The sequence below is a fragment of the Pseudorasbora parva genome, chromosome 17 (genome assembly GCF_024679245.1).
Source record: "Pseudorasbora parva isolate DD20220531a chromosome 17, ASM2467924v1, whole genome shotgun sequence".
NCBI classification, from domain to species: Eukaryota; Metazoa; Chordata; class Actinopteri; order Cypriniformes; family Gobionidae; genus Pseudorasbora; species Pseudorasbora parva.
This window is the reverse complement of record NC_090188.1, coordinates 33,419,124-33,477,408: the sequence shown is the minus strand read 5'-3', so window position 1 is coordinate 33,477,408 and position 58,285 is coordinate 33,419,124. Positions and strand designations below refer to the sequence as shown.

At 40.1% G+C, this 58,285-nt stretch overlaps 3 protein-coding genes and 1 long non-coding RNA gene across 4 annotated transcripts in view; 2 read left to right on the top strand and 2 right to left on the bottom strand.

Moving 5' to 3' along the window:
- Nucleotides 1-1,263, bottom strand: part of LOC137045480 (uncharacterized) — a 4,597-nt gene extending 3,334 nt beyond the window's left edge. Inside the window, exons 1-2 of the long non-coding RNA XR_010898780.1 lie at nucleotides 1,145-1,263; nucleotides 56-212 (exon numbers count right to left, since the gene is read on the bottom strand). This is a non-coding gene — a long non-coding RNA (uncharacterized lncRNA). The remainder of the gene's footprint in view (nucleotides 1-55; nucleotides 213-1,144) is intronic.
- Nucleotides 1,264-4,922: 3,659 nt separating this feature from the next.
- dhx57 (DEAH (Asp-Glu-Ala-Asp/His) box polypeptide 57) lies at nucleotides 4,923-33,989 on the top strand. The gene is made up of 22 exons (XM_067420922.1): nucleotides 4,923-5,253; nucleotides 5,948-6,157; nucleotides 7,813-8,696; nucleotides 8,793-8,986; nucleotides 11,272-11,393; nucleotides 11,493-11,691; nucleotides 13,066-13,190; nucleotides 13,264-13,397; nucleotides 13,766-13,820; nucleotides 13,938-14,152; nucleotides 20,791-20,907; nucleotides 21,021-21,117; nucleotides 22,493-22,666; nucleotides 22,802-23,002; nucleotides 25,218-25,494; nucleotides 25,587-25,682; nucleotides 28,007-28,090; nucleotides 28,179-28,316; nucleotides 32,610-32,684; nucleotides 32,761-32,895; nucleotides 33,094-33,294; nucleotides 33,376-33,989. Exons 1-22 carry the CDS (start codon nucleotides 5,162-5,164, stop codon nucleotides 33,517-33,519), a joined length of 3,969 nt encoding a protein of 1,322 aa, XP_067277023.1. The 5' UTR covers nucleotides 4,923-5,161; the 3' UTR covers nucleotides 33,520-33,989.
- A 6,347-nt stretch (nucleotides 33,990-40,336) lies between these two features.
- LOC137044753 (regulator of microtubule dynamics protein 2) overlaps nucleotides 40,337-58,285 on the top strand; it is a 170,938-nt gene continuing 152,989 nt past the window's right edge. Inside the window, exon 1 of the mRNA XM_067421016.1 lies at nucleotides 40,337-40,440. Coding sequence (XP_067277117.1) covers nucleotides 40,364-40,440 — 77 coding nt within the window. The 5' untranslated portion in view covers nucleotides 40,337-40,363. The remainder of the gene's footprint in view (nucleotides 40,441-58,285) is intronic.
- The window catches only part of cdc42ep3 (CDC42 effector protein (Rho GTPase binding) 3), an 11,818-nt gene continuing 11,184 nt past the window's right edge, over nucleotides 57,652-58,285 (bottom strand). The window contains exon 2 of the mRNA XM_067421059.1: nucleotides 57,652-58,285. This exon is cut by the window's right edge and continues 1,421 nt beyond it. The gene's annotated coding sequence lies outside the window, so the exon portion shown is untranslated.

The following is a 58,285-nucleotide window of genomic DNA, read 5'->3' as shown; positions in this document are numbered from 1 at the left end:
ACAGACGGACAATCTCCCCTCTCTGTTACCCTTTGTCTCTTTGCCTCCCACTCACCACCCCCTCTTCCTCACACCATCCTTCGTCATATTCAGCAGAAAGTTCTGGACCCTCTTAAGTTCACTCCTTCCATTGATTCCTCCAGCATGTCTGCAGATAGCCTACCACCACATCCTCCATGATGCCTTGATTTACAAGCACCCCATTCCTTTCACTACACACAAACAGACAGAAATTATGTTTAGTATGAAGGAAATGGAAGAAGAAGAAAAAAATCACTGAAGGCCTTTGGACATCCCACACACTTTTCTGTAACTTTTCTGACGTACACAAAATCAGCCAAGACTTCCGTTCCAGAATCAGCACTTCCGCAATCTGTACTTTTGACCTTGTCTCTCGACCCAAACTCATCGTCTCTGCTATCCTCACTGTTGAGTGGTCATCATCATTTACAACACATTCCTGCACAATCCTGACACAAGCTGGCCATCTATTTATTCCTAATCTTGTTTGTGACATACTCTTGTGAAAAAGGAGTACAATTTAGCATAGTTTTAAAAAGAGTACTTATTGTGGAGATAATACTTTGAAAGAATAACTCTTAACTAATGTTTCCAGACAGTTAATTGCAATTAAATGAATAGATTATAATTAAAATCATATTAAATGTAGTTCAGTGTGCTTTTTGACGCACATTAATAAGACCACGCGCGCACGCACGCGCACGCACACACACTGTTATTGTACATATATGTAATAATGAAGTTGTAAACTTTAAATATCAAAATACACACTATCCTGTACAAACAAGTATACATTTGTTTTACTGTATTAGTCACCATCAAAATATGTGTATTTAAAGCATGACAAAATATTATAAAAATAAAATATTAAAGTAATTACAACATTTTTAAAAGTGTTAAGAAATATTATTTACAGTAAGTGTACTTATGGTAAGCACTAAGTTTGACTTTTGTTTGATTAATAGCTATTTTTTTGCAAGCACATGCTATCTAGGGAACCTTTCTGATTGGTGTATCTCACCAGGTCCTAGCAATTTTTCCTAGCTTGTGCTTTCTGTTATTTTTCTTTTCTTTTTTCTTTCATTTGCACTATGAGGAATAGCATTTTAAGTAGCCTAATTACCCTGATGTCAGAGAGTGGTTATGGTGTGGGCATCCATCAGCTGAAACATAGGTACATAAGACCCCGTCAAGAAAATCCTTCAAATAAAAAAGAAAGGGGAAAGAATCCTGCTTGTGTCCTGTCCATCACCATTTTAAATCTTTCGTAAGGCCATACTCAGGCCGCTACACTCAGCCTTCTCTGGTCCACTTGCTCCCCCATCTGTCCACATGAAAGCTTAGCACATCTTGTTTAGAGCCAGAATTGTTCCCATTCTTCCCCCTCAGCAGAGAAATGTTCTACCAAATCATTATACAATATTATCATTAGTACGCTCAGAATTAACATTAATCTATCCACGTGCCACCTCCTCAGGACACTGATCATGTATTAAAAAATACCCAGTATTCGTGCACTGTATTTAATTAGTATTTTTTTTTTTTTTTTTTTTTTTTTTAAAGAAATATCTCAATCTTAAAACTGAGTAAAATATCATATCTGTATACAAAACAGGCCTTGTGACAGAATTTGGCATGTTAGAAAGCTGGTGACACTCTAAAAGTTAGACCTGTAACCGTGATGTCAGCAAATGATGATATTCAGACATGCTCCCCTTTGTAACTGTTAGAATTGTTTCATTATGTATTTTGTACCACTGAGCTGTTAGAGCTTTTACTTGCTGCCTCTGTTTAAATACGCATTCTTTGTTTCTTCTTTTGGTGTATTGCTAGGCTAATTAAAGAAAAGAAAAACATCTAGAAAAAAGAGAAACTTTAATAAGTCTGCTTAAATACTGCTTAGTTATTTTTGAGGGTCAAGTCAATTAACTATAAATGGCTACAGACCGAGTTCACTGAACAAAACACCCAGAATACCATGAAATGCTAAATTACTTACAAACGTTTCGAGCTTGGTATGAAAAGACGCAGCGCAGTCAACGCATTTGCCTTTACAAATTGCCTATGTTGGGACACTGAAAACTAGCATTTAGGCCTAAGCAAGACACAGTTCACATTTTTAATACTGTACAATTATTTTTTATAGACCACTGAACCTATTAATTGACTATGATGATGTCCTTCTTTAATGATCAGAAATACACATCATGCAACAGCTTAAAGATGTTTTCAGTATGGCTAAAGGAAAACCTAGTTTGAATAAAAATACTAATACTACTATTAATACTACTAACAATAAACAAAAAAAATAAAACTTAAATGTCATCCGTAGCTAGGCCTATAAGTAATGTATTTTAAGGCACGTTTATAAAAGCTTCTTAAATATCCTAATTGAACAAAGGCCTAAATCTGTCTTCATCTAAACCCTGACTGTGAAACCTGGCTATAATATAAAATAAAATAAAAACTCTTTCGCCAAAGAGCTTTCATTTTGCGACAAACCAGACTTTTATTTTGAAAAATGCAGCATGTTTCCTGTTAAGCTTTCTGGTTTGCTGCAGGTTTCAATCTGGATTCCCAGATTGATACAAAAGTATCTATAACTATACAACCAACGATCCGCGAAACTTCATATTGATGATCGGAATGATTTGTGAGTTGGTCTTCGTCGTCAAATAACTTTTTTTAACTGACTGTACTCACAACATGTAGTAGGCTAACTGTTAGCCATCTAATCTAGTTCTCTAGTTGTAACGTCCTAATTTATGTCTGACTAATGTGTTTCCACACTTAAACGGTTGATTCATGCTTGTTAGGCCATCCTTAAAAATATTTTGGTTTGCAGTAACAGTAATTTTTTTAAAAAAAAGGGTCGGTAGGTAGGTCTATATTTTTTTTTTTCAAATTTTAATACAAAAAAAAAAAGTAAATTTTTGGTGATGGTGATTAAGTAGGTATGAATTTAAACAAATTGGCATATCGTGACATCACTGACTGGGTCTTCAAGCCGTGCCTTTGGTCGCATAGGCTAATTGCAGGCTATATAGACCACAAACAAATTGAAATATTTGTCAAAAACATGTTTATTGCATAAATTTCAGGTGCATTCTTTAAGAAAAGTGTCCAACCACCAGCTAGCTGTCATTGACTCAAAGCTGTCAACCCTCCCTTTTTTTCCGGGTTTCTCACGTATTTTAGCTCTTTTCCCGCTGTCTTCCCGTTTTAGTATTTTCCCGTGATGTGTTTCTTATTTTTACGCTCGATTGTGTTAACTCAGAACACGCAACTATCTGTGTCTCTGAAGTGGCTTGCACTTCTTGCCAGACCAACGCATCTGGTGATATAGACTAGTGCATTTGAATATTAAAAAGCAAAAAGTTGTTTTTATGAATTCAATTAATTAAGTAGCTATAACCAGCTATTCAATCAAGAGCAGTGAGTGAGTCCTTATCTTTTGTTTGACAGACAGCAGTAAAGGCTACTGCCCCTTTAAGACCTAATACAGAGATATGCATCGTCTTTCTCAACTGTATAAAGTTCTCTTAAGGGATATAGACTGTCTGATGGATACTCATCAAGATCGACATGTTGGCATACTTTTTGTGTGAGTTTATCCGTTCAAACGCAAGACTTGAAAGAACTCAATATTTGTGCGCGGTGAGACGTGCGCGCGCTGCGCACAGAGACAGATCTTCTCACTGCAGAGGGTTCTCATTCGCGTCTTCTGGCGAATATACTGAGTGATGTTGGCGAAAATGACTGGTCATACGGCAGCACTCGCATGCCTTGAACACAGTTTACAAAGATAGACCGTTTTGCCCACGTTTTATTTTATTATCGCTGTTGTAGTGCACGTGTATCCATCGACAGAACCATACATAAAGCATTATTTTTCAAGTTACAACCAGTGCCGCAGCTCCCACCACGCGCTGGGGTCGAGCAGAACACACGCTACCCATAGCAACGCGTTATGACAACGACATTTCAGACTGACAGAGACAAGATAAACGGCTTTTCCGCCATTTGTTACTGTTTTGTACACGTTGTTATATTAATTATAATTCAAATTCTGTTTTATTCGCCACAATATAGTAATGATAAATGTTGAGAGGGGCACTTTTGATTCATTTTCAAAAAGGGCAGGGGCTCAAACTAAGCCCTCCCCTCTGCAGTGCACTTGCCTGGTGTGTGTAACGTGTCCATGGTCCTGACTCCTGTCACACAATGCGGCGAAATCTCCGACAGGGCTTTAACAGTCTAACGTTACAGTGAATGAGAGTATGAGCCGAGCCGAAACGAACGCACGTGCAGGCCATAGTGTGACATCCGTTAACCATAGTGTAAACATAGATGACGTCACGGGTTTTTCTATAAACGAAAGAACGTAGCCTTCGTTTGTATGGCCCAGGCAATTTATACATTTATAATACTTACTAAAATATAATTCATATTATTTTATTACTGTTGTATTAGTTGTTTGAAAAGTAAAAAAAGAAATTGGTCGGTCTTAAAGCCAATTTACAACCGGCAAGTCGGTCGGACTAAAAGGGAAAAAAAATAAAAAATTGAGTCGGCCCTAAATTGACAGGGTCGGTCGGGTTACGGCAAACAAGAATATTTTTAAGGATGGCCTTATTTTTGACAAATACAATGCCAACGGGTAAATGTAAATAAGCACATATGTGATATGATGTTAGCTTGTTTGCTGATGCAATTTATGTTTTTCAGGATACGTTTAATGACACATGTATGATTCAGTTGAAAGGAAATACAACAGGGAGCAGAACTAATGAGTGGAAGGAGGAGTAAACCCAACCGGGGTGGAGGACGGTTCAATAAACCCAGAGGAGGTGGAAGAGGAAGAGGAGGTGGAAGAGGAGGAGGAGGAGGAGGTGGTGGTGGTGGAGGAGGTGGAAGCAGGAAAGCTGCCTGTGGAGGCTGGGATGATGGAGATGATTTCAGCCTTGATTTTGGTCCCAGACAGTCATTCAAGCCTCCCTCATCTAGAGGTTCAAGAGGTGGAGGTGTCCGCGGGGCTCGTGGAGGAACTAGCAGAGGGAGATCTCAGGGACTGCCCAGAAAAAATGATGATGATGAGGAGAAGAGATTTAGATTTAGACCTGAGCAAGTGCAACTACCCATGCAGAAGATACACATGACATCGGAGAACAAACTACAGGTCAAAGAGCTGCTGCGGGAACTTCAGAACCAGGACTATCACACATCAAACAGGTTAACTTGTGTTTGTTTCTATAGAGGCAACAGTGGCCATCCATTTTTTTCAGAGTCCTTGGTTTTATAAGTAGTACCAAGTAAGTCTAGTTTTAAGACACAAATCTAACCAATCCAACTAACCCCAAGACAAATCACATCATTATACACTTTGATTTTTAATAATAGCAGTAGGTCTACTGTATGTAACATATCATATTCTGTTATGAGGGAAGGAACCACTAATCCCATGAAGCATTGCGAGGGATTTACTTAAATTTAAAACAATGGTTTGATATAAAGTTATTGAGAAGTCTCTGTCATCTTTTATACTGTCAAATTATACACACATTTTGGAAACCTTTTTGCTGTAAAAATGAAAACAAAAAAGAACATTGAAATCATCTGTTATTGTGAGTATTTTGGAAACCTCTGAATAACAAACTCCAAGACTTCTCATTTTTGAAGGGCTTTCTTTAACAAACTTGCTCTTTTATGGAAATCACTTAAGGCTTTTTGTGTGCTATGTATAGCAAATATATTTTTGATTAAGAAATTATTGACTTTATCAAAGCAAATCAAAGGTCTTGGGGAAAAAATCATTGGGAAAGTGAATGGGAGTTTTACTTTTAACCCCCCCTTTTGAAACGGAATAGTAGTTTATATTGTTTTACATTGGATGTTCAATATTGAAAAATCTATTCTTGTCATATAGCGGCTCTGATTATGAAGGTGGTGAGGAGGAAGAGGACAATGAGGAAGAATATGACGAGTTGGACTATCGGGAGGATGGTCAGTTCTGGGTAACCCATGATGATGGAGTTGAATATGCAGAGAAGGAGGACTGGATGGAGGATTTGGTCGAGGAAAAGCATGCAAAGCCAGAGCCGGTGATCTCCCTGTTTGCTCTGGGCACTCTTTGCAGGTACAAACTGGCATAACTACTAATATTTCAAGGTTATTGTAGTAATGGTACACTGTAAAAAAAAAAAAAAAATCCTGTTAAATACATAAAAAAACAACAGCTACTCTGGTTGTCAGAAATTCAATGGAAAAAATACAGTGGTAATGTTTGAGGTATTACGAGATCATGGGTTTGGCATATTGGTGCCTGCATATTATACAACTTATAACTGGATTTCATTATTTGATATAGTCATTTTTTTATTTCATTTATATAGTGCTTTTTAAAATGCAGATAGCTTCACAGTGTTAAACATGACAATATAATATATGATATAATGTTAATAGATCAAACAACCCAACCACTTAAATCTGATTTTACTTGAAATGTACTGATAACCACCATGAATACAGGTGGTACAATTGAAGGCCACATTGTAAGTGGTCTCTCATAGTTGTCAACAGAACTAAACTTTCACGCACGCTGGAAGAAGTAGAAGAAGAAAAAGAGTGTAAACCAATGATCTATATAGAGATTGGTGGTGTTGGTGTAAATTATCTATGACAGTGTTGTAAACAAAAATTAAGGAGACACGGAGTACTTGCCAACATGATTATTATGTTTGACAATTTGATTGGTTTCTTCCTGAACTTCCCGACCTCAAATGCTGTGGTCATGGCTAAATTCGTCTGGCATCCAGACTAACACTGAATGCCATAATTCACAGTACTGACAGTAAAAATGAGAATAAACAAAATTATTTATATAAAATGTAATCAATGTGATGTCATATGGGGACATCTGTCTTTCTTTTGTTTTTTAACATGCATTATATGGCAATTCTTAGTTTAATTGCAATATAACCATAAATTGCATAGTATTTCACAGTTAAATCAAGTATAATGCAACATTAAAGGGATAGTTCACTTTGAAATTAAATTTTGATATGTTTTAGCTTACCTCATGGGCATCCAAGATGTAGGAGTATTTGTTTCCCCAGTAGTTTCAATTTTGATCATTTTAGGTCAAACCGTTCTTGTCTGTGCATCACATAATGCAGGTCTATGGTCACCACCTCAAAGAGCATACACAGAGAAGTCCAAATTAAACAATTCCCCATCGTAAGTACACACTGAAGGCCTAAGACACAAAACGAGCGTTTTTTACCTCTTGTACACCACAGGAAACACGCACACGCGCCCTCGGATCTGTCAGACGTAGTGGTGTACAAGAGGTAAAAACATTATAAATACTGTTTGTTTTCTCACACAAACCGCTCGTTTCGTGTCTTAGGCCTTCAGTGTGTACTTACGATGGGGGATTGTTTAATTTGGACTTCTCTGTGTATGCTCTTTGAGGTGGTGACCATAGACCTGCATTATGTGAGGCACAGACAAGATCGGTTTGTCCTAAAATGATCAAAATTGAAACTACTGGGGAAACAAATACTCCTACATCTCGGATGCCCATGAGGTACGCTAAAACATATCAAAATTTAATTTCAAAGTGAACTATCCCTTTAAACCAGTTAACAGTTTTTCACCGTCTATAGTAAGGTAAGGTAACGTTAAAAATGTCCTGGATGTTAGTGTAGTTTTTTACAGCTTACTTTGATAAAGTACTAAACCTGTTTGTTCACTCAATATATTGGTAAATCAGGATTTCCCATGTTTCAGGTATGGGTTTGACCGTGAGCGCAGTAGACAAGCTTTGCAGGCTGGAGAAGCAAATGGACGTGGTGAGGTTGGAGCGACATTAGAGCACCTTCTATCCCAGATGTTTACTGAGCGTTTTGGCTCTAGCGCCCTCAGCCCCCAGACGTCCGACCTACCTTCACAGGAGGAATGTGTAGCTTTGCGACAGGAAGAGGCCCTTGCTTTGACCGCAATCTACGGAGAGCGGTTCTGTGAGCGCATCAGCGGCCGTGTTTGGACTATTCAGCTTGATTTGCTGTGGTTGGATGTAAGCCGGATGAAAATGTCAGACTCTGCGAATTGTAAAAAGGAGTCGGGGTTCAATCAGATTTGCAAGTTTTACCTAAAGGGAGCAGGTTGTAAGTTTGGCAACCGCTGCAAGTTCAAGCACCAAACTCATGAACCGAGCTCTTCCAGAGAGTTTTGTATAGCTAGTCAACCAGGGTTTAGCAGCACAGAAGCTCCCGTTTACCAGCTGGAGATTCGTTTCCAACCAGGTAGCTTTTATCCTTTTCAACCTCCACTTGTGGCCTTCAGTAGCACTGATGAATCGCTTTCAGGACCGGGCCGCCTCAATGTAACCGAGTACCTGTTCGGTCAGTCACTCAGTGCTGCGCAGGAAGGAGAGCCAGTGGTCTACACCCTCATTTCCTGTCTTGAGGAGGACGGACCTGTCAAAGAACTGCTGTCGGCTGCTCATCACAAGTACAGTGCTCCGCCCCCAGTGTTGGCTCCACCCACTGTCACTCCAGCAAGGAATCAGAGCAGTAGGAACGCCGTAGGCAGCATTACGAATGGGACAGCAACTAGAGATCGATCAACCAGGACCACCGAGACCATAAACCACAGACTGAGTCAAAAGGAAGGTGAGGGATTCGATGTCTGAGCTTGTCTTTATTAAAACCATGCTTCACCCAAAAATGAAAATCGTATTATAATTTACTCGCTGTGTGTTCAATTAGATGTTTCATTCCGAAGAGAGGACATTGATGAAGAACAAGACGAGGATGATTACGAGGATGAAGAAGAATGTATCCCAGTGGTAAACGAAAGCTATGTTAACTTGAGGAAGAGGATGGTGAAAAAGGCCGAGGTCAAAACTGAGCAAATACAGCAAGAGAACAAGAAGCTCTGCAAAGAGTTCAAGAAGAAACAGGTAACATCTTACAAATGTGCAAAACCTACCCAGGCATCATTGGCTTGGATGAGTCTGAATGTTTTTGGTGTAGTAAATTATGAATATTTGCAATCACAGCATCATATGTTTTAAACCTGTATAGAGTGCTGCAGGGATGACACATTTTTGCAGGCCAGGTCCGAAGTTAACATCGCCCTGGTTTCCTCGACAAAAAAGCCAACAAGATTTTCCCATTGAATTTTAGATCTTTGCAGAAAATAAGCTCTGTGACCAACAAAAGTGTAATATTTGTATCTTCACAAATTAATACAAATATGGAGCCTAAAAACATTTGACAAAAGCAAAAATAAGGCTGTAAACAAACTTCAGTACAGACGCATGACTTCATCTTCACCACCACTAAGCTTCAGATTACTAGGTTAGCTTGCTGGTGTATTTTATGTAGTAGAATTAAACGTTCAAATATTTGAGTTTGTGTGTTAACCACAGACTAAAATCCCACTGACTTCAGGACAAGGGCACAGGAAGTTTCTGGGTTTCGGAATCATTCTTGTAGCACTTTACAAATTTCTTCCATGGTTTTTGAAGATTACTAAAAAATAATCTGAAATTATATGATAGCTTTACGTATCATACATATCAGACTGAAATGTACATTTTATTCACTGAATAGCTCCACTCTAGGCCTGCGTCCCAATTAGCCTACTTATACCAGGGTTCCTCAAACTCGGTCCTGGAGGGCCATTGTCCTGCAGAGTTTAGCTCCAACCCTGATTAAAAACACCTGAGCAAGCTAATCAAGGTATGTAGGATCATTAGAAAATCACAGGAAGTTGTGTTTGATAAGGGTTGGAGCTAAACTCTGCAGGACAGTGGCCCTCCAGGACTGAGTTTGAGGAACCCTGACTTATACTATGCTGTAAAATGCATATACTATGCTGTCAATGAACCTTTGAATATTCCAATCAAATATGATTTCTGACCTGTAAGGTTGCCAGAATAATAATCATACACTGTTTGTTAATAGGCCAGAGGAGAACTGGCACCCTGACTGAGTCTGGTTTCTCCCAAGGTTTATTTTTCTCCATCATGCCCTGATGGAGTTTTGGTTCCTTGCCACTGTCGCCTTTGGCTTGGCTTGCTCAGTTGGGGACACTAAAATGTCGAAGTTATTCAACTAAATATCCAAATAAAATTAATTTATTAGGTAATTAATTAATTGTACAAACTATAATACTGATCTGCCAACATTGTCGCTATATGACAAATGAATAGAGCTGAAGAACCTCCAGAACGACTGTACAGCCGAACACTGTGGTGTTTAACACTGTGAAGCTGCTTTAAAACAATCGCTATTGTAAAAGCGCTCTATAAATAAAGTTCACTTGACTGTAAAAGTACTGTTTTGTGAAAGAAAAATACATGATTTTGAGTGTGTATCAGAAGAGTAGGCAAGCGTCATAATGGCGTCTTTATTGGACAGCTCTGTCTCTGTGTGCATCCTGTCACCATTTACACTGCCTTGTCACTCATATTGTCAATGTTAAAATCCTCCACATTCAATTTAATTTAATTTTCTTACCGCTTCGGAGAGAAATGTAGTAGCATGTGGATCATGTTTGCTATTTGCATAATGATGCATTTAAAAGTTAGTGACCAAACTTATATTCACAAAGTTCACAATGCTGTTGCAGATGAAATATAATGTGGATAACACTGAATAAATATATTTTTGTTAGATTAGATATTGATAATGATAATCTAATCTTTATCTAAACCTCTACTCTCCAGCATATTTGCCAAATTTGTAGTGTTTTAAACACTTTTTATTAGTGTTTGTAGTTCTAATCAAATCCTTGTTCAACACACAATGGGTTGCAGGCAATATTAGCTGTTAGAGTGTGCATGGATCTGCACTTCAGATTCTAACCGGGTTATAGACCATCCAGGTATCTTTGGACTACTCATTTCAACATTGTGCATTCCAAATCGTGCGTCGAATACTACTTAGGGCGCATGGTATGCCAATTGGGACTTTAAATCAAATATGTTAACTTTAACACTTCAGGAATTATGTCAAACTTCATTGGTTCTTCAATGTCTGGTCTAATTATACTTTTGGAGTGATTTCTTTATCATTTTAGAGCTTGACAACACTATTTCCCAATTCATTTTGATATATATGGAAGAGAACCGCCAGGATATTGTTAACATTTTCTGTGTTACACAGAAGAACTTGATTGAAATGGATTTTCCAGCATTATCATATGGGTGCAATGATCCTTGTGTTCTCTCTCTGTCAGTCTTCAAGGCGGTATACATCGATGCAGGAGCAGAGGCAGAAGCTACCTGCATGGCAGAAGAAAGACGTCATACTGGAATGTTTGGATAAGAACCAGGTTCTCGTCATCAGTGGGATGACTGGGTAGGACTGTGATCTTCAGCATTTGTATTATGTTAATCAATTTTGATTTTGATTTGATGTTTTTGACATCTCTTCATGTCTAAATTAACGTAACTTTAGGTGCGGAAAAACCACTCAGATTCCTCAGTTTATCCTGGATAATTTCCTCCAGACTGGGCGGCCGGATAGAGTGGCCAACATTATTTGCACTCAGCCGCGCCGAATCTCTGCGATTGCTGTGGCGACCCGAGTGGCCCAGGAACGAGCAGAGGCTTTGGGTCACTCTACGGGCTACCAGATCCGCCTGGAGACCGTCAGGGTAACACATTTTTTACATGCCAACCACATTTACTGGTGCTACTTGAGACTGAGTGATACGTCAAATGTTTACATTATGTTCTTAAAGATTTTTATTGTCACTTGATTATCATTTGTTAAATTACCACTGCCATAATTGCTTGAATATGCACGCAAATAAGTGTTTTGATTATTGATTATTACTAGATGTGTTCACATATGGCAGGTTCGGTTAAATTAAACCGAACTCTGGTGTGATTGCTCTGCAGTTCATTTGAATAAGTGTGAACTCTACCATAGAAACCTTGGTGCTCACCAAAAAAGCGTATTATTTTACAGTATACAATGTTCTTGTGCGTACTTACATAAGAAAATACTGGGTAATATAAGGTAACTACAGAGGATAAGATTAGATTTAGTTGTTGAAATTTCTGTGAAAAGTACATAGTATGTACATTGGGAGCAGGACTATAAAATAAATTGCTACTAGACTGACCAAATTCATCTCAACTAACAAAACAACAGGATGTGATGTCACAAGATGTGACCCTAAAAGGGACAGAAAGCTCAAGCATACCTATTTCTTCCTGTCATAGACTCTACATTGGCCATTACTTTTCCTTTCATGTTTCAGAACCGCGTTCTGTTTTGACTTTATCATATGTTTGACTAGTTATGATGACTTATCATATGTAGGATACGCACATACGACCAGCACATTAAGCACAGTACAAATAATTTTTTTGGAATCTATACAGTATTTCCAAATAGTTCACATTTTTTGTTTGTTTTAAAGGTTAAAAATGACAATGTGAACGCTAAGCGAACCAGGACTAAATGTATCATTTTCTTTTTTAGTCTGGACCAAAATAAACCAAGGGAACCGAACTTCAAGTCCAAGCTATAATACGGCAATAATAAATGTTTTATTTAATATTTTAGTTCCTGTATTAATCATTTTAAATTAAACTGGTCACAATTTGGGTCTTTAACATTCCTTAAAGGTTTTGAAAGAATTAAAAATGATAATATTGTGAAATGCTATTGCAATTTAAAATAACTCTTTTCTTTTTTTATGTATTTTATCCCATGATGGCAATTTTTCAGCAGCCATTACTTCCTTCAGAAATCATTGTTCTATGCTCTAGAAACTTTTCATATTTTTAATGATGTTCAAAACAGTTGGGCTGCTTTTTTGTGGAAACTGTGATATATTTTCATTAGGATTCTCTAACAGAAAGTTCAAGTGATCAGCATTTACTTAAAACAGAAATCCTTTATAATATTTAAAATGTCTTTACTGTCACTTTTGATCCATTTAATTTGTTATTTCTATAAAAAAATGAAATCCTGTTCTTCCTAATATCATTTATTTTGTATGTTTTCTTGTATCCAGTCCTCTAGCACAAGGCTGATGTTCTGCACCACCGGTGTCCTTTTGCGGAGGCTAGAAGGTGAATCTGAGCTCAGAGGCATCACACACGTGATCGTGGATGAGGTCCACGAACGGACCGAAGAGAGGTTTGTGGCAAGCAAATATGCACATTATAACACATGATTTGTGTCTGACAGTAAAATGATTCCTGTCTCGCAGTGACTTCCTGTTGCTGGTTCTTAAGGATCTGATTGTAAAAAGAACGGATCTGAAAATAATTATGATGAGTGCAACGCTGAATGCTGAGCTCTTCTCCCAGTACTTTAACAACTGCCCCAGCATCCATATACCAGGTACTCTGCCCCATCACAGACAAAGAAGAAACCCTTTAATAATATTTTTTCTTTATACTCTTTTACAAAGTATTGATTTTGTTTTTGGGGTCTATAAGAGTATATCTTCTAGAATGCCTAAATGTAAAAAACAAAAAACACAAACCTATTTTATCAGGCCTTATTATACTCAAACAAAAGTTGAAATGGAAAAAAAAAACATTACATTTTTCTTTATACATTCACAGAATCATGTTATGGATACTTTTTTACCATGAAAAAAAGATTCTTAGTGAACCTATTAAAATAAGCAAACTCTGTAATTTATAAGGATGTAGCCTATCACACATTTCTTAATACTTTTTCAAAATTGACTTTCCCATCTAAAGGACATACATTCCCAGTGGAGCAGTTCTTCCTTGAAGATGCCCTCGCTAAGACCAGGTATTGACATAAAATACATATTGCTCAGTCTACGATTATTTTTCGAAATGTATTCTTTTACACAATACTAAAAATATACAGTCTTTACAACTCATGTTTTGTTTATTTGTTGTCAAGGTATGTAATTGAAGATGGCAGTCCATACCGACGGTCCACAAAGCAGAATCGTCCCCCCGGTCAGGGTGGCTCCGCTGGGAAGGGCCGGGCTCCTGTTGAAGACTTTGATGATGATGATGGCTGGTCCTATACCTCCTTAATGAAAAAGGACTCAATTAAAGACTCCGTCCCTGATCAGCAGCTCAGTCAACAGGAGCTCACTGTCCGATATTCCAGTAAGAACACTAGAAATCTGTTATTTATTTTTTACCTCTTTTTTTTTTTTACACTTGTGCTGTGAAAAATTCTTTACCTTAGTTGGTGTTTCCAATTGCTTGTAAATCTCTCATTATTTTTGACTTAAAACTCTGTCTACTAAATGCAGATAAATTAGCACTGAGTTTATTGATGAGTTTGCTTAAAATTTAAGTGGACATTACAAATTATGATAGATTAATAATTCTTGGTGATTTTTAATTTTACACGTTTGCAACAAAGTTACTTTGTTGTGCCATTTATTGACTGACACACCTCTCATGTTGAAAGAAATCGGGAGTAAGTGCAGAGACTTTGAGTGTGCTCTTTAAAGATGATGATTATTGTAGTTCTATTTAGACTATAGGTGAGCAGACATTTGCTCATCTCACTTGCACAAACCAGATTCTGTATTCCTCAAAATGAACAAAAACTGTGAAATGCAAACACAGAATATTCCAGAATATAGTTAAGTATATCACAAATATACGTTTCGACTTAAAAGGTAGGATAAGTAAGAATTATCTAAAACACTTTTGTCCAAATTTGTTTAAACTTTCTTTATATGTCAATACATAATTAAAATGTAAGTACTCTGAAAAAGACAGTATAAAAATCGAGTGACTCTAAACTTTTTGATCTGCAATAAACACCGCTCATTATTTTCGTCCAGGACGAATCAAGTGATTGGCTTGGGCGACTGTCTAGCTCTCTCGCTACCATGGCTACCACCCCTTTTGCTACAGTATCTGCCCACATGCGCGCACCTGTTTGATGTGAGGAGTTCAAGCATAGATATTTAATCGTAGATGGAAAATGTATATGAAAACAAACATTGACCCTTTGAAAGTGATTAAATTAAACTAAATGTAAGAGTATTTAAAGAAGATAAACCGACATATTTCTGCTGTTTTATAAGCATGCCCTTCTGTCAGCGAGTCTGTTTTCTATTTTTGCTAAATTAAAGCCACTGTGCATAGTTCTTGATCGACTTGACCTGATTAACATGAAAGAGAACCGATTTCACCATAAAATCATGTAGTGCAGTGTTCCGTGTGTTTCATAATCACCACATAACACCCAGCGCTGTAAAATAAATTATTAAATTTCACGAAAACACATCACTGCCAGAAGATTTTGCCCAAACTCTCAAGGCCTGTTTAAATGATTAAACTAAGCGTATCTTAACTTTAATGTTACATTTATCAAGTGAACAACATATATACAGCACATTATTATATCCATGTGTGTTTGGGAATGGGGCATTTGCAGCAGATATATGCGTCATAAATCAAAGCACATCTCAGAGGAAAACACCGGCAAATGTGACAGAATGGACGATATTATAGTCTGTATTTGCAATACACGGTTAAGCTGCGAGTGATCAGCGAGACAAATGCTGCCAGAATGCGCAACAGACGGGCGTCGGACACGCGAGGCTCCCGCTCTCCATATGCACTGTTTCTGCCCTGTCAACCATAGATATGTAACCATATCTATGCTGTCAACATGCTTGCACGTGCAGTGTGACATTTGAATGATGTCACTACATGCACTCCGCTCCTTCTTCTCCGCTCATCTCAGGTAAATAATGCGTCTTCCAGCTGAACGGTCGCCGTAGCACGTTCATGTGTTTTGGGGGCGTGGCTTTGGAAAGAGCCCAGAAGGGAGAAGGCGGAGTGAATGGAAATAATGAGCTGTCTTTATAACAGTCTTGACAGGTCTACAGACACTCAATTTTTAAACTTTCTTTTTCAGAGTACTTACATTTTAATTATGTATTGATACATAAAGTTTAAACAAATTTGGAAAAAAAGTTTATTCCAAAAATAAATAAATTGAATCCAATATATTTGGCAATATTATTGCATAATGAGAGATTTATAAGCAATTTTGGTCCCACTTTATATTAGGTGGCCTTAACTTCTATGTATTTACATCCAAAACTAAGCACAATGTACTTCTTGTGTTCATATTGTAAACATTTTTGCTGATATGGAGTTGAGATACGGGTATGGTTAGAGACAGGTGTGGTGGTATGGGTCAGTTTAAGGGTAAAGTTAGGGACAGGTCAAGTCAAGTCAAGTCAAATATACTTTATTGTCCCGAAGGAAATTTTTCTTAGGCGCAGTGCCACAACAGCAGTAGAACATACAGTACACAGATAAACAACAAGATACATACGAAAATGTACAACATACAACATACATACATACAGCAGCAGTACTGTAATCATACACAATCTGTGCAAACCCTGCATATAAAGTAAGTAATATCAACTGGCTCTAAAGCAAAAACATTCTTATAATAGAACCTTGGCTCAGCTAAAACAAATCTGCAATACAAACATATGAAACAATAAATAATAAATAATAATAAAAACCATTCCTGTGAGCAGATTAGAATATTCAGGAATATAAAATCAAGTAAATTAATGGGCCTCTTTGTTGAGCAGAGTAATGGATGTGGGAATAAAAGAGAGCTTCAGACGGTTAGTTTTCCATCTGTAAGCTCTATACCTTCTGCCTGAAGGGAGAAGCTCATACTCTGTAAATAAAATGTGAGAGGGATCATTAACAATCCTATGAGCCAGTCTAGAAACAGTGCCTTCGTAGATGGACTGCAAAGAAGGCACATCTTTTTGGCCTATCACTTTCATAGCTGTTTTTATGAATTTTTGAAGTTTGGATTTTTGTTGGAGTGAGATACCACCAAACCATGCAGCCATACCATATCTGATAATACTTTCAAGAACTGCAGAATAAAAGATCCACATAACTGCCCTGCTTACACCGAACAGCCTGAGCCGGCGGAGGAAGTGCAGTCTTTGGGCCAAGCGCCCACACAGACAATCTACATGTTCATTCATTTTCAGGTTACTATCCACTAGAAAACCAAGGTATTTGAAAGTGCTGACCTGCTCGATCACACTATCATCAATTATAACAGGAGCATGATCTCTCACTGTTCTTGGATCAAATATCATCTCTTTGGTCTTTTTTACATTAAAAACCAGATTGTGTTGTTCACACCAACTCTTAAAATAGTCGATCTCATGCATGTACACAGAAGGGCAATCATCTTTATACAGTAGGCTTAAAATTACTGTATCGTCTGAGAACTTGATGACATGATTGTTACAAAGACGGCTTCTGCATCCATTTGTGTACAGTGTAAATAAAAAAGGAGAACTCACACAGCCCTGAGGAACACCTGTGTTAGAGTATTTGATTGAGGAGAGGACATCATGAACTCTAACTTGCTGTTGTCTATCTGTTAAAAAAGAATAAAACCACTTGATAATAAAAGAGTTCACATTCAAATCAGACAGTTTCTGGACCAGTTGCAGAGGTAGTACAGTGTTAAATGCAGACGAAAAATCAACAAATAAGACCCTAGCATAAGCTTTAGGGTTTTCCACATGTTTGTTGATTAGATGCATTAAGGTAGCAATTGCATCCTCCGTACTGCGACCCTTTCTGTATGCAAATTGGAACGGATCCAAACTAGAGTGAACATCCGTCTTAAGCATGTCCACAATGATCTTTTCGAAGCACTTCATAACCACAGATGTTAAGGCTATAGGCCTTAAGTCATTGTTGACAGTGGGACAAGATACTTTTGGCACCGGGATAATTACAGATTTCTTCCACAGAGCGGGGACAGAGTAGTTCAATAAGGATTTTTGGAAAATTGGACACCAAGCAGCGGTCAGTTCCAGGGCACAAGTCCTCAGCAAGATGGCTGAAAGGCCGTCCGGTCCAGCTGATTTTTTATTGCAGACCTTATTAAAAACTGTGTGGACCTGTTTAGGATAGATAGTAGGACAACAAGAAGCAGCACTAATCGGTAGGTTATCAAATAATCCAGCACACCCTTGGGGAGGATTCATGGTCTCAAACCTGAGAAAGAAGTCATTGAGTTCATCAGCTCTCTCAATGTCATTAGTGGTGGAAAGCTGGATCCTGCTGGGGTTCATGTTAGTGATGCTTTTCATAGTGTCCCACGGTTTTTTATTGTCCATGGAGCTGAAACTGCTCTCGACAGCCTCTCGATGTTTGGCTCTTGCATTCCTTAGAGCAACATTTAGCTCCCTCTGTGCCACAGCTAAAGCTGTTTTGTCCTTGTTCCTAAAGGCCAGTTTCTTTTTGTTAATACAGATCTTAACATCCTTTGTTATGAAAGGCTTATTGTTCGGATAGTGTACAATGTCTTTCTTAGCCACAATATTTTCTGTGCAGAACGAGATGTAATCCGTTATGGCCTCAGTTGCCTCGTTGAGATCTAGTCGGTGAAAAATGCTCCAGTCAGTACTATGGAAACAGCCTCGCAGAGTCTTGATGCTGTCCTCGGTCCATTGCAACACAGTTTTGTGCTGGGGCTTGTTGGACTTTAGCACAGTTTTATAAGTGGGCAGCAGGTAAACAGTAGAATGATCTGAATTTGCGAGAGGAGAAATTGAGTTTGCCTTATAGGCATTTTTAATATTACCGTAACACTTGTCAAGGATTGAACTGTGCCTGGTTGAGCATTTGACAAACTGATAAAAGCCAGACAGTGCCACTTCTGGCTTACAGTGATTGAAGTCGCCAAGAATGAAGAGAGGAGCCCCTGGGGTACGCTGAAGGAGTGTATGAGAACAGTCAGCGAGTAGGCTAGCTGCCCTCTTAGCGTTAGCACTGGGAGGAACATATGCAGCACAGATTATGATATTGCCGAATTCTCTTGGCAGATAAAAAGGGCGCAGAGAGAGGCATAACAGTTCTAAATCAGGGCTGCAAAGTACGTCTCTAACAGTGACTTGTTTACACCAGCTGTTACTCACATAGACACATATGCCTCCTCCTCTGCTCTTCCCGGATGTTTCTTTCCTGTCGGAGCGCCAGCTGGTAAATCCTTCCAGCTTCACCAGAGAGTCCGGAATATCTGTTGTTAGCCACGATTCAGTGAACACCAGTATACACGAGTCCCTGTATTCGTGGCAGTATCTAACGTTGACCCGGAGCTCGTCCATTTTGCTCCGCAGCGACCTCACGTTGCTAAGTATTATAGATGGCAGAGGGGGTCTAAGTCCTCTGCGTCGTAGCCTCTGTCTAACACCCCCTCTTCTGCCTCTCTTACGTCTCTGTTGTTTAACGGCAGACTTGACTGTCTCTGGGACTAACGCCGGAGCTGGTGCTTCCACGTTTCGCAGGGCAAGCAGGGCTTCTCTTGTGTAGACCAGCCGCGTCCCTGTGTGTGGTTGCAGAGGAGATGAACTTTTACCCGCGAGTCCGTTAGATGGTCCAGAGTGGACATTTGAAAAATAGTTCATTTGCTCACTGTGTAAATTCACAGATCAGAGTTCAGAATGGTGGCTGCCAATAGCATGTTAACATGCACGCAAACTCACGCTAGCTAGCGCAAACTGCGAATCCTCCCGATAGCAAATAATCCAAGTTTTAAAAGTATGTCCTTAAAGGTTAGCCCAGATTATCACGTTACACTACATAAGAAACGCTGACATGCATAACTATGAGAACTAAAACGCAGGCAAACCATACCAAAAAACAAACAAACAAACAACCACTGCTGAGCGACACTCGCCCGGGTCGCCAGCCGTGCAGCGCCACCGGCTGTGGTGTTGTGTTGTGGGTCAGTTTAAGGGTAAAGTTAGGGACAGGTGTGGTGGTGTGGGTCAGTTTAAGGGTAAAGTTAGGGACAGGTGTGGTGGTATGGGTCAGTTTAAGGGTAAAGTTAGGGACAGGTGTGGTGGTGTGGGTCAGTTTAAGGGTAAGTTAGGGACAGGTGTGAGTGGTATGGGTCAGTTTAAGGGTAAAGTTAGGGACAGGTGTGGTGTTGTGGGTCAGTTTAAGGGTAAAGTTAGGGACAGGTGTGGTGGTATGGGTCAGTTTAAGGGTAAAGTTAGGGACAGGTGTGGTGGTGTGGGTCAGTTTAAGGGTAAGTTAGGGACAGGTGTGAGTGGTATGGGTCAGTTTAAGGGTAAAGTTAGGGACAGGTGTGGTGGTATGGGTCAGTTTAAGGATAAAGTTAGGGACAGGTTTGGTGGTATGGGTCAGTTTAAGGGTAAAGTTAGGGACAGGTGTGGTGGTGTGGGTCAGTTTAGGGGTAAAGTTAGGGACAGGTGTGGTGGTATGGGTCAGTTAAAGGGTAAAGTTCAGGACAGGTGTGGTGGTATGGGTCAGTTTAAGGGTAAAGTTAGGGACAGGTGTGGTGGTATGGGTCAGTTAAAGGGTAAAGTTAAGGACAGGTGTGGTGGTATGGGTCAGTTCTTAAACTTCTTCAGTTCTTAATTGCAAGATATATTATAAACTTGCAATTGTTACTTTACAATCATGCAATTAGGCAAAGTTAGGTAAAGTTAGGGACGTGTAGTGGTATGGGTCAGTTTAGTTTTTTTTTCCCCCCTCGGAATGTAACGTCACAATTGCGAGTTTATAATATATCTCGCATTTAAAAAAGTCAAAATTATCTAGTTTTATTCTGTTGTGGAAACAAGCCTCCATACATTTCTGCCTTTAGCGATTGTAAAAAGTTCAGCCTGCTTGTTAAATGTATTCTTTATATTAGATATAACACACTGTACTCTTGTGAGTGAAATCCTTTTGCTTCTCTTAAGATTACTCAAAGTCTGTAGTGAAAACGTTGGCTGCTATGGATCTTGACAAAATCAACATGGACCTAGTGGAAAGTCTGTTGGAGTGGATTGTTGATGGAGACCACAGATACCCACCAGGTAAAGAGCACAATAAATCCCTGCACTACATGCCAGTTTAAAATAATTACAGCTTCATTGTCAAGGTTAAAAAAGTCACAGTAATTGACTGTTTTTTGTGTGTGAATCCACAGGGGCTGTTTTGGTCTTCCTTCCAGGACTGGCTGAAATAAAGCAATTATATGAACAGCTGCAGTCTAATAGGATGTTCAATAATAGACGAACAAACAGGTACATTTCTCGAATGGGGTCAGTAGTTTATTGTCATTCATGTAAACAAGCATTAAAAAAAAATAGTCTCTATGAATGAAGTATTCTATAAGTAAGTTTGTTAAAGAAAGTATTTAATCTGAAATCAAAGGAATATGTTTGTGCACCGTGACATTATTTAAATTTTAATGAAAGTCATCTAACCCTTAATATTATGAAATGGCTATGTATTTGTACTACTGTATCTGTAATTTATGTGAATCAGCTGGTACATAAAAGAGTTCAGGGAGAATAACCATTGAGAGTAATGGAAAAACATAAATTATTATTAACATTATTACTATATCATATTCATATTTTACACTAATGTTTGGAAGTTTGGAGCAAATAAGGTTCTTTTTGGAAATATAAATTAAAAATTTTATTAAGCAAGGATGCATTTGACCAACTTAACTCTTTCCCCGCCAAACACAGAATTTTCTGTTATTTGTGAGAAAACCAGTCCTAGCCAAAAAGCCAGGAACAATTTTCCGTGTTTTCACTGTCAGATGCTAAGGGGGCACTATTATGCATCTTCTGAATGAGTACTGAATCTCCTGATTAAATCATACTTGAGTAAAACAAGTGATCGCATGCAATCATATGCAAAGTAACGTTATCATCATCATTAAGCAGCATATGAATCAAAACTAACTAATGTTACTGAATGAAATGTCGACCCAGGACGAGCAGGACTCTGCAAGCATTAGGGGTGTTGATGGACTCAGTCTACTCCATCTGTGTTTGATAATCGTTCTGAATCTGATCTGGATACAGTCTTTCACAAAAACGTGATTTTCTCAGCTTTTTGTTCCAAATGTTGCTTTTTTATGAAACTTACCCATATTCAAGTGTTGATATAAATGGAATGCATGAAGCTCGAATAACCTAGCTCTTTCTTTTTATATATTGCATGCTCAGATATTCCTTAAACAAAATATTCTATGGGATATTCAATTTTTGTGAAAATTGTCAAAAACCCTGGCGGTGGCTGGCAACTTTTTTTTAATGCTTGTGGGGAAAGCGTTAAAGTGACAAAAATCTAAAGATTTTTGTATAGACTGTTCCTAACAGTTTTTTTTTTTACAACAAAAATAATAAATGTTTCTTGAGCATTAAATAAGCATATTCTGCATGACAATATTCTACATCCTTAATCCTACCCAATACTTAACAACTATCTTAGTAGCTATTAATAAGCAGTAATTAGGAGTTTATTGCGGCAAAAGTCGTAGTTAATAGTGAGAATTGGACCCTAATGTAAAGTGTGACCAACAGTAATTTTGATTTTGGGCTCTGATTCACCTGTAAAAAGGGAATGATGGTATTTAGTTATGTTTGTGTGTAAAATTTTCAGGTGTGCAGTGTATCCTCTACACTCATCTCTGTCCAATGAGGAGCAGCAGGCGGTTTTTACCCGCCCACCTGAGGGTGTGACCAAAATCATCATCTCCACCAACATTGCTGAAACTTCTGTCACCATCGATGATGTTGTGTATGTCATAGACTCTGGCCGGATGAAGGAGAAGAGGTTTGACTCCGTTAAATGCATTTTGGTGCCAAATTGTTTGTTTAACCGTCAAAAAATATATAAATATTTTTCCTGGATAGTACTGAATGTTCCTTGTGGATTTGGATGCATCATACATTTTTGCATGTGTGTTAGGTACGATGCTAGTCGCAGTATGGAAAGTCTAGAGGATGTGTGGGAGTCTCGTGCCAATGCTCTTCAGAGAAAAGGCCGCGCCGGTCGTGTGGCGTCAGGTGTCTGCTTCCATCTGTTTACGGGCCATCGCTTCGTACACCACCTGAGCCAACAGCAACTGCCAGAGATCCAGAGAGTTCCTCTGGAGCAGCTCTGTCTAAGGTAACCATATTCATATTGGGCAATCTTGGCCTAATGTTTAGCGAGTTAGACTTCTAAATGGAAGGTTGTGGGTTGGATTCTCAATACCGGCAGGTATTGTCAGTCCATTAAAAGTCTATCCACCAGAAAGTATGATGTTTCAAAACATTTATACAGTGATTGTAAAATAAATCCTTATGAATTGAGCTATTTAAAGGAAGTGTATGGATGGTTGTGGCCAAAACTGGTACTTTTAGGTTGCCAGATAGACTGCAGGATCCAGCAGGAACATTTGTAGCTGTAGCTTTGGTAACTAGAGCAGAGCTGGCAACCCGGATACCGAAACACCGCTGACTTTGTGATTGGTTGATAGGTGGAGGGTAGCGTTTCAGGCCAAAACACAACATGTCAACATCAACATCAGTTGAGGGCTGCCAACTTTTAAAAGACAATATCCTGGCTGGACTACTGTTGTCAGTGAAATAAGTATTTGAAATTAATTTTATTTCTTAATGTCTAGTGACATAACAGGGCCATTTTATGATTAATTGGAATACATTTCTTATATACAGTTCCTTTAAAGTCTTCTTTAACGAGAAATGATTGAAAAATTAAGTTATTGAGGTTTATTGGCCTGTCGCCTCAGCACATTTAAGTTTCTGCAAGAACCAGCGCATCAGGCAAGTACGGCTGAGCTTCCATTTTTTTATTTTGAGTGCTCTGTATGTGTGCTGATCAATGTTTATACACTATATTTTACATGCTGAGGCGCAAAGTGCATGGAAGTCGCCAACTTTCTGCAGAGTCAATAGCTACAGACCTCAATAGCTACAGTAGCCTTTAGATTAGCTCAAGAACAGTGTGTAGAGAGCTTAATGGAATGGGTTTTCATGGCCAAGCAGCTGCATCCAAGCCTTACATCACCAAGTGCAATAAAAAGTGTTGGATGCAGTGGTGTAAAGCACACTGCCACTAGGCTAGAGCAGTGGAGACATGTTCTCTGGAGTGAAGAACCATCCAATCCGATAAACAAGTCTGGGTTTGGCGGTTGCCAGAAGAACGGTCCTTGCCTGACTGCATTGTGCCATGTGTAAAGTTTGGTGAAGGTGGGATTATGGTGTGGGGTTGTTTTACATTTACATTCATTAATTTAGCAGATGCTTTTATCCAATGCCACTTACAATTGAGGAATACAGGAAGTGAGTCCTGACCTCAACCTGATAGAACACCTTTGGGATGAATTAGAGTGGAGACTGCGAGCCAGGCCTTCTCATCCAAATTCAGTGCCTCACCTCACAAATGTGCTTCTAGAAGAATGGTCAAAAATTCTCATAAACACACTCTTAAACCTTGTGGAAAGCCTGCCCAAAAGATTTGAAGCTGTTATAGCTGCAAAGGGTGGGTCAACTCCATATTAAGCCCTACTGATTAAGAAAGATATGTCATTAAAGTTTGTTTGCATGTAAAGGCAGGCGTCCCAAAACTTTTGGCAATATAGTGTATGTGAATACAATTCAATCTATTCATCATCATGTGAAGCTATCGTGTCTATTCAGAAGACTTGTATTTAAACTGCTTGATTCATAAAGATATTTTTTAATATCTCTTTATGATTGTTTTGAACCATAATTTAATTTTTTTGTAAACAGACTTTCAATGGAGGTACAGAAATCTCTCCAATTTCATTCAAAATATGTATGTTTGTGATTCAAAAATTATTGAAAGTCTTTGTTGGGATTACATGAGCATAAGTAACATTTATTTTATGGTGAACTATCCCTTTTAGGGTGTGTTCACACTTGGCTTGTTTGGTTAGATTAAAACGAACCCTGGTGGGATTGCTCTGTTAGTGGGGTTCATCTGAATAAGCGTGAACACTGCCATCCAAACCCTGATGCACACCAAACAAGCGGACCAGACTGCTGAACAAATGGGTCATGTCTGCTTCCATATAAACTTTGGTGCAGTTCACATTAAATATGAATGCTCCTTTACACTCCCTTTGACTCCTTTACACATTTTATAATCTCTTCACGAGTTGGTAGAAGCTAGTAGAAATACTATCATATGTAGTCTACGCACATACAACGAGTGCATTCAGCCCATCACACAGTATTGGTTTGGTTGTTCAGTAAATTCCTTTACAAAATGCACATAATGAAAGCCAACCAATCAGGCTGGGGAGGACTCACCCTAATAGTTTAAACTTGACCCTGTTTCTGCTCTTCTCTTACAGGGTTAAGGTGCTGGATGTGTTTGCGGAGCGTCCTTTGGACTCCGTTTTCTCCCAGCTGATTGAGCCTCCCACAGAAGGCAGTCTGGAGGCCGCTAAACAGCGTCTGTGTGCGCTGGGCGCCCTGACGGTTGAGGAGTCTCTTACTCCACTTGGCTGGCATTTGGCTTGTCTGCCCGTGGACGTCCGCATTGGTAAACTCATGTTGCTGGGAGCCATCTTCCGCTGCCTGGACCCTGCTCTCACCATCGCCGCCAGCCTGGCTTTCAAGAGTCCATTCGTAAGTCACTAGACACATGGAGTATATGATGACACTCCAAAGCATTACTTTGTTAACTGAGAACCATGCTCTCTTGATGGCCACACTCACAGGTGTCTCCCTGGGATAAACGAGAAGAAGCTAATGAGAAGAAGCTGGGTTTCTCTTTGGCAAACAGTGACCATCTAGCTTTGCTGCAGGCGTACAAGGTCAGTACAGGCTCTGATTAAATGAATGACTAGAGATACATTTTTATTAAAATATATTATTATAAAAACAGAATAAATATATTAAATATATAGAATAAAATATAACATGCAATACCATTTGAAAAATATATTAACATAGAAAACATTTATTTTATATTGTAATATTTTTATTTTTTCAGTGTTAGATGGTAACACTTTATTGACGTAATTACACGTTACAAGTACTGGACCACTTTATATTAGGTGGCCTTAACTACTATGTACTACCATTTTAATTCATCCTTTGATACAATGGACCTATTGTGTACATACATGTTTTTAGGGCTGTCAAAGTTAACACGTTAATAACGCGTTAATGCAAATTCATTTTAACGGCACTAAATTGATTAACGCACGTTAACGCAGCGCGCATTTTCTGTTTGATCCTTAGCCCATAGTTGGTGAAATCAGGATAAGCCATAGACGTAAAGGATGCAGCAGCAAACATTAATAGGGAAAGAAAATGGTTATCATTAATATTCTAAACCAAAAGTGCAGTTATTGCATATAAGCTACCATATTTTCTGTTTAACCATATTAGACACCAGGTCGGAAGAAAAGTCTGTTTACATTGAGCACATTCTCTGCAGTCCGAGCGAATACACTGAAGCTCACTCTCGCTCATGTTTGAGGTAAATCATTGACACATCACCACTTACAGTACATGTGTTATATTGAACTAAATGCATTACAATCGGCTAAAACGAATGCACAGGTTACTCTTCTGAACAAGAACGCTCCCGAGTCTGTGTTCTTCACACTGTTCACGTGAATTGAGGCATAGTTCGGCGCGCACACGCAAAATACCAGCAGTTCAATAGAGAGCGCGCCTCTCTTATAGGGGCCACACTATACTCCTACTCGTTGAATATGGACCTCCTCCAGTATGGTGTGTTACTGGTGCGCTCACAGGTCCACATGACAGCTTTCACATTACCAGTTTTTCATACGAACTGCGCCCTGTTCTGAACTAAACTGCCAGTAATACTATCTTTATTTATATTCTTAAAATGAGAGAAATTCCTGTTTGTTCATGCCTCTTAAGCCTAGCTTAAAAATTCAGAATAAGTTCTTTGATAAACATCTATAACCTTTGATACATATCTAGTCTTCGTGCTGTTTTATTGATTATTATTGAATAAGTGTTATATGGTTTCACTAATAATAAACGTACATTTGCATAAAGCTTACATATTTGTCCATATACCCATGTTGATTAGAGTCTTAAAAACTTAATTCAAACTTAATTTAAGATACATTTACAACAAATAAAAACCTGTGATTAAATTGTGATTAATCGTGTGTTAACTCATGACAACCATGCGATTAAAAAATGTAATCGTTTGACAGCCCTAATGTTTTTACATTGTACTTGCATTTTAAAAAATACCTGCATGTATTTATGTCTGTAATTAATTTCTGTAGTTACATTTGTAATTACACAGTTGGCACTTCCCTTATATAAACCTACCCTTAAACTGTCCCACACCACCACACCTATCCCTAACTTTACCCGTACCCCACCTCAATATCAGCAAAAGAGCTTTGCAATACAATTTGAACACAGTAAGTACATTGTACTTATTTTTGGATGTAAGTACATAGTACTTAAGGCCACCTAATATAAAGTGGGGCCCATGTACTCACTATAGTAATAAAAGTAAATGATACATACTTACAAGTAACTAACCCTAAACCAAACCCTAACTGTACCTCTAACTATGTCACCTTAAAATACAGTGTAACCTAGATTTTTAATCAAATAAATGGAATCCTGGTAAGTGTAACAGTCTTCTTTCAAAAATATCCTGCTGAATTTTATATAAAGCTCTACCATTTTTATTATTATTATTATTATTAATATTATTCTGATAGATACATAACACAATTAAATAACAGTAAAGGAGATAATGTATAATTAATAATTCACTGTAATTGTACATTATTTACTTAAAATTCACTCAAATATTTTTTTCAATATATTGAACTTTTATTTTTTTCATTTAAAAGGCTATCAGAAATGTTTGAATTTGACACTAGCAACACCTCTGCTAATTAGCCCAGCAGACATTTTATCAGCCAGTTCGAATAAGTAAAAAACTTCTACCTAAAAAATCTACCTCTGATTTTCATATCAGTCAGAATGCCTATTTATTCATACAATTCCTAAAAGTACGGATGAAGATCTGGGCCTAGTTCAATATTTAATACATATACATTTATAATTTATAATTCATGTTCATGAAATGTGCTGTTTGATATAATCACGAAGACTTGTGTTTCAGGGTTGGTGTAACGCAGCACAGAGTGGCTTTAAGTCTGGCTACCAGTACTGCAGGGAGAACTTCCTCTCGATCCGGGGCTTACAGGTGAGTCTGCTCTCTCATCAGCTCAGCGAAGATGTCAGTCATCTTGCGACACTTGGAGAACTTTTCTGTTTTGTGTGTGTTCTCCCAGGAGATAGCAAGTCTGAAAAGGCAGTTTGCAGAGCTCCTGTCTGACATTGGCTTTGTGAAGGATGGTCTGAAAGCTAGGGTCATTGAAAAAATGAGCTCAAAAGGAGGTGATGGGGTGCTGGAGGCCACAGGCTATGAGGTAACAGTCATACTTGAGTGCTGGCTGGGGTTAAACGAACTACAGGGGATTTTTAATTGTAAAACATTTTAGTTTTTCTTAAATTAAATATTTATTTACATTTATTTCATTATTTATTAAATTATTACCAGTCTGAGACAGCTGGTTTTAGATGTAGTGAGTAATAATATAATGTGAGATTGTTGACTGTTTGAGCAGTGATGTGATGTGTAACCTAAAGATCATAAACAAATAAAGTTGCACAACAGAATAATACAAACAAAAGTTTATGCAAATCTACATAACTATTTTAATTAAGAACTATTCAGAATAATAATGTTTATGTTATTACACTACTGGTGGCAGTATTTTTATTTATTTAGCAAGGACAGATTAAATGAATTAAAATTAAATGATTATGCATTTATAATGTTAAAAAGCACTTATATTTCAAACTGTTCATCAAAGAGTCCTTTCCACTTCCATCTATAACCATTTTAGGTGCACTTAGCTGAAAACTGAACCCTAAAGATAATAATACATGAATAATCAATCAATTAATTAATCATACCTATTTACAATCCGCAAATAGATAAACATTTCAAATAAAAATAAGGCAGTTTTTAAGTCACCTTTTAGTTTCTACTCCAGTTTATTGGTTCATTTCTTTTCTCGCCATTACATATAACCTTGCAAATTTGACTTTTGTTTCTCAGAATTGTCAGTTTATATCTCACAATTCTGACTTTATAACAGAACTGTGAGTTATAAACGTGCAATTCTAAGAAAATAAGTGTTTTTTTCCCCCTTTAGAATTGGATTTTTTACAATTGTTTTCTTAAATCTTTTAGTCTGTGCTGTTTTTCGCTAGCCTGACGTGGTCATACTCAATTCTAGTCAGAATATGAGTCTGATACTGCTCCATTGTAGCCTGGATGCCAGCCGAACTTAGCCCCGCACACAAACTTTTTAGGTCGGGCGGTTCGGTCTGGCCTCGCTCCATAGAGGAGTAATTATCTCTGAACAGAAACTGTTCGGACCAATGAAATCATCAGGGTGGGCTTTAGACGATGATGGACAGATGATCAACAGTAACGTAATCATGCACGTCATCAAGGGGGCTTGGATTTAGGGTTGGGCGATGTCACCTAAATCGGCTGCTGACGATGTGTACAGTAAAACATTGCGATGGACGATGGGGGGGGGGATAATAAATAAAGGCAAAAATAAATAATTTGCCTTTATTTATTAGGCAAAGCTAAAAACAGGTAGCATTGATACATTTCCCCCCCCAATAACATCAGGTTATACTGTGATGAAGATGAATTCCTGTAAGATTCATAACATATACGGTGTTTTGCATGTAAGAGTTTCCATGATGAAAGCATTGTTGATTAGTAGCTAAAGCTAACTTGGTTCTAAAAAAAAAAGTTCCTGGATGCTGTGTACTAGCTTTTACACATGCATTTTGTTATCTAAAGTTAAATTTTGCGCAATTCAACACGACAGCGATCAACTTGAACTAAGCCATTAGTAGAGTTGATAAATACTCAATATGCTAAGTGCATAACATGGTAACTTTATGCTAAGTAATGTTATGTTAGCTATATTATGCAGCTACGTGTGCTTGTGATACATGCTTCATGAAAACATAAACCAAAAAAAAGTATAAACAAAATGAAAGATTACCTGTCCAGCAGAAATACAGCCAGCAAAGACTCGCTTTTCAGCCCCTTGAGGTCCCTCAGTTCTCGACATCGTTGGAAAGCCACGCTGATATTTACTCGCGTTTGATTTCTTTGTTTATCCAAAGACTTCTTCTGCATTGCCTTTACATGTAGGCCTACTGTCTTCCTTTTTTTTGCATTGTTTGCCTTCGCTGACTGCAAAACCCGGCACTGTGCATTGTAAATGCTTTTGCTCTTCCTTGGGGTGCGCGCATGTGTGGGCAGAACCTGTAGCGAAAGCGGTGGTTGCCATGGTAGTGAGAGAGAGTGACAGTCGCCCAAGCCAATCATTTGTTTTGTCCCGAACGAAAATAATGAGCTGTGTTTATTGCAGATTAAAAAGTCTAGAGTTACTTGATTTTTATACTCTCTTTTTCAGAGTACTTACATTTTAATTATGTATTGACATTGACATGTATTGAAAGTTTAAACGAATTTGGACACAAGTGTTTTAGATCATTCCTACCTACCCTACCTTTAAAGGTCCGTTTCGGTCAGTGAAATTTCTGTGGATCCCTGGTAAAAATGCCTAAAACATATGAAACGGCTTAATATTCTAAGGCACACGTGGATAAGCTTAAAAGGCCTTAAGTAAGTTGGGCTAAATCATTAAAATGTATGATTTCAAAAGCCTTTTAGCTTAACGCAGCTTTCTTCAGGATACACATCCATTGTCTACAAAAACATTCATTTTACTGTTTACAATCAGTTGTTCATTGATCAACAACTTTTTAATTGTTTTTATGATTTATCCTAATTTATTAAAGGCCTTTTATGCTTAACCATGAGAGTGCCTGTGATATTTTAATGTTTCATCTAATATTTACAGTGGTGGTCAAAATTGTTGGTACCCCTGGTAAATATGACCAAATATGGCTGTAAAAAATTAATCTGCATTGTTTATCCTTTTGATATTTTATTTAAAAAATAAATAAAAAATCTAACCTTTCATTGAAGTAAAAGAATTGAAAATGGGGGGTAAATCACATTGGCCACACTTGTTGGCACCCTTTTATTAAATACGTTTTATTAAATACTCTATTCTTCTGTAATGTCTGATGAGTTTAGAGAACATCTGACAAGAGATCAGAGACCATTCCTCCATACTGAATCTCTCCAGGTCCTTCAGATTCACAGATCCATGCTGGTGCTTCTTCTGCTCAGTTCACCCCACTCATTTTCTATAGGGTTCAGGTCAGGAAACTGGGGGGGCCATTGCAGAACTTTTATTTTGTGCTCGGTGACACATTTGTGTGGTGATTTTTATTTTATTTTTTGGATTGTTGTCCTGATGGCAGATCCAACCACAGCCCAATATAAGATTTCTAGCAGAATCCTTCAGGTTTTGATTTTTTATATTTTGGTATTTGCTAAAATCCATGATACCATGTATCTGACCAAGATATCCAGGACCTCCAGCAAAAAAATAGGCCATTCAATATATTTTTTTAGCATTAAACTTTAACATTAAAGATCCAGTGGTTTTTTTAGCCGTGGGCATGGGGTGCTTTTTGCACCAAACCCGTCTGGTAGATTTGCTGCCAAAAAGCTCTTTTTATAGTTTCATCTGACCACAGAACCAGGTCCCTTTTGACTTTCCAGTCATGTCTTACAACTAAATATGCTGGAGTTTGTTTATAGATGAGGGAGGTGGATTATTCTTGAAACCCTCCCAAACAACATGTGGTGATGTAGGAATTGTTAGATTTTTAATTTTTTTGGGCTTTCTGACTCAGAATCAACTAATCTCTGCGATTCTCCATATGTGATCCTTGGAGAGTCTTTGTGCACTCAGACGTTCCTCTTTGCCGTGCATTAGGACGATATAAACACACGTCCTCTTTCAGGCAGATTTGTAACATCTTTAGTTAAATGGAGCTTCTTAATTATTGCCCTGATGGTGAAAATGGGGATTTTCAGTGCTTCAGCTATTTTCCTACAGTCACTTTCTATTTTGTGAAGCTCAAAAATCTTTTGCTGCACATCAGAACTATATTCTGTTTACTCATTGTGATGAATGATTAAGGGAATTTGGCATTTGTGCCTCCTTATATTTATACTCTTGTGAAACAAGACATCATAGCTGGACAATTCAATTCCATGTTCCTTGTCACCCTGGTGTGCTAAACTTTTTTAAATATTAATGTAAATATACTTCAGAGATATTTCACTCATAAAAAAATCTAGGGGTATCAACAATTGTGGCCAACGTGTTTTGGAGAAAAGCATTTATTTCATAAAGTGAATTACCTTACTTTACCTCAATTATTTTACTTCAATGAAAAGTTGGATTTTTGTGATTTTTTTTTTTTTTAAGTAAAAGATCAAAAGGATAAACAATGCCGATACATTTTTTTACAGCCATATTTGATCATATTTACCAGCGGTACCAACAATGTTGACCACCATTGTACATCTCATATAATGAACACCAGTGGCTATGTGCTTATACCACTATAGCAAACCCAGTTGTCTTGTTTTTGATAAAAACATGTATGTTAAGTAGCAGAAATTTATGAAATCAGTTCTAAAGTACCCACAGCATGTGACCTGTTCTTTAAACAAACTGGTTTTCTGTCCCTTGAAGGCCAACCTGAACTCTGATAACACAAAGTTGATGTCAGCCATGTTGTGCGCCGCCCTCTACCCTAATGTAGTTCAGGTCAGTGTTGCAAAATTATCTTGGAATGTTGTATGTTTAGCGTGAAAGAGTTTATAACGTGTTCTGTTTTGTTTAGGTGCGATCTCCTCAGGGAAAGTATAAGCTCACTAGTAAAGGAGCTATGAAGATGCAACCCAAAGCAGAAGAACTGCGCTTCCTGACCAAGAATGACGGAGCCGTCCACATACACCCTTCATCTGTCAACTTCTCTGTAACTATCACACATAAACTGCATCTGCTATCAACTCAGTTTTATCTGAAATCACAATTCAAACCACCTCCATATGTGGTTTGTAACAGATTTGGATTTTGCTGTCCAGACTGTCAAAAACCCAATTGGATAAATACAATTTTGTTTGCAGTCCGATCTTCATGTGCTGTCAAATCTGAGAAGTTTCACTTTTTGTAGGTGCGCCACTATGACAGCCCGTACCTGGTGTACCACGAGAAAGTGAAGACCAGTCGAGTGTTTATCCGTGACTGTAGCATGGTGTGCGTATATCCCATGGTGCTGTTCGGTGGGGGGCAAGTGAGCGTGGACCTGCAGCGTGGAGAGTTCATTATCTCTCTGGACGATGGCTGGATCAAATTTGCTGCTGCGTCACATGAGGTAAAACAGACTTACTCTAGTATAATATGCTATGCTAGTAGCATTCAGTGGTAGTATTTAATTTGAAACTCTTTTATCTAGGTTGCCGAGTTGGTGAAAGAGCTCCGGTGGGAGTTGGATCAGCTCTTAGAGGAGAAGATAAAAAATCCCAGCATAGATCTGATCAGCTGTCCTCGAGGATCACGCATCATACACACGATAGTGTCACTTATCTCTACACAGTAACACGCGTTCATCCAATACACAGAATGTCTGTTTACACATCCACATACTTTTCACAATTTAACGAAAGTGGGATGTTCACCTGAAAAAAGCCTTAAGGCATGTCAGATTTTGTTGAACTGTGTGTAGGCAGTTAATACATTTTCATTTTAGTTAAAATTTATTTTACAGAAAAAAAAAGAATGTACTTTGCATTTTGTGATTTCACACAAACAGCCCATGAAGGCCGGAGTCCATATTGGACTGCTTTAATGCAATATTACAGAAATAAGCACTAACAGCAGGCCTGTGCATGAATTTTAAGTGTATGGCATGAGGTATATGTGAGTGATTTGCTAAATATACAAGACATTATGGTGTTTTGAATTATCAGCCTCTATGATGATGTGGGGCTACTATGAAATGTCATATTTTGCCAAAAGATGCATTATCAAATGTAATTAAAAAATAAAACGTAATATAAGATCTGTGGATATACTTGTTTAAAACTTGTTTTTCCTCAATCACTTTTGGTACTTGGGTTACACAATAACATTTGTTTCATATATTATGTTGATATAATTTGTAAAAATGTTAGAAGCCTCTTTACATGATTACATTTTTGGGTAACTATTATGATATGCCCAAAATAAGATGCCTAAAATAAGTTATTTTTGTAATCCAATTATTACATGACATTTATATTTTAAGGTTTGGATGTATTAATAATAATAATAATAAAAAGTATTTTAAAACTATTTCAAACAATTGCATTGTAATGAAATCAGTATGTGCATTACAGAGATTTCTATAGGGGTGCAGCCTGTATAATGTAGTTTCACACCAATGAGAATGTGAAGCATGTTGTACAGTATAAGCCACGTTGCCACTTCGAGAACTTTCCCCAGGAACTAGGGACTTTGAGGTGGTACTCTGTGTGTTTTGACCGCAGGAACCGGGGTCTAAATCAAGTTCTGGGTAAAAATGCCTCAAAGTGGCCCTTCGGTTGAGTTCACTCAGCATTTTGTTTCAACCTAAAAGTCTGTAAGCATTGTAAAAGTCTACAGTGTGTGCAGTAAGAGTTGTTTGCTATTCGAATCAACAATAGAGTTTAAGAAATATGACCAATGGACTGACAACGAGATTCAGGCTTTATTAAAGAGGGGTTGAAACACTCAGTTTCAGTCAATCTCATGTCAATATTGAGTACCTATAGAGTAGTATTGCATCCTTCATATCTCCGAAAAGTCTTTAGTTTGATTATATTTATAAAAGAAATATAGGCTGTACCGAGTCTTTCCGGAAAAAACCGAGCGCCTGGAGGCGTATCGTGTGGGCGGAGCTTAAGAATGACTAGCGCGGACAAAGCGGTGACGTCCGCAAGCATGGAGAAGAAAACGCTACCCTAAATAAACCATGGCTATCAATCAGATTCAACTAATACAGATATGATCCAGAATCAGATCCGGAGGCTGAAATATGCTGAACAGGAGAAGCAGCAACATCAGGACATCCGTCTCTGTGGTATGTACTGTATTTAGTGGCCTGTCAGCATTTGTGTGTGTTTACTCGCAGTTTATGAGGACATGATTCGGTTTATGGACTATTGTATGCGACTAAACCTTAGCAGTAGCAAGCAAAACGGTTTTGCACGTCAGACTAGTGTAACGTTATACATAGAACAACAATGGAGTAACCATTAGCGCATTTGAATGAAGAAGCACACATTGTGAGAACGTCCCCTAGGTTTATGTTTGGGGTGGTTTTACAATAACTGTTAAACAAACTGACACCTATATTGGTCAGCTAAACAAATGTATTTAAACACACACCATAGATTGCATGCTCCATTGATAAATTAACTAACGTTATACATGATCGTGTTGTTTACTGATGTTTACTTACACGACGATAGCCAACAACATCGATATTTGAAGCAGGTTTACTCACCGCCTGTTTCCAAAGCACGACCGTGAACCTTTATCGTTTGGACTGCTCCGTCAAAAACACATTTCTTTGGTAACTGTTGATTTGGTGAAGTCCTGTGACACCAGTGACCGTGGAGATCCCCTTTTGCGACACGACTGAAGCGATGTTGTGAAGCTTCCCGTCATTTCTGCATTCAAATCGGTTCAAATGCAGCGCTGCCTTCCCGGAATGCTGTGCTGAAGCGTTGAAGTCGCTTGATGTCACCCATAGGAATAAAGTGGAGCGCGGCGCAACAGACATGTTGCACGGAGTGGATCTGCACCTGAGAGCAGTGTTTATGGGGCGTGCATTTCCTCTCTCGCTCTAGTCACGTGCGCGCACACCCTTCCGGGAGTAGAGCAGTACGGCCCATACAAGGAACTTCCACTCTATCTACGTCAAGCTCGAAAAGAACTCTCCAAAACTTGTGAGAAACCGGAAGGAGTATTTTTGACACAGAAATACTCCATCAAACGTCCAACTTAGTTTTTGAAACTTTGTCTATGTTTAGGATGGGAATCCAAGTCTTTAACAGTGTAAAAAGCTCAGTATGCATGAAACAGCATTTCACCCCCCCTTTAAGTTTATTTGCAGAGGACGAAATCCAGTGGTCTTTGGAAAGTCGTGCAGTCCTACTTCACCGAACTAATCTTCACGGTACTAGACAGCAGCAGGTCTGGGGGGAAAAGAGTTCCTGGGACAAATTGAAAGGTCATTTCAGTGGGTTTATGTGTGCATATCGCATTCATTGCGACCCATAATCCTTTCCTCTAAAACACTTAAATACAAACAAGTACTTGAAATCTGCATATGATAGCATAATGTGCACTATACCTTGCAAAAGTTTGAGACTGTTGTGTACATCAACCGTTAAGGTGGTCTACACCCCTGTCGCATGTTGTAACTCGCCCGCCATCTCCTACTCTGGAGTCAGAAGTGACTCAGGTTGCTTCATGCTATTCACATTCCAGGTGAGTTCAATCGTGCAGCCAATGCACTCTCACAAGAGCTCACACTCCCAGGCGAGTGGAGACTCTACCCCCATGCGGTCCAGCTGATTTGGAGCCGCACAGGTCCACCTGTTTGCCTCTCCAGACGTGTCCCACTGCAGTTGTTTTACTCCCTGGCTGAGATAACCCTGCATATTAAGTAGAGTCTATATACTGATTGGTGTTCTTCTCATGACCCCTGTTAAATGTCCGATCACAGTCATTTCCTGCAAGAAGGCTTGGAGCAAAGCTCCAAGGCATGTTTTGCGTATCGAAAATGATGGATTTGAGCACAGTTAACCGTGATGATCTCCTTCCACAGTGCAGGAGAGGGAGAAGATCCCTTATCTAGCTGCTGGCCCAGATCGTCCAGGATCTCCGCTTGGTAAGCGGAAAGGAGGGAGGAGACATTCAGAGTCCTAACAGCCAAGGCAGAGGATTTATAAACAGCCTGGTGCACCGATGCAGATTCCTGTTAGGAAGGACCTGCTTCAGGGGCGGGCAGTCTGGCAATGGAGGGCTCAATGGCAGGCGGTTCGCCCATGCCGAGAGCCGCCATATCTTTAACCTCCAGCCCCGTGAGACCGTGTTTAAGATCAAGCGGGTCGTTCCAGTAGTGCCTCTCCCGGTCGGTGTCGCTCTGTGGCAGGGCCGGCCCATGGCATAGGCGGAATAGGCAAATGCTAGGGGCGCCACTCGTCCATAGGGGTGCCAAAATGAGTGATTTTTCCGGTTTTATTACTGCTACATTTTATTAATATTAATTCGAAATATTACCCAAAAAAACCTTAAACAAATCCCCAGACTCTTCCCAGACCACCGTATCAATCTCCTCCTGCCCAGCGAGTGCTTTAGTGTGTCCGATATTGAACGCGCGATCAGTTTAACGTTGGGAATTTGTTGTTGCGTCACCTCTCGTGCATCTAACAGACAGGAATGTGCTTGTTTGCTCGCGCCAGTGAAAGTTGGAAAGTTGCCTAATTATTTATGACGGATGGCCAATGTGTCAAAAAGACCGAAGCCCTCTGATACAGGAATATAAAGGAATAAGGGGATAAAGACAGAGGTAAAGTGATGAAATGAATGAACAGTTACTCTAATGCATTATCTAAATATGAATGTTTGCTAATTAATTCCAGTAATTTTTATCTTAAACTTTATGTAAGCAGCTGTTCTGGGTGATCAGAATCTGTAAAAAATCATGTCAATTGTTTATAAACATATATAATTTTTTTTTTAAATTGCCTAATGTTTTTTCTTAATTGTAAGGGGATATATGGCATTTGTAAAATGTATTTTCTGAAATTAGTAATGATGTTTATAATACAGGTTTATCTAAAATAGCTAAAAAATAAAATAAAATGCACACTTAATATACAAATTTCTTAAAAAGTTTAATTCATGGTGAAAACAAGAGCATGCATAGTTTAGTGGAAGATATACGTATACACACATTTTTGTATATATGTGTGTGTGTGTCCTTGTTTATATTACATTGTGGTTCCTGTGATGGGTAGGTTTAGGTTTGGGGGCAGTGTAGGGGGATAGAAAATAAGGTTTGTACAGTATAAAAACCATTACGTCTATGGAAAGTCCCCACAAAGATTGTGAACCAGACGTGTGTATGTGTGTTTGTGTGTTTTGTGTGTGTTTGTTTATTTTTATTTTAAAAATTATAAAAACACAACTAACATATAAAAACCTTGATACAAGGGGCACCAAGTAAAATCTTGCCTAGGGCAGCAAATTGGTCAGGGCCGGCCCTGCTCTGTGGAGCCGGCCATTTAATGTTGAGACGAGCGGCTGCTCGCTCACACACATCCAGGAGGATGGATTGAGACAAGGCCGCAGGGGCGCTAGCCTGGGGAATAACAGAGGGCGGGATGGCCTCCTCGTCCTCCGAAATTTCAAGAAGGCCCGCGTCGTCGTAATCATTGGAACTCAGGATTGGGCTGGTCAGCCAAAACAAGAGCTGTCGCGCCCCGGGAGGTCCCCGGTAGCGCGCTGTCGTCACCGTGTTCCATATCTGAGTGCGACAAGTCGAGCTCACCACACTGAGTAGCGGCAACTTTAAGGCCGCAACGCAGGAGTTTCTTAGGCAGTACCAGGCAGTAACTACAGTTCTCCAGGTTCTCTATTGCCTCTTCTGGGTGCTTGAGGCCCAAGCAGACCACACAGAAAGGGTGAAAATCCTTAGTGGCGATAAGAGACCCACACGGGGCCAGCAGGCCCGTAATAGGCTAGAGACAGAAGAAGCAGACTGAGAGAGCGACATACCCGTGAAAAACTCAGAAAGGTCCGTGGCGGCAGCCGTGGATCAGGAAGACGGACGAGAGCGTGAGCGGCTCCGAATGCAGACACAGAATGTGGCAGAATTGAACTGTCACGCCCGGTGGAGGCTGATCTGCCGATATTTCCTCCTGCAGACAATAAGTGAGCAGCGCAAATCTAACCGAACTGTGTCAGTGCAGAGATCGCGAGAAGCGAATGTCAACTGATGTACAGTAGCGTATGCAGCCCATATATGCCCGCAGGTAAGGGGTGGGGCCTTACTGGGCATTGGCTGCGCGCTCCTGCCTGTCTTGTCAGACTTGGTGCAATTAGATGCTTCTGCAGAGGTCAGGTACGGGTGCCCTTCCCATAGGTGGATCTCGAAACGAGATGATGAAAGAGAGCTCACTCGCCAATATCCATTGGCTTGTTCCGTACCACTCGAAGGCGATTGGGCTCTCGCAAAATCCCAATTTCTTAGTCACTGACGTAACATCTCTGTTCCCTCCTTCAGGGAACAGGGGTTATAGGTAACCTAGAGTTTGTCAAGTCATCCTGAGTTGCAAGGCATTGCACTGGCATTAGCTGTTGGATAGCAGGAATTTACCCTAGGATATGTAACCATGGAAGGTTATATCCAGCGTGGTGTGTTTTGAGACCAGCAAAAATTGCAGGTTAGTGCAGAACCACTACTATCCAGGACATTTGTAAATGTTTTTTTATTTTATTTTAATGTTAAACGCTCTTCTCCACTTCTCAAATAAAACATTAGCCTTTACACAAAACGTGTTATGAATAAAGAAAATGCTGTAATTATTCAAAGAACCATTTTTTATGTACCCTTGCACTACAAACAAGCAGAATCCAAAACACATGCAGGACAAACAAAAGTTAAGGTTGAGGTAAGAGTTTCAAATTTGGTAGGGAAATCTAATTCCTCTTCCATGACCACATTAAAGTCTCCTTTAATAACAGTCCAGTGACCGTTTAAGTCTGTCATTGTTTTTACAGTTTTTAATAATATTGCTACAGCTGCAGAAGCTGCATGGCTGAAGATTATTTTAGCCGCCCACTGATTTCTCCAGAACTTTACATCATCAGGGTTGGAGTATATTTCTTGTAACAGTACACGGTCTGAACCTCTGTTCAATAGTTGCGGAGACCCATTGCGTTTAAGGAAATTCAGCTAATATATGTCAAAAGGATATGTAAAAATCTTCTATAGAAAAAGATCCTGTTCAACAGCAAAAACCTAGCAAAACATCCTGCTTACACCTCTTCACCAACACTACAGGAAGGCAGATGTGATCGAAGCTGTTGAAATCAGCTTGCTTTAGCTTTAGCCATAAGGACTGCGGTATTATGCTTTCTTCCCAGCCGCTCTGACCTTGCTGATCTTCGGCCACTGTGCAGCACTCTTGGAGTCTCTTGATCTCCCTTGGAAAGATCTGTTAACTTTATTGCTCTAGTTTACAATTGTCTGAGAACTTGGTAGAGTGCCAGAACTGGTCACTGATTTCCTCATACAGAATTGAATTGAATGATCACCTGCCTGGATTTATCCTTTTTTGAGGGGCAACTGAGTGGACTGTATACATAATCAAGCTTGTGCTGCAGGTGGGGAGCAACTTCTGTTAACAATGAGTCGACTTCTCTTTGGACGTCTTCGCCTGCCATTTCAAGTCTCGTCAGGTCTGAATGTGATGCAAGAACAGAGGTGAGTTTTTTTATCGAACAAAATAATTTTAGCCGCGTAGTCCTTAATTTCGGCCGCATAGAATTCCACTGCTTTATACAGGTTCGCAAACATTAAACTGTTTTCAGTAATATTGCTTTCAGTGCTGCTCAGTTTTCCATCTTGTAAATCCAACCTGGCAGCTAAGGCTTCCAGGAGAGCTATGTTGAAAATCCCAAGGCCCTCATCACCTTTCTGTTTCTTAGACAAGAACTTATTGGGGTGTTTTGTAGGGATGAGGACTCTTTGTGCTTATCTTTGTGACCTTTTTAATCAACTTCCATGGCATATTTATGATTCGTCATTAGCATTCAAAGTTTTTGTAGACATTTCCTAGCCTGACGTGGTCATACTCAATTCTAGTCAGAATATGAGTCTGATACCACTCCATTGGGCTGTAATTATGGGGTGTGTTTCAACCGAACCAGGAAAAACCTCAATTGGATAGACCTACAACCAATTAGAGCAACCGAGCGACACATTAGTTATTAAATGTCAACGTTAGTTATTAAATGTCAACAGAAAAGCGACTTCAATTATGTGATATATAGACCCAGGAATGTTCATTTTAGCAGGCAACCTTGCCAAAATAACACACATTTTACCCCCCAAATGCCATTTTTTCAGGAGAACCCAGAAGAAGGTGTGGCTTTGAAGACGCTATGAAGGGAGGGTGGGATCTTATGCTTAAGCTTTTGTTCAAGATACAATCTGATATCAATTCTCATAGCTTGTCTGCTGCTGAGTCTCGCACAATATTCTGTTAGACATATTGGAGTCCATTGGAGTCATTGGTACCCCTTGATTTCAATCTTACTTTACGGGTCATACTCAATTTGTACCGCTGAAGCATGTCAATGCAAGTTTTTCACATGGTTTATTTTTGGGTCCTCCTTAATATATATTATTTATCTTTTACCCTTTGGTAATATTGTTAGGAAATGTGGTATTGCTATGCTGTTGACACCCAACTTTACCTATCCTCCAAAACTACCTCTACTTTTCCTCCATCTGTCCTCTCAGATTGTTTAGATTAAAGATTGGTCTACATCAAATCTTAGTCTTAACAGAAGTAAAATGGAAATTCTTATTGTTGACTCAAAAGCTGGTCAAATCTACATGTTCCTTTGTGAATAATGATACGTTTTCAGTGTCTGTATCTAAACAGGTTAAACATTTTGGTCATCTTTGACAGTACTCTTCCATTCAAAGCACATATAAACAGTGTCATTCAGTGAAGTGAATAACACTAATTATCTCTTCATCACGTCACCTGTTACTGGGCAGCAAGTGAACATTTTGTCCTCAAAGTTGATGTGTTAGAAGCAGTTATACAATTACTAAACCGTGACTAAAGTGCTAGAAAACAGAGAGGCCATGGTTTCTGTTGTAACATCAAGTTCTTCTGAGCTATCGAAGGACTTGAGATGAGTATAGGAAGATTAACTATAAAGCAATCGTTAGTGGTTGAAGTGATTGTTCTACCATATTGGTAGAACAAAGTAGTTTTTTTATGTAACAAACAAAAATATCAAAGCAGAAACCGGAATTAATACGATTACAACTTACACCTTTAAAGGAACTATCTGTAAGAAATATATTTCAACGAATCATAAAATGGCTGATATGTCACTAGACATTAAGAAATCAAGCTAATTTAAGAGAGGGGATACACCTGCAGTACCAGTTTTGGCCACAATCTTACATACACTTCCTTTAAGATTTTAATTTAGAAGGCAAAATTATTCTAATTTAATAAGGTTTTGATCAGTGAGCAACATATCAAACCACTGCTAAAAAAGCATTTGTGTAACTGATTTTTCGATCTGAAACTGGTCTCCCCTATAGAAATATTGTATATAAACAAGGTATTATTCCTTTACAATTCTTAATAAAAAGTCTGAACCAACTGCCTTCTTAACTTCTTGCTTTTACCTTGATCTCTTATCTGAGTTCATTTGAAAGTGGACAACACACATGTGGTTGCCACGGACTCATCATGAATCCAGGGTCAAGGGAAGCGTCACTTAAAAGAAGACAGAAGAGGTCAATTGGTAACGGCATATTCAGACTGTAGAATCTGTATCTGCATTCAGTTTACTCATCAGTAGTAATTACATAGAGCTGAAAAATAAGTTAAAAAAAACAACAACAAAAAAACAAAACAACCAACAGGACAAACTGACCCTCTGGACCCCAGAAGGCATTACTAATGGATGTAAATATTCAGGGCACTTTTGCTAAGCATTGAGGTAGTGTAGCTTACTTAAGGGATATTAGAGGATTGAAGTTTAGACACAGATGTCTTAAACTCAGACTAATACCATGAGTAAAAACTTTAGTTCATTAACTTATTTTTGCCACAAGGTGGCATTGGAATCCAAAGAATGAATCACATCACTTATGTTAATGTCAATATTGTGTAGCTAAACACAGTATAGTTTTTGTTATTTTTGAACACACGTGTGATTTAATATGCAGTAATATTAACTTATAGCAATTAAAGGAGGTATTGTGTTTTTTCATGTTCAAATAGGCCTGCATTTTAATACACAGAGTAAACTTTAAGTAAGCCATTTGTAGGCTGATTACACTGAAGCCAACAAGGGAAGTGGTCAGTGGTCTGTATGAAAATCACGGTTTCATTTCATGAGGTCCAGAATGGCACAGAAATTACCGGGCGTCACGTGCCTTATTGCTTAAGTGATATAAGTGAAGGTCAGCTTGGGGAATTCTTTTGTGAAGCTCAAAATGAAAACTGACGATTTGTTATATTGTGTTCTTTCTGGCATCGGGTTAAGCTCCTTTAATCAGATTTATGTAATTAGCAACAACCTCTAAGACCTGATCATTCTGGAGCTTAAAGGGATCATTTAGCATGCAAGGTGTAATCTGTTTGTGTTGTTTTGTTTGTTTATTACGGTATGTGCTAAACTACTTTCAGGACTCACGATAAAGAATGTGACTGGAAATCAGACCTGACACTAGCTTTTATTATAGAATATAACGATTTACCAAAGTTATCTTCAGTTGCCAATTCGGTCTGCTTATATTGAACTTTAAGATATCTGAAACAAAAAATAGCTAAATTCAAAAAGTTAACATTTTTACTTCACTCAAAAACCCATTATTTAATCAATCAATCTTGTTTTAATGTCATTATATCAGGTTTCTGGTTCAAATGTAATTGCTTCATGTTATATGGACTTAAAACTTTTACTCTTTAACATAACTTGTTTTTTATTTCCAAATAACATCAATCAATCAATCAATCAATCAATCAATCAGCTTTATTTATATAGCGCTTTTACAATGACAATTTTTTAAAGCAGCTTCACAGTCTTAAACAGGACAATATTGCAACAAAATTTGATTTGGCTAGTTTGATTTGGATAGGTTATAGAATTAAATATGACATAATTAATACATTTAATTTGTATATTTAGTTGAATAACTGTGTCCCCAAATGAGCAAGCCAAGCCAAAGGTGACAGTGGCAAGGAACCAAAACTCCACCAGTGAGTAGTTGCAATACACTGTAAAAAAAAAAAAAAAAATCAGGTCTCCAATTGAAAATTTTCTAGTGACTGATCACATCTAAATTTTTCAGTTGGCCAAATGTATTTTCTATGATTTAAATTGCATCAATTGCCAGAAATTATATTTGGCCAAATAGGAAATGGATGTATAGATGTAATCAGTCACTAGAAAATGTTCAATTGGAGACATTATATTTTTTTACAGTGTAGTACAGTGGTTCTCAAACTTTTTGACTTGAAGGCCTCCCCTTTACAAAAAATATAAAGAGAAAATATGCAATAAGCGGAAGTTCTGTGGGTGAATCCAGAGGTCAATGGCCAGACTGGTTCAAGGCAACAGTAACTCAAATAACCATTCGTTACAACTGAGGTCTGCAGAAGAGAATCTCTGAATACTCAACACATCAAACTAACAATTCGCAATAGTTCACTGCAGGTAATAATGGCCTTGCCCCCCCCCCCCCCCCCCCCCCCCCCCGTGTTAGAAGCTGGAAAAATGAGTAAGCGAGCGAGTTTGACATGGGCCAAATTGTGATGGCTAGACGACTGGGTCAGAGCATCTCCAAAACTGCAGCTCTTGTGGGGTGTTCCTGGTCAGCAGTGGCCAGTATTTATCAAAAGTGATCCAAGGAAGGAACAGTGATCCAGCGACAGGGTCATTGGTGGCCAAGACTCACTGATGCACGTGGAGAGCCAAGGCTGGCTCGTGTGGTCCGATCACACAGTCAAGCTACTATAAATTTCACTGTGGATTTTCAGATTTTACTTCTTCTTTTTTTATTGCTTTAATCTTAGGATTGAAAATGCAGTATTTCAACCAAATTTCAGATTTTCTGTTTTCTATTATTTTAATACAATAATACTTAACCAGTTCATCATAAACATTTTCAGCTAAAAGATCAACACAATCTGTTCTTATTAGTCTCCAAATAGCATTTTTAATATTTAGAGTTTTTCTTTGGTGCTTTCTTGATGTGCCTCCCAGGGGAAACACAGAATGTGTTTATAAAACTGTCCATGTCTGTGTGATGTTTTATTTTCCCTGGAGGCTTTTTTTCTTCTTTCCATGCAGCCATCACACTCTCAAACAGGAGCGATTGTTTCTCTTTCTGCCTCAGCATTAATTTAACCGTGTTGTGTTCTCTCACCGCTAATTAAAATTCTTCTTGGCTTCTGTGGGCCTGATCTAGCTTACATTACGCTGTGGGGTAGCTGACAGGTCTGAACGGGGCGACCTGGACATGTGACAGATACAGGACAGCCGCCTAACGATCTGCTGGCACGCAATGTGGTCACTAACTAGGCTAAATTAGCAGGTTGCATGCAAAAAGTGTTGAGTTTGAGCCAAATCGAAGCATATTGCTTTTTTTCCTTCTTGCTTTTCAAACACTTTCTTTCCCCTGGGAGGCACAGAATCAGATAATCTCATTAGTCTAAACAAAACATTTCAGAAAATATCAAAATCTTTAGCCACAGATTTTCACAGAGGCTTAAAGCTACAATATGTGCCATGCAGTGTTTGAAATGCATAAACCAACTGAACCCATAGCCATCTGAAAGTTCAAGCTTTAGTTTATATTGACATTATACAATGTGATATTTCCATTGAGGTTTGTATATTCAGATGGGCCTGAATGTAGTGAAATTTTGAATATGACAATTTTGTCCAGGTTTATAATTGAAACTAGTGGCACCAAGGTCAGCTTTTTCCACAGTGTGTCCAATTCAGAAGACATTCCACTAGCTGGAAAATTCAATCAATGAAAAAGGTTAAAGATCATGGTCCTCCCTGAAATAAATAGTTAAAACCTGCACTCAGTGGCTGCTGTTTATCTGAATTAAAAATACATTCAGTCAATAGGTCAATCAATAAGGGTATTCATAAATACTGTCAAAAACAGATAAAAAAATTAATATGTCTAATGAATGTGGAATTACCACATAACTACAGACATTTAGTTACCGGTAATCATTAAATAGCAGACCACTTTCCAATAAGATCTAATGTGTTAACATTAGTTAATGCATTAACTACCAATTAGCAATGTATTTTAAAGCATTTATTAATGTGACAATAAAAATGTTCTTGTTGATGTTAGTTCACAGTGCATTAACTAATGTTAACAGGTGCCATTTTTAAAGAATAATAAATGCTGTAGAACTATCGTTCATTTTTTAATTCATGTTCATTACAGATTCTTCCAATGGGATCCATTTTAGAAATTAAATTATGAAAAACCTTAAAAGTTGCAGTGAGAGTCCTGATGCTGGTGCAATACTATGTAAAAACCCACAGGGGGCTCATGAGCTCTATTATTAAAGGTTTGAAGCTTCAATTCTAAAACACCAATAACTGATCTTAGTCTCAGTGGCATTTATGGATCATACTGCAGATTACATGAAAACTAAAATGATGTGAAAAATGTACGTTATATTACCAAATGATTGTACCTTCCGGGCAAAAATATGTCTGAGGTTGCAAGTACAATACTCTATTGGATAATACTTTTTCCAAGTAACATTGTCTCACTGATTCATACTTGCTCCTTGTGTGCACCGAAGGTGTGTTGAGGAAGGAGTTCTGCCTTAAATGGATATATTTAGTTGTGCAGTTCATGTCCTCTGCCACAGGTTTATTAAAGTGGCTGAAACTCCTCTAAACAAAACATAAAGTGACATGCTGGCAGCCGATCCAGAAACGTGACTGTATAACAAACCATTTACAGCTTATTAAACTGGGAACACTAATAGAGAGAGAAGGCATCAGTTATAATGGAGACATGAAAACATTCCTGCATAAGAGTCTTGGTGGTGGCCGTCTGGTCTGTTTCATGCTGTCTGATGTGCCTTTTCTTCAGCCTGTAGCCCTATGACCTTTGACCTATCCTCAAAAAACTGCTGCCATGTGCCAGAGATGCAGACCTAGTTTCCAAAGCAACAGTCAACAAACATCAGAAAACATTTACATTTGCATGCTCAGCACATCACACTCCACTTCTATATTTTTTGTACCAACTTGGAATTTTTCAGGAATCTATTCAGGAATTGTTTGGAAAATCTAGCCTTTAGAGTTCCACCTTACATTTAAAAAGTTACAAAAACGTTTAAAAGTCTTATGTTGGCAAGCTGAAAGAAATCTGTTATCCTCACTGTAAAAATACAGTTTTCTATTTGAATAAATATATTTATTGCTGTGATGGCATTACTCCGTCAGTGTCACTTCAGTGTCGCATGGTTCTTCAGAAGTCATTCTAATATGCTGATTTGCTGTTCAAGAAACATTTATCAATGTTGAAAACAGTTTTGCTGCTTAAAGGTGCCCTAGAATGAAAAATGTAATTAACCTTTCCATAGTGAAATAATAAAGAGTTCAGTACATGGACATCACATACTGTGAGTCTCAAACACCATTGCCTCCTCCTTCATATGCAAATCTAGTGCATGAAAAACACCACAGAAAAATAGACGAATCTCAACATAATACCATCTGTGACAAATTTGCTGGGATCATTAATATGTACTCTCCCAACATTTGCATATGTCAGCACATGTTAATTGTCAAGCAAAAACAGAGCATTACAACCTAGGGACAATTTCTAGGGTTGTAAACAGACCTGTAAAACTGTATCTGAAAAATGTTTGCCCTTAAATAAGCCACACCTATATGTAGATTTCAGAGAACAATTCAACATAGTTTCAACTCATTCTAGGTCACCTTTAATATTGTTTGTGGAAACCATGATATTTCTTTTTCAGGATTCTTTGAAGAATAGAACGTTTATTTGAGATGTATTCACTGAAATGAAGATTTTTAGAGAATCTTTGTAACATTATAAGCTGACTTGCCTTAATAAAAATGACTATGGAAGTAGGCCCTTTAGCTGAAGTGTGATACTCTGAAAGATATTTGATTCCAGTCCTCCTTCCCCATCATAACACACTGCCCACATGCCCTTCCTGTAACCGGAACATTATCCAGACATTGACTAACACCATTTTAAACCATTCCCTGTTTTAAAAAAAGCATCTCATTTGTTACTATATGGAAAGGAAATTTTCAAATATGGCTATATTCCAAAACACTTCCCGTTAGTAAAAAAAAAAAAGAGCCAACAGTACGTTCTGTCTTTTTTATTTACTTCCAGAACCGGAGTAGAGAAAAACTGTTGTATGAGACGTTTCCCCTGTGTAACACCCTCATGTCAAAGACACTGGCGTCTTTATAGCAAGTGCTGTTCTGAACCAGGTGGAAAATCCTTCAGTTTGAATTATGCTTTCTTTGGCACCTCTGTATCATGAGCCAAAGGATATTTATCAAGAGTCTGACAGTCTCACCTTATTCCAGGAAATAGCGGTTTGCTGCTTTTTTGCGCTTCTTATAGTGTATTGTTTGGCAAGTTGACGAGCTGGAAATACTCTATGATATCTTACAAAGTTTAAACAAAATAAAACTTTAATTATAACTGTTATTAATAAAATAAAATAAAATATATATATCAGTTTCCAAAAAATAATGTATTATGTAACAGTGAAGACTGATTTAGTAGTAATCAGTTCTTCACCATATTACAGTTGTTTATGTATGTTGATCAAATAAATGCAGTCTTGACTTCTTAAAAAAAAAAAAAAAAAAAAAAAAAAAAAAATATATATATATATATATATATATATATATATATATATATATATATATATATATATATATATATATATATATATATATATATATTTATATATATACGAGTTTCACAAGGACCAAATTGTGATGTCAGAGCATTTCCAAAACTGCAGCTCTTGTGGGGTGTTACCGGTCTGTAGTGGTCAGTATCTATCAAAAGTGGTCTTATTGATGGCCGTGGGCCTCACCTTGCAACTTACAGGACTTCTTATAGGATTTTCTGCTAACATCTTGGTGCCAGATATCATCAGGGCTGGGGATCAACACAATATTAGTAATATTAATGTTATGCCTGATTGCAATAAGTCCATTTGTGAAATTTCCTCACTAAATATTCCACACTCAACTGTTAGTGGTATTATAGCAAAGTGGAAACAATTGAGAACAACAGTAACTCAATTCATGAAGTGGTAGGCATCATAAAATCACAGAATGGGGTCAGCGCATGCTGAGGCACACACTGCGCAGAAGTCAGCAAATTTCTGCAGAGTTAATAGCTACAGACCTCCAAACTTCATGTGGCCTTCAAATTAGCTCAAGAACAGTGCATAGAGAGCTTCATGGAATGGTCAATTCCATTGCCGAGCAGCTGCATTCAAGTCTTACATCACCAAGTGCAATGCAAAGTGTCAGATGCAGAGATGTAAAGCATGACGAGATGACGAATCACTCTTCTCTGACTGCAGTCCCATGAACGAGTCTTGTTTTGGCGATTACCAGGAGAACGGTACTTGCCTGACTGCATTGTGCCAAGTGTACAGTTTGGTGCAGGGGGATTTATGGTGTGGGGCTATTTTTCGGCGGTTTGGGCTTGGCCCCTCAGTTCCCGTGAAAGAAACTCTTAATGCTTTAGCATACCAATATATTTTTTTTGACAATTTTATGCTCCCAACTTCGTGGGAACAGTTTCGGGATGGCCCCTTCCTGTTCCAACATGATTGTACACCAGTGCACAAAGCAAGGTCCATAAAGACATGGATGAGCGAGTTTAGTGTGGAGGAACTTGACTGGCCTGCACAGAGTCCTGACCTCAACCAGACAGAACACCTTTGAAATGAATTAGAGTGGAGACTGCGAGCCAGACCTTCTCGTCCAACATCAGTGCCTGACCTCACAAATGTGCTTTTCGAAGAACACACTCCTAAACCTTCTGGAAAGCATTCCCAGAAGAGTTAAAGCGGTTATAGCTGCAAAGTGTGGGCCAACTCCATATTAAACCCTATAAGAATGGGGTGTCATCAAAGTTCATGTGCATGTAAAAGCAGGCGTAACAAAACTTTTGGCAATATAGTGTATATATTGGATTTTTCACGCTCCAGTCAGTTCCATGTGACACATAACAGAGCACTTACACCATACTGTATAAAAAGGCTGTTCTGGAGGAAAAATATTTTTCTGAGATACTTTTCATTATCTCCAGTAATATTTGCTTGGATTCAGCTCTCTTGAGGTCTTTGTGGCAGGAAAAAGAAAGTAAGCTTGTCTCTCATGTTTCCTTTATTAGTTCAGCCTGAGTGAGACTGAAACAGCAGAACTGAGTGACATTTTACAGAGTTGTGAGAATTTTTTTTTAACTCGTATTAAAAGTTTTAAAGATACAATAAATTGTACAATTTTGAATCTTAGGTACTGTTATGCGATATGGCTCACATTGGAAACTAACTCTGTCCATGTCTTTTCAGTGCTATTTTTTTTACTGCGTGTCTTTAGTAAATCCTGAAAGTATTTTTTCAACACCAAAAGTGGGTTTACCCTGGCACAAGCTGTTAGTAAATCTGACCCTAAAAGTCTTACTCTGTGCCAAAAAAGTGTGATGTTTGTGGCAAGTCCATGCACTGGTGTGAAAATGTTCTTACGTGACATCCCCCGTGCCACATTTACATTTAGGAAAGTATTTGATGAAATATATATTGAGTAACGTCTCAGGTTACGTATGTAACCCTAGTTCCCTGAGGGAACGAGACGCTGCGTCGAAACGCTGTGAGAACGCCTCTGCGTTAATGCGTCGTGAAGCGCCTGTAGAACCATTCCATCGGAAAAAAGATCGATCGTCGGCGTGATGACGTCATCGACCGGAAGCTATAAAACGTCCGTGAAAACAAACAGGAACTAACTTCTGATAAAGCCTGAAGTAAGTGATCACGGACACGCCGGGAGTATGGCAGAGCGACGCAGCGTCTCGTTCCCTCAGGGAACTAGGGTTACATACGTAACCTGAGACGTTCCCTTTCGGGGAACTCGAGCTGCGTCGAAACGCTGTGAGAACGCTTATACCCACATCGCCATAGGACCAAGTGTCTCGTATGTGTGAAGCCGAAGCGCACACGGTTACGAGAGAACCTGTGCCCCTACTGTAGATGCCAGGTCTAGCTCGTAGAACCTGACGAAGGTAGAAGGAGACGACCATCCGGCCGCGTTACATATATCATGGAGGGAAGCCCCCGACAAAAGTGCTTTAGAAGCAGCCATACCCCTGGTTGAATGTGCCCGGACAGCCAAAGGAGATGGCTGCCCGGTAGCTTCATAAGCAAGTGAAATGGCCTCGACCACCCACTTGCTCATCCTCTGCTTGGATACAGGAGCCCCCTTCTTAGGGGGTCCAAAGCAAACAAACAATTGTTCAGTTTTTCTCCACAGGGCAGCTCTGTGGACGTAAGTATCCAGTGCCCTCACCGGACACAGCAGATTTAATCTTTCCTGGTCTGACGTCAAGAATGGAGGAGGACAGAAGGCTTGTAGAGTGATGGGGCCCCGTGGGCTCGTAGGAACCTTGGGGACATAACCCGGCCTGGGATGCAGAAATGCTTTCACCATCCCAGGCGCGAACTCTAGACATGAGGGCCCTACTGACAGGGACTGAATATCTCCTATCCTTTTAAGAGATGAAATGGCCAAAAGGAAGATAGTTTTCAGGGTGAGGAACTTATCCGAAACCTCCTCCAGAGGTTCGAACGGAGGTCCGGACAAGCCCCTCAAAACAATGGCCAAGTCCCATGCCGGGACCCTCGAGTGCATAACTGGCCTCAACCTTAATGTGCCACGAAGGAAGCGTGTAATTAGAGGGTGTCTTCCCAAAGACACTCCACTGCAAGGGACGTGGACAGCACCCAAGGCCGCCACGTACACCTTAAGTGTGGAGGGGGTCAACCCTGCAGAGAACCTCTCCTGCAGGAACTCCAGCACTGTACCAACCGGGCAGTTAACTGGATCCCACTGGCGTTCTCTGCACCATGCTGAGAAAAGTCTCCATTTCAAAGCGTACAGCTTCCTCGTGGACGGAGCTCTGGAGTGAAGGATGGTCTCTACGACCTCGGCCGAGAGACCCTCCTCTATGAGCCTAGCCCCCTCAGAGGCCAGGCCCACAGTTTCCACATCTCCGGGCGTGGGTGCAGGAATCTCCCGCCCGCCTGAGAGAGTAGATCCCTCCTGGTCGGAATCTCCATCGGAGAGCCTTCCAGGAGAGATATCAGGTCCGAAAACCATACTCGGGTCGGCCAGTTCGGGGCCACTAGAAGTACCTGGGCCCCGTCCCGGCGTACCCTCTCCAGAACTCCTGGAAGCAGGACAATCGGGGGGAAGGCGTACAGAGGCAGCCTCGGCCACTCCTGTACCATGGCATCCAGCCCCAGCGGGGCCGGATGGGTCAGAGAAAACCACCGCGGGCAGTGAGAGTTCTCCGCCGAAGCGAACAGGTCTATCTCTGCTTTCCCATAAACCTTCCATAGGAGCTCCACCACCTCTGGGTGGAGTCTCCATTCCCCGGGCCTCGGCCCCTGTCTCGACAGGCTGTCTGCTTCCTGGTTTAGGGCCCCCGGGATATATACTGCCCTGATTGACAGCAATTTCCCTTGGGCCCACAGGAGGATCCGATGTGCCAATTTGTCCAACGGACGAGACCTCAGACCCCCCTGGTGATTTATATAGGCCACCACGGACGTGTTGTCTGTTCTGACTAGTACGTGGTGGCCCCTGAGGTCGGGCAGGAACTGTTTCAATGCAAGAAACACTGCGAGCATCTCTAGCCGATTTATGTGCCAGTGCCGCTGATGTTCCTGCCATAGACCCTGGGATGAGCAACCACTCATGGTCGCCCCCCAGCCCGTGAGGGAGGCGTCTGTCGTTAGCGTTACGCGACGAACATGAGCCCCCAACACGGGACCCTGAGATAAAAACCCCGGGTTTTTCCACATGACCAGAGCACGTAGGCATCGCCGCGTGACTTTGATCGTGCGGAGCGGATTTCCCCTCGGGGAGAACCCTTGTGTTTTGAGCCACCACTGCAGTGGCCTCATGTACAGTAGGCCAAGAGGTATCACGTTGGACGCTGCTGCCATGAGACCTAACAGTTTCTGGAACTGTTTCACAGTGACGGCTCGGCCTAGCTTCTGTTCTTTGGCGGCTGCCAGGATCGACGCTATGCGTGTTGGCGATAATTGCGCCCGCATAATTATCGAGTCCCAGTTCACACCTAGAAAAGTGGTTCTCTGAGCCGGAGAAAGCACACTCTTCTTGGCGTTCAGCCTCAACCCCAGCTTCGACATATGGGCGAGAACAGCATCTCGATGCTGAACCGCCATCTGCTCTGTATTCGCTAGAATCAGCCAGTCGTCGATGTAGTTCAGTATGCGGATGCCCTGAAGACGCAGCGGCGCCAGAGCTGCATCCACACACTTGGTGAACGTGCGGGGTGACAGTGCTAGACCGAAGGGAAGTACATGATATTGGTATGCCTCTCCCCCGAAGGCAAACCTCAGGAACTTCCTGTGATGTGGAAGGATGGAGACATGAAAATACGCATCTTTGAGGTCTATGGTGACAAACCAATCCTCCGATCTGACCTGCGCTACAATCTGTCTGAGTGTAAGCATCTTGAATTCGAGCTTGGCCACCGAGCGATTCAATAGCCGCAGATCTAATATCGGGCGTAAGCCCCCATCCTTCTTCGGCACGATGAAGTAACGGCTGTAAAAGCCAGACTCCCTGCTGGGAGGGGGAACCCTCTCTATAGCCCCTTTTTGCAGGAGTGTCTCTTCCTGTGCCATTACCAGAGCCTGCTCCGGGCCCACCTCTGTAGGTAGGACACCGCAGAAAGGAGGTGGCCGACTTCTGAATTGAATGGCGTACCCCCTTTCTATTATCTGCAGGACCCAATGAGATATATTTGATAGACGTTTCCATTCGTCTAGAAAATCTACTAAGGGAACCAGCCTCTCGAGGCTGGCCTCTGGTGTTCTTCGAGCAACAAATGCAGTGCCCTGAAGCGGCGGACCGGCAGGGAACGACTGACTTGACTGCTCGGGGACCCCCCGAAGGGGGTGCGGACCACCCTCGGGTGGCCCGCGGAGACCGACTGCGCCCCGGCATTGCGGCGGGGTTGGCAGCGCGGCCCCCCGAGGGTGCCGCAGGGAAACGGGTACCGTTGGCAGGGGTAGACACCGTTTCCCTACGGGGGGAACCACCCTCAGCGTCCTGACGCTTCTGGCGTCAGGAACGCTTCGACGAGGCCTTCTTGGCGATCAGGACTGTCCGCAGATCAGCCCTGCCCCTCGAAGGCCTCGCCTGAGAGCGCCGCCCCTCGTCCCCACGCTGAGGGGGAGCCCGAGCGGCGACGCTCTGCTTTTGTTGTGCCCTGTGAGCTGAGCTCGTACTCGGCTTGGGCTGCCTGATGTCAGCGGCAGCCCCAGGGACCTGGACTCGGAGAGGGAGAAACTGCTTTAGCGCCGCAGCTTGTTTCTTTGACTCCTGGAACCTCTCGGTGACAGTGTGTACTGCGTCACCGAAGAGGCCACCAGGAGACAGCGGCGCGTCGAGCAGAAAGCTCTTCTCCCTCTCTTTGATTTCGGTGGGGTTGAGCCATAAATGTCTCTCCGTAGCCACCAATGCTGCCATCGAGCGGCCAACACATCTGGCCGTCTCTTTGGTGGCCCGGAGAGTTAGATCGGCTGCTGTTCTGAGCTCATTTATGACGTCACCCCCCACTTCATCGCGTCCATCTAGATCCCTGAGCAGGTCAGCCTGATAAGCCTGCATAATTGCCATGGTGTGTAGGCATGCAGCAGCCTGACCTGCCGCCGAGTACGCTTTGCCCACCAGTGCCGACGTTGTTTTCAATGGTCTGGTGGGCAAAGTCGGGGCCTTTAGGGACGATGCCGAGGAAGGCGAGAGATGGCTCGCAAGCGTCTCTTCTACCTTTGGCATCGCCCCATAACCGTAGTGCTTCAGCCCCATGATGTTGCTATAGACCGAAGTCTGAGGGCTGAACACACGGTATGATGCCGGTCTCCTCCATGATGTTGCCACCTCGGTGTGCAAATCATGGAAGAATGGCAGGCCCCGCCGCTGAGGTTCTGAAGTGCGAGCGGGCAGGAATCTTTCATCTAATTTACTAGATCGTCTCTTTCCTGCCTCAGATCTCTCTACGGGCCAGTCAATATTTAATCTGGCCACGGCTCGCGTTAGAACCTCAACGAGCTCATCACTCGCAGGGGACTGAAGTGGCGAATCTTCAGTCGCGATGCTCTCAACGTCCACCTCCTCGGAGCTGGATAGTTGGAGCACCGGCGGCTCTCTCGGGGGGGAAGAAACCGCAATGCGTGCTTCCAAGCCCAGAGAAGAACCGCTGGATGGAGCGGGTGAGGGCAGAGATAAGGCAGCGCCCGTCTCAAACCCCTCCGCAACATCCAATTGTGAACCCCACGACTGCAGCCTCCGCTCTGCCTCGGCAGCAGCGGGACCAGAGCCGCGGGGAACACGAGCCGAGGCACCCTCCTCGAAGAGTGCCCGGCGGGAGCGCAGCGTTCTCAGTGGCATACGCTCACAGTGCTCGCAAGCAGCCCCCTCGAGGGCTGCCTGGGCATGCTGCGCTCCCAAGCAGGCAACACAAAGAGAGTGTGTATCCCCACTCGTGATGTAGCGTGGGCAGGGATGAACACACCTCTTAAAGTTACTGCTTTCACTCGCCATTTCTCTATCTATTTATTTTCTCTTTTTTGTAAATATATGGAATATTTAACAAAGGGTGGAAAAACTCTTTCAATAGACAGACAAAAACACCAAATAGACAGACAGGTTCACACAGATCGCTTACTGAAGGCACAGAAGCTAGTTCCTGTTTGTTTTCACGGACGTTTTATAGCTTCCGGTCGATGACGTCATCACGCCGACGATCGATCTTTTTTCCGATGGAATGGTTCTACAGGCGCTTCACGACGCATTAACGCAGAGGCGTTCTCACAGCGTTTCGACGCAGCTCGAGTTCCCCGAAAGGGAACTGCTACACCTATATACTGAAGTAGAAATTTCATGAAAAGTAAACTCAATGGTAATTCACATTACAGTAGCAGCACATCACAGCTCTGTTGTGTTTACCTTGGGTAAAAATGTTTCCACTGGAGTACAAACTCCAAGGTGGATGACTTGATGTTTTTGCGTAAGGCATGCCGTTACAGGTATTCTTGTAAATTTCCAGTGATTTCATGTCCAGTCAGAGAACAGATCTCTCTTCTCAGTCAGAGAACTAAATGTTCTTTCCTGTTAAAGGTTAAAAAGACATTTCACCCAAATATGAAAAGTTGATGTTTATCTGCTTACCCCCAGGGCATCCAAGATTTAGGTGTGTTTACTTCTTCAGTAAAACACAAATGAAGATTTTTAACTCCAACCGTTGCTGTATAATGCATGTCAATGGGGTGTAATTCTATGAGAGCCACTATGAGAGTAAAAAATACAGACATATGAATCCATATTAAACACAGCGGCTTGTGACGGCACATTGGTCTTAAGACACGAAACGATTGGTTTGTGTGAGAGACTGAACAGTATATAATTTTAAATAATGACATGTTCTGAGATGTTTAGCTTGGTCCAGCCTTTTTTTTTTTTTTTTTTTTTTTTCATGATTCGAGTGTTTAGAAACACATAAATTTATCAGACAGCTGTTGTCAGATTTCAATGGTGATTTCAAATATGAAATATATTCGTAAGCTTGTTGGCAAACAGTTTTGGAGAATTTGATGTGTCCCCATTCAAAGTGACAGGAGCTGCACTTGCATCCGCGCGAGAGGCTTTCCAATATGGCCGCCGAGTGAAATGACATGTCTTAAAGGGACTTTTATATAAGCACATATTATCAGAGACCTCCATCCAACCCAACACACCCCCGTTGCGCCCGGGGGGGGGGGGGGGGGGGGGGGGATAACTTTCTTAAGGACAGGAGGACAGGTGTTCCATTTCTGTGGACCTCTGCAGGAGCAGATTCCATGGAAAGTTTGCAACCCAAATAATGAAAAAATAGTACTTTTCGAATACAGCTGAATTATGTTGCAGCTGTCTGGCACTGCAGCTCAACTTCAGCATTGAGGCATACAAACCTCGGTGTTGCCAAGGCATGCAGCAGTCAGATCTCCTTGTACAGGACAAAGTTTGTCTTCAGGCTGTTAGCGTTTACGACCATGTAGAGCATGACCCTCTGCCTCAGTCCAATAGCTTTATTTATGGCCATGCTCTTTGTTTTCTCATAGGAATGCTGGGAATGCTAAAGGCTGTTCTCTCTCCGTCTCAACAAGACACAAACGAATAGTACTGGCATCTCCTTTTAGACACAATCTCACCCACATCCACTCCCACAGCAGGACACAATCTGAGGAATGCAAGATGCTTACAAGAAAAGTCAATTTCCCTTTGTTTTTTTCCATCTCCCACTTTTTCACTTTCCACCTACAGTTACATGCCCATCTGCTGCGGCAACTAACACATATCCAGCATTATAGACCCAATATCTTCATTAAGCCCATGCTGACCTTTTGTGGCAACATTCCCCATTAGCAGGACTTGTTCTATATGGGGCAAGTTGTCACATTATATCCTATAACATTATAAGGTCAATTATATAATATATTATAGGATTTTTAGGTAAACTTCACCGGTAAACTCTTTATAAGGCACAAAACAACATAAAATTAATCAAACAAAATAATAATACTTTTAAAGAGAGTTGTTTATTCATTTATTTATTTCGTATTTAGCTTCACAATGTAAAAACATATGCTGTAGGTATATGCCTTTAAGGTTTGGTAGTGTGGTTAATGAAACTGTCAGTCTAAACACATTTGTGCGTGAAGGATGTTGTGATGGCAACATTGTATACACTCTAAAAAAAATGGTGCTATTTGGCACTAAAAGTGGTTCTTGGCTTGTAATCATAGGGGAACCACTTTTGGTGCCAAATAGCACTATCTTTAAAGGTACTCTACAGTACCTTTGTCAAATGGTGCTATGTAGAAACCATAAGAGGTGCCATATCGCATTTTATTTCTTCCCCAATAATGATGCTAAACGGCACCAATAGTAGTTCTTTGGTGTGTAAAGAACCTTTAGAGGGGCTTGAAAGGTTCTTTGTACGGCAGTGGTGCTATATATGACCTTTACCACCCAAAATAACCACTGAAAAACCGCCAAAGAACCATACAAGTTCTGTGTATGGTAACGGTGCTATATAGCACCTCAGTCATCCCAAAGAACTGGTGAAGAACTGCTGAAGAACCACTGAATCACCAAGCACTTAAAGTGGTTCCCCTATATGATTACAAGCCAAAGAACCCCTTTTAGTACTA

Bases quoted from the DNA above. Each gene is read 5' to 3' on its own strand.
- dhx57 (XM_067420922.1), top strand. From the start codon at position 5,162: ATGCAGAAGATACACATGACATCGGAGAACAAACTACAGGTCAAAGAG. The intron at 22,667-22,801 runs GTTTGACTCCGT...CATGTGTGTTAG, and splicing joins GGCCGGATGAAGGAGAAGAG to GTACGATGCTAGTCGCAGTA. The intron at 28,317-32,609 runs GTAACAGTCATA...TGTCCCTTGAAG, and splicing joins TGGAGGCCACAGGCTATGAG to GCCAACCTGAACTCTGATAA.